Source organism: Euprymna scolopes, chromosome 16 (genome assembly GCF_053919585.1).
Source record: "Euprymna scolopes isolate OS-2025 chromosome 16, ASM5391958v1, whole genome shotgun sequence".
In the NCBI taxonomy this organism is placed as follows: Eukaryota; Metazoa; Mollusca; class Cephalopoda; order Sepiida; family Sepiolidae; genus Euprymna; species Euprymna scolopes.
This window is the reverse complement of record NC_136497.1, coordinates 134,406,673-134,478,761: the sequence shown is the minus strand read 5'-3', so window position 1 is coordinate 134,478,761 and position 72,089 is coordinate 134,406,673. Positions and strand designations below refer to the sequence as shown.

The 72,089-nt window shown below is 33.6% G+C and overlaps 2 protein-coding genes and 1 long non-coding RNA gene across 3 annotated transcripts; 2 read left to right on the top strand and 1 right to left on the bottom strand.

Moving 5' to 3' along the window:
- Positions 1 to 936: 936 nt before the first annotated feature.
- Positions 937 to 13,111, top strand: LOC145296110 (uncharacterized). Its single transcript, XM_080142252.1, has 3 exons — positions 937 to 1,193; positions 5,497 to 5,554; positions 8,704 to 13,111. Exon 3 carries the CDS (start codon positions 9,290 to 9,292, stop codon positions 10,823 to 10,825), a length of 1,536 nt encoding a protein of 511 aa, XP_079998378.1. The 5' UTR covers positions 937 to 1,193; positions 5,497 to 5,554; positions 8,704 to 9,289; the 3' UTR covers positions 10,826 to 13,111.
- A 16,873-nt stretch (positions 13,112 to 29,984) lies between these two features.
- LOC145296233 (uncharacterized) lies at positions 29,985 to 30,560 on the top strand. Its single transcript, XM_080142448.1, has one exon. The coding sequence runs from the start codon at positions 29,985 to 29,987 to the stop codon at positions 30,558 to 30,560; it is 576 nt and encodes a 191-aa protein (XP_079998574.1).
- An 8,886-nt stretch (positions 30,561 to 39,446) lies between these two features.
- Positions 39,447 to 70,137, bottom strand: LOC145296109 (uncharacterized). The gene is made up of 2 exons (XR_013869965.1): positions 70,038 to 70,137; positions 39,447 to 40,451 (listed from the first exon to the last, which is right to left on the bottom strand). It is a non-coding gene; the product is annotated as an uncharacterized LOC145296109 (long non-coding RNA).
- Between the last annotated feature and the right edge of the window lie 1,952 nt (positions 70,138 to 72,089).

The following is a 72,089-nucleotide window of genomic DNA, read 5'->3' as shown; positions in this document are numbered from 1 at the left end:
GCTACAATCACAGGCAGGAGCTAATTCTTGCAGCTCGAGATTTGAAATCTGTTTTCTCCCTGGCTTGTCCAATTACAAGCCAACTCTTAATCACATGACCGAGGACATAAAAGGCTTCTGGGCAGCAGATTTTGCCTGGGTCTTTGGCGCCAGTCCAAACGTGAATACAACAAGCTAACATGGTGACCTTCTAACTCCCACTTGTTTCCACATGCGATACCCAAACTGTAACTACCGGCCGGTTTCAAGGAAAAGAGTGACGCTTCAACTGATGTATATAGCTTTATTAAACACCGTGAAAACTGTAAAAGAAAATGTTACATTTAATAAGGAATACATTTTAATATTCATTTCCAAAAGGTTTTTTAAGGTCTTGATTAAACTGTACAAGCACACACACACACACACACACACACACACACACACACACACAAAAATACTTGATCGATTTACATATTTTTTGGAATTTACATATTTTTTGGAATCTTCGCTCTAAAACTAGTACGAACATCATACAAACTTTTTTCTTTGTATTTTCTTTAATTTAATAGCCGCCATAAGTGCTAATTCGGATAAACAGCGATATGACCCGCACTAATTATTCTTCTTTTAAATTAATTCATTAATTAATTAGTTAATTAATTCATTAATTAATTAGTTAGTTCTTTTTTTTTCAATAATTATTGAACAAAATTCACATTAATTTCTTTTCCTACGAAAATTAATTTGATTTTTTTTTAAATTAAAAAGCTATCGTTCGTTATCAACAGCTTTGCTTTTCGACACGTCTCACTTATTCCAAAGTGTATAACGTCAGTTTCAAGCACACTGGCTTTACTTGATTTAAACGAAAGTCACGGCTTGGCTTAGCACCAACAACTTGAGGTCAACAGATAAAGCGAACCAGTGAACGATTGTGTATGTTCAACATAATATCAATTCAATGAATTTGTTGTCGGTCATCTTTTCTATTTTGACCATTAAAATATTAAAAAATTTAAGATAAATAAAATAATAATAATAATAAAAAAAAACGGCCATGTTTTAAATTTAAATTTCTTCCGAAATTTTCTGCGAACCTGTTTTGACGGCCGCCATCTTGAATATTGACGTCCATTCTATAGTAGTCAATTTTTAATAACCGTTTCTTTCTTAACATCAAATAAGCCATTCGAAAGCAGTTTAATGAAAATGTGAGTATTAACTGAATTCTAATGTCGTTGTAAGTGCCATTATTTTTCACTTTGTTTTGTATTAGATATTGATTTCTAAAATAAACAAAATAAATGACTTTAAACAAAAAAAAGCATGTTTTCGTGTAAACAAAAGTACTAGCGACAGTTTTCTTTAAAACATCACAAAATTTAAAGAAAATTACTGAATTATAATGACATTTTAAATATTTAAAGACATATAGGCAAAATTGTAGTATAGTTAACAATGCAAATTGGGATGAAAATAATTATATAACATATAACGTTTACCAAAGGTAAAATTATACTGTTCTACGTAATTTTTCGGTTATTTTCGACTGTAGTTAACAATATAAAAAGGGGGAAACAAATATTACTATTAGTATTTCTTTAGGTGTGTTAGAATTTTTGACACACCTAACACAAAATTGTGAATAAAATATAAACAACTCGAAATTTCTCCTTTTTAAAGTGGGTTTTTATTTTCTTTATAGAATATACTTCCAAAATAAACTATTAAAGTCGTTTAAAAATAATTTTTCATTTTAATAACGAAAATAATTAATTTTCTCACCTCAAATTTATATATAAAAAATTGAAGATAAAAGATCAATAAATAAAATAAGCTAATTTAAAACAACAAAAAATACAGTTATTTGCAAATTTACCTGTAAAGTCCAAAATGTAAAACCTTTTTTTTTTAAACCATGTTGAATTTTTTTTTTAAATGAAACCTTATAATCTTGTTATATTGCACAGAAAGTTCCGGCAATTATTTCTATTTCATTCAATGTTATTGTTTTTTTTTTATTAGATACTAAAAATAAATTCCCCTCATAAAGAAGAAATAAAATATATTAAATCAAAAAGTCATGTATTTCTGAGAGAGAAGAAAAAAATCAAAATTTCGTCGACTGATTTTCGTTAAATTGACGAAAACTGATGACTTAAATGTGAGCCGATTTTCATGTACAGTAACTCATCGGGACCAACTTAAAAAATGTCATAATAATTACAAAGGGGAGATAAGTCACATGTCATAAAGCAAAGAGCATCCAACCAAAATGAATTCATATTTCTTTTAAGCAAAGCGAACTAGCCATCACACATTGAATTTCTTTGTATGTTTTTGTTTCATTCCTCACATGTTTGAAAAATTTATTATAAATTATTTGAGTAAAATATTAGTTACATTGAAAATTAGGAAATGTCAATCCTAAAATTTTCTTTTAATATTTTTCGTATATACATAAACATTCATTTATTTTTTTAAAAACTGAATAAAATATGCTTATAGTAAAAAGAAAAACGTGTTGGTCGTTATTATTACATTAAATGTTTGTTTCTTCATAGAGTTACTATCGAGATTACTTTTGAAATGTATTTGGTCTAACATGTTTTTACATTTTGATATGTAATTTCTTGTACCACATTTCTATTAAGAATTTTGTCAGCATCGTTTTTAAATTTACAGATCAATAAACTGACTACATCGTTTGTGCAATTTAACATCATTGGATTTTCTTTGGGGATAGATTAAATCCTCTGTCTACACTGACAAACCAGACACAATAGACTACTAAGAAGACAATATTTGATGCGTTACTGCCGAAATACAGCATAATTTAATGTTGAGTTTGTGATTACGCCATATATACACAGGCTACATGCTCATATACACGAAATTGTATTAACATTATAAATGCAAAAAATTAATCTTTGGAATAAACCACGTATTAGTGTAATGAAAATATGTTTCTATAATTTATTTTAATATGATTAAAAAAAACACTCTTTGTATATAACAGCTGGCCTAACGTGAAATAGCCTTGCTGAATTGTTACATTTTTTATCGAGATTTAAAAATGTGTTTTTTATTTTGTCCAAATTGAAAAGACTTTTAACGACGCCATTCATTGTTATTTGGATTAACACAAACCAAAGAGATTTTCGTATTGTTTCTTCTTTTCCCAATCTCTCTCTCTCTCTCTCTCTCTCTCTCTCTCTCTCTCTCTCTCTCTCTCTCTCTCTCTCTCTCTCTCTCTCTCCAGGCCCTTTACACTTTCTCATTGATAAAAATATTTTCTATGATTTATTTAATATAAACATTTTATATAGAACTTACTAACTGCACAGTCAGAACAGCATTTTAAACCCACATTCAAGAAACTACTTGCTCTGATCCTTGCATATACACAATGAAGTTTATTGCTAACACGTGAAAAAAGGGCGCAAAAAAATATAACGAATTTGAAGAAAAAAATTATCAGATGTTCAAAAAAGAATACATTTCCGTGGAAACAGACATAGTGAATAAATGGATTAGACATAATTTACATGATAAAAAAGATTTACAATTATCCACAAAATAATTGGATGCTGCGGAAAATAACACTCCACTTATATTGTATGTTATGTTTGAGACATTGAAGATACCGATTCGGCAAAGTATAAATATACATGAAATTGTATTTAAATTATAAATGCCAAAAATTTTTCTTTTGAATAAACCACATATTTAATTAAGAAGAATATTTTTCTATAGTGTATTTTAATTTGCTTTATTTAAAAAGCACGCTGTAGATTTGAATGTAATAATCAAAGAGGAAAGCGCCCCCGTGTGTGTGTGTGTGTGTGTGTGTGTGTCATGGGATCTGAGAGAAAGAGAAATTAAAGATGGCAGCCATGGATTTATAAGGTGTAGTCTTGTGGAATCTCACGAAATCTTATCTTCCACTGCACATGTATGCAAATGGAATGGGGTCAGTTTTCTGATAAAATGTCTGTTGGCAGAGGCAGTGGGGAGAGACGTGCTGGAAGTTGAGAGAGAAAGTTGTCAGTGACGAATTCTCACTGGACTTTTGCGTATTGTATTTGGTTTATTTTGTTTTGCTGTTTACCAGCCCATTTAATATCACACACTTAACTGGCTTAACATGAAATAGCTTTGCTGAACTGTTACCGCCTTTAATAAATTATCGAGATTTTAACGACCCCATTTACTGTTATTTGGATTGTTATAAGCAGAAGAGATTTTCGTATTGTTTCTTATTTTCCCCATCTCTCTCTCTCTCTCTCTCTCTCTCTCTCTCTCTCTCTCTCTCTCTCTCTCTCTCCGGGTCCTTCACTCTTTCTTATTAATAAAAATATTTTCCGTGATTTATTTTAATTTAAACTTTGTATATAGAACTTACTAAATGCTAACTGCACAATCAGAACAGTATTTTAAACCCGCACTAAATTTATCTCACATAAGGTATTCAAGAAACTACTTGCTATGATCCTTGCATATTCACAGTGAAGTTTATTGCTAACACATGAAACAAGATACCAATTCTGCAAACTATGAATAACATTCCACAGGAGACAGTTGACGAGGATGCAAAAAAATATAACCAATTTGAAGAAGAAAAAATTCAGATTTGCAAAAATAATACATTATACTAGAAAACAGACAGCTAATAAATGGATTTGACATGATTTACGTTGTCAAGGAATTCTAGTTGGTACACAAAATACACATAAACTAAATGAGAAAACAGTGTTCAGATATTGTCAAAAATAGCACCACAGGCAACGTTATATTGAATGTTGTGTTCAAGATATTTAAGATACCAATCCCATAAACAGTTTTCGATAAGTGAAGATGAAAAATGAAACATAAGATTACAGACTTGATTTGAAATAATCTTAAAGAGAAAAGTATTTAATATTGAACAAGGTTAAAAGTGGGTTTATGATGACGTCCCGTTTTTTATTACTATATGTACTCTTCTCTATGTTTTGTCTCTTCTTTACGTTTGATGGAGTCTTTCTGTAACATACTATTCTGTACTTCTCTATAAACACACTCTTGTAAATATACCACTGTCTTATTTCTTGTCCTATTTTCAGGCTTAATGCTTCCTATTGGTTTTACTAATTACTCCATTCCCTTAAAAGTCAGTTATTTCGGGCACAAAATGAAAAGTTCAGTAAGTAAATTTGTGTTGTTTTTCAACTTATATATATTATATAAAATTATAATATATTAAACTAGTGGGGATACCCGGTGTTGCCAGGGTGTTTGGAGGTGCGTGTTGAGCATAAAAAAGTGTTAGTAGGTAGGCAGACTCAAACCCGTGACGAACCCATGACGCGAAGGCGGAAAAGAAAGTGAAAGAAAATGTAACATCTAACCACTATTATTATATGAATTATTATATATTAAATTTTGTTCGCATTTGTCATTCTTACAGTAGAAGAAATATATTTAAATACAAATCCGAGTTTTCTGTTAATGCTATTTGTTCTTTATTTTCAGATAAGAACTATAGTGAAGCATAATTATCAAAAGGGAAATATATTTGACTCTTCTGAAGGTAACGAATCAGTTTTTTTTTCATATTTTTAATTGCATAATATATATATACTTGAAAAAAAAAACATCACAATATTTTACCAGAAAATGAATACACATACTCTTGTTCTGTTATTCTTGCTATTATCTGAGTTAACTTTCGTTAATTATAAATAAATTCATCTAATAAACGAAAATAAGAAGAGTATATTTTTGGTAATAGTCAGCTTCCTAACTTTCAGTTTGTCTGCTACCAGGAGTGCTGACAAGGCAAATCAGTTCCTTTGTTTATTCCTCACGCATATATCTCCCCTATGTATGTACTCTCTTTTTATTACGTTTTTTGGATCGTTTTTTTATTTAATAGTCATTGAAAATTCTTATTTTAATTAAACGTTTTTGAAATTAGTTTTATTTTACTTAAACACTTTTTGCGCTCATCTTTTTAATTATTGAAAACACACTTAAATATTTGGATTAAGAATTATTAAAACATATTTTGCGCTCTTTTTTAAATAATTATTAGAAACACGTTTAAAAATTTGAATTATTAAAATAAGTTTTTTTTATTAGTTATTGAAAATACCTTTAAAAATTTTAATTAGGAATTATTGAAATTGTTTTTATTTTTTAAGAATTATTGAAAACATTTTAGCGCTCTTTTTTCTAATATTTTATTTCAATAAATCACTTCACAATAGAAATACTGAAGAATAATAAAAGCGAAGGAACTGATTTGCCTTGTCATTACTTCTGGTAGTAGACACACCGGAAGTTAGAAAGTATGTTAACTGATTATAACCATATCTTCTTCTGAAGGGAATAAATCAACATTTGCTAACTCCTCATTTCTTTTTTCTTTTCTTTACAAGGGAATCAATACTAATCAAGGCCAGAGGCCACTTGAGGATAAGGGTTAAAGAGTGTACAGTAGTCAAAAGGATAATATAGTAATCGTTAGAAGTGTAAATTTGGTAAATTGGATTACTTAAGGGGAACATCTCATCGAGGACTTGTTTACGTTGGACTTGAAGACAGCCATATTTTAGTCAGCTGAAAAGCAGGGAAACAGAAGAGAGTTCCACAGATGTGCAGTTCTAAGAAAGAAACTTTGTTCATGCAATCTACATCTAGGTTTAGACAGATAAAGAGTGGGGGAAATTATCGATAGTGTTTACAGCCAGACGAGTGTTTCTCTTGAATGTTTGGTGAGGAGGACCATAGATTGAAACTCAGACGAGCACTTGCCATGAAAATAACGATAAAACAGAAGGCTTGCAACGTCTCTTCTGTGAGAAAGAGGTTGTAGGGAAGAGAAAAGGGCATCTCCCACTATGCTACAAAGTCTATTCAGAACTATGTCAAGGCAGGATAAGGTCTTCCTCGCAGCTCCTGCCCAGATGTGACAGCAATACTCCATCCTTGGATGTACTTGGTTCTTATATTGGTAGAGAATTGCATCAGCAGGTATATATCTACTGGATCGATAGAATTATTATATTATATTTATGTTACCACGTTTCAAGCTAAGCTTATTGTTACATATGTAAAGAATATCTTTTGGAAAATGTATATACATCAACAAAAAAGCAATAAGAAGTAAGCGAATGTTAATGTTTTTCTTCCGAGAGAAATAATAAGAAATTGAGTTTTCTGGCAAATAACGCAGTCTTTGTATAACATAATATATCTTCTTCTTGTCTTATGCCCTAGATGAAATCATGGTTAGTGTTCTCCATAGGCTTCAGTCCATTGTTGGTCTGATTCCTCTGAAGACATCACATGATTTTGAACACATGGGATGGGTTGCTATTACTTTCCCCAACTCAGTGGCATTTGACTAGCCTGTTTGCACCTATCCGTTGTCTTTAGATCTTCTGCATAGCTGCAGTCGAATAACATAAATCTTAATACCAGAGAACCATTGATCTACTAGAGATTCATGGTCATCCAACATCCTGCTGTTGATGTTATCAGAGTTACCTTCTAGATGCATGTCTTAACTAAGAATGTGTTAGATCTCCCAGTAAATTAATACAGTTCCAGATACGAACCCGGAAATTTCTTCTGACTCGGCATGGTACATACAGCACCTACCCTTTCCAAATGGTTACTCATCTGGTACTGGCCAGGCTCATCATTGCTTAACTTTAGTGATCTGGTAGGAACCAGTGTGTCAATGTGATTGTGCCGTATATATTCTATAGTTCTATCAAAATCCATTCTTGTAAATATACTACTATCTTGTGTTTATTATTGTCCGACTTTACGGCAATGCTTTCTTTCTGTTAATACTAATTTCTCTGTTCTTATACAATATCAGTAATCTTGTGTTTAAATTGAAAAGTTGAGTAAATAAATTTATTGGTACAAATGTTAATCTTTTTATTTATCAATAAGAAATAAGAGAAAGCTTGTTCTTTTTAAGAGGACATTAATATTTTTTCTGATAGAAATTGAAACATAAAAGCAGATACTGGCAAAACCGTTATGTGGACAACTTTAATAGAAGCAAATGTGAACAAATTGAAACGAAAATAATAAATCTATTTTCGTATTGAATAAGAAGCCCAATGTGTTTCTTCCAAGAGAAAAAGTCTTATAAAGCCTACATCAAAGTAAAAACACACTCTTGCAAATATACCATCGTGTTGTCTCATGTATTGTCAGACTTCTTTCAAGGTTAATGGTTGATCTATTCTGATACAATTTCGATAGTCTTGTGTTCATAGTGAAATGTGGAGTAATTAAACTTATGTAGTTAATAAATATGTATTAAACATTGTTTGCTGTTATGATTAAAATGAAAGAAATATATGTTAATACACATCCGAGTTATCTTTGTTTAATTAGATTTACTTTTTACTTTCCGACAAGAGCTACACTGAACTCATCAAATCTAAAGAAAAGCATATTTCGAATCACATAAAAATATATATATATATATATATATTGCATATGTATATATATATATATATATGCATACAGCAATCCTTAATTTTCCATGTGTAAATCATATTTTATCTGAAAAAAACTGACTAGAGATGAAGGTATAATATAAAGTCATTATATATAAAAAATATCGTTTGTATGTATGTTTAAATTGAAATGCATATGCACATATTATTACACATCCGATGCATTTTTAATTCGATTTAATTTTACTTTCAGATAAAAGGAACACCAAAATTATCAAATCAAAAGGAAATATATTTTAGTCATTTCAAGGGATTAATTCAGATTTTTTGCATGTTTCGTATTGCATAATGTATATATCCTTACAGCAAAACTTATTGGTATATATGTAAATAATATTTTATCGGAAAAATACTTATTGGGGTTGAAAACATACTCATATTTGTTAACTAACATGAAATTGTTATCCTTTTCAAACTATGTGGGTGACATTTAATGAAGGATAAATGAACTTATCTAATTCAAACCGAAAATAAGAATATATATATCTCACATGAAAAGAATAATAAGCATTTTTGCTAATTTTATATTGCATGATATTTATAGTGCCACAATATTAAAGTAAGCGTTATTTTGGAAATGCACATTCTCTCATCCATTGAGTAACATTCAATGAGAAATTAGAGGACATAAACGTTGTTCCCAAATAGATCAGCGTTTTTCAAATTTAATATTGAATAATATATATGCTAGCATATGCTTCATGAAAACCGAATTGTGGTATATGTGCCAAAAATAGTAGATAATGAATATAAAAAGATAATTTTATTCAATAACAAATATGGAAGCAAATACAAACGATAAAACTTATTCATGCAAAATATGTAATTCAACATTTTCAAGAAGTGATATTTTTGAAAGACACATGCGAACACATACTGCAGAGAAACCATATTCTTGTAAAGTATGTGGGTTTGCAGTTACACAAATTTCAAACTTAAACACACACATGCGAACACATACTGGAGAGAAACCATATTCTTGTGAAATATGTGGTTTAGCATTTTCAATTAGTTCGTCTATGAAAAAACATGTGCGAACACATACTGGAGAGAAACCATATAGTTGTGATGTTTGTGGTTCAGCATTTTCAGATAATTCTGCTATAAAACGACACATGCGGACTCATAGTGGAGAAAAACCACATTCTTGTGAAGTATGTGGCGCAGTATTTTCAACTAAGACACATTTACAAAAACACATACGAACACATACTGGGGAGAAACCATATTCTTGTGAAGTTTGTAATGCATCATTTTCTGATAGTTCTGCCATGAAAAGACATACACTGATACACACAGGAGAAAAACCTCATTCTTGTGAGGTGTGTGGTTCAGCATTTTCAAGTAGATCAGATATGAACAAACATGTAAGAATACACACTGGAGAGAAACCATATTCTTGTGAAGTTTGTGGGTCAGCATTTTCCAGAAAATTTTCTTTAAAGACGCACATGCGAACACATACTGGAGAGAAACCTTATTCTTGTGAAATCTGCGGACTGGCTGTTTCTTACATTTCTACCTTAAAATTACATATGGAAAAACATAGTGGGGAGAAAGCTCATTCTTGTGAAGTATGTGGCTCAGCGTTTTCAAACAAGTCTGCCATGAGAAAACACATGCAAACACACAGTAAAGAGAAACCTTATTCTTGTGACATATGTGGCTTGGCTGTTTCATATATTTCTACATTAAACACACACATGAGAACACACACTGGAGAGAAACCATATTCTTGTGAAGTTTGTGGCTCAGCTTTTTCAACTAAGAAAATTTTACAGATACATATGCGGTCACATACTGGGGAGAAACCATATTCTTGTGAAGTTTGTGGTTCATCATTTTCGCATAGATCTGCTATGAATACCCATATGCGAACTCACACTGGAGAGAAACCATATTCTTGTGAAATATGCGGATCTAAATTTTCAACTGGTTTTAACAAGAACAAACACATGCGCACACACTCTGGAGAGAAACCTTATTCGTGTCATGTCTGTGGGTTAGCAGTTTCATATATGTCTACCTTAAAACGACATATGCAAAAACACACTGGAGAAAAACCTTTTTCTTGTGAAGTTTGTGGCTCAGCCTTTTCAACCAAGACAAGTTTACAAAAACACATACGAATACACACTGGAGAGAAACCATATTCCTGTGTAGTGTGTGGTTTTCCATTTTCAGATAGGTCTGCCATGAACAGACATATGCGTACTCATACTGGAGAGAAACCTTATTCTTGTGAAGTTTGTGGGTTGGCTGTTTCTCAGATTTCTTCCTTGAAATCACATATGCGAAAACATACTAGAGACTAAAGCCATTGTTGGTAAGTATGTGTTTCAGTATTTTATAATATGCTTGCTATGGAACACACTTGATTTCTGTAAAGTAATTGACGTACATTAAAATTAAAAAAGGAAAACGGTTATTCTTGTGAAATATGTTGATTTACAGTTTCTTAGATTTCTCCCATGTATATATATGTACATAAGCAAATACAAGAAGAGATAACAAAAGTGTCAAGGACTTATGTGTGATATTAACTTTAATTGACAAACAAAAGAGGTTTCAATTATAACAATAATCATAGCAGCTTCTGGGCTTATGAAAAAGAACTTTAAAAAGTACTTATCAAGTATACTAGGTGAACCAATTGCAATTGCAAACGATCGTATTGAAAAGAACCGCCTAGAATCCTAAAAAAGATCTCTTTGTTGGACTCACTAAAATAGAGGTAAATGTTAGACATCTGGATGGATGTCTCACACCCTAGAAGAAGAAGATGAAGAAAAATGAAAAAAAAAGAGGGAGCATAACGCCATCGTTTTAGAATATAGGTTTTAGCAATTTTTAATAGGCCTACTATGATCCGCATTGGTAAGACTTATGAAAAAAATTTCGAAATCTGCCATGTATATCCTGTAATCTAAGTGCAATATAGATATATAAACAATTTCACATAGTGAACATTAGAATTTAAGATATCTTATTTGGAATATCTGAGACACTGGGTGAATATCTGGCATTTAGTAGGATGTTCCATTCCTAAAATAAAACTTAAAAAGAAAGAAAACATCGTTCTTCTTAAGTACATAGATCATTATTTTTAAATTGTTAAAAACACACGCATCATTTTAATCTTGTGTGAAGTATATGGGTGTCTTTTTAAAAGACTAGCGACAAACAAGCAGTTCCGAATAATATTAGTAATAAAAAACATGCACACTCATACTGGAGAAAGGGTATAAAAGATAAAGTTTCCAGTTAAATGAACCTAGAATATAGGAGATCGGATATAGCAGCATTTATAGAAACCATACATTAAAGTTACATGTCATTAATCGACAACCACATCACTAGTACAGCCAAAACCAGATTATAATTTATCCATGAACTTGTGTGAAATATGTTGATCTATTACTAAACATTATAAAGTTATTTTATCAACTGGATCCAGATATATTTTTACAATCAATTTTCACAGTACTGAATTCTTGTTCTTAATACCACTTGAATTGTGAGAGCAAAGTGATTAACATTTTTTTAAGTATGATATAAGAAAACACATGCGTACAAATAGTGGGGAGTTGAATGCCTACTAGACACTGCCCTCGAGTGTCTAAGGTCTCTCTGTACAAGGGTTTTTCAGAACAATCTGGTATGAGGATACTTTTCTATAGAAGTAAACCCTGACCAAATATTCAAAATCACATAGTATTCTCAGCCCAAATAAGATCTCCTCACTACGGCTACCCCACAGCTTTTCCGATGAATGGTGCACTTTCTCCAAGTGATATTACCTCAAGTAATAGCACGAAGCTTTTATAGAAACCAAGATGTATACATTAAAGTTACATGTCATTAATTGACATCCACATCACTAGTACAGCCAAAACCAGATTATAATTTATCCATGAACTTGTGTGAAATATGTTAATCTATTACTAAACATTATAAAGTTATTTTATCAACTGGATCCAGATATATTTTTACAATCAATTTTCACAGTACTAGATTCTTGTTCTTAATACCACTTAAATTGTGAGAACAAAGTGATTAACATTTTTTTAAGTATGATATAAGAAAACAAATGCGTACAAATACTGGGGATAATCTACTAGAACGAATTTACTACCATACAAAACTGGCATAAATAATCTATTAAATTTTTGGCTGAAAAAATGAACATTAGTATGCTCTAACTATAGTAGCTACTTTACCAGACTCTAAAAGGGTAAGGAGGTCACATACTCATAGTTAAAGGTGATACAAAACTCATTCCTAACACAAACTATATTTTTTATTTTCCTAATCTCTTCATGGTTTCTAGTTGTTAATGGAGATATCTGATGTTAAAACTTCATTCACTCTAATAAACTACTTTACCAGACTGTAAAAGGATGTGGAGACCATACATTTCTGGTTTGTAAAACGGATACGAACCGCGTTCCTAACACAAGCTATGTTTTACACTTGCTTTGTCTTTTTATGTCTACTGGTTATTTATGGAGATAGCTGACGGTAAAACTTTGCATATTATAAAATCCAACAGTGTGTTTAAAAATGTCATTTACGTCTGCATGAATAAAATAATAACTTTGTATAGTTTTTGTTATTTATTTTTATTTTTAATTTCATAAACATCCATGTAAAAGTTGAACACCGGTTTCTGTCTTTTTTATTTACTGAAAATTTAAAATATTATCCACAGAATAACAAAATGAAAATGTGTTCTATTCGCTAACTGTTTTGGGTGGACTGATTATACAGTTGAATCTATATGTTCGGAATTTGTTGTCGCACTGCCTACTTTTGTGTCGTGTTTTGTACAGGATATATTTAGAATGTTGGTAGTTAGTTCATATTTGTGGTTTGATCTTTTATAAAATGTACTCTTGGATGATATATTCACTCCAGGTCCTGATGATGATAGTCACTTATAAACTTAAAGAAAATGTTTTATATGCCCTTGTCATTTACATATGATTATTTGTTGTGTCACTACCAAAATGTCTATGTGTTTTGTATGAGATGTATGTAATATATTGATTGTAAGCTTTGTATATGTAGTTTCAACCTTTATCAAGATATACTTTTCTGCAAGGTGCGAATGGATTATATATTTGTAGTGACAGAAATTTGCATTTTGAAGTACAAAATCGAAGTGCTAGTATGCCTGTGTTATCTTACAAAACGATGTATCAATCATTTTTTATCAAAATGGTGCGACAAATTGGTAAGTAAATTTCACATGCCAATAATAACAGTCTCTTAATAAACTTTGAAAAAAGTGCTTTGTATGCCAAATCAAACTGGCCTCAAAGTTGAAAGAAGCAAGTGGGATTTATCCTGGGAGAAAATAATTTATTTATGATTCAAATTTAACAATAAGGTCACAGCATCCCTACTATGGATTTGGACTGTGATTACAAAATCCCTTACACCAAGGAATATCACAGAATTAAAAGCTCATCTTGGTGCATTATCTTGTCTACCTTGGTGCATTATCATATCTACCTTGGTGCATTATCATATCTACCTTGGTGCATTATCATATCTACCTTGGTGCATTATCATATCTACCTTGGTGCATTATCATATCTACCTTGGTGCATTATCATATCTACCTTGGTGCATTATCATATCTACCTTGGTGCATTATCATATCTACCTTGGTGCATTATCATATCTACCTTGGTGCATTATCTTATCTACCTTGGTGCATTATCATATCTACCTTGGTGCATTATCATATCTACCTTGGTGCATTATCATATCTACCTTGGTGCAGCGAATTATCACAATCATCTTCAAAATTTATCCACATTACTTGAACTACTACTCAAAATGAAAGAATGCAGTTTTTAAACAATGCAAAACCTTATAAAATATAATTTTATTTTGAACATATATAAAATTGAATTTGCCTACTTGTTGAAAAAAGATAAATATCGAAACAGATGAACGATAATAACAAGCAATCAAACACATGAAATCAAATGGCGGCATTCAGATTCTTCTCCTTTAGGAATTGATAGATAATTAGGTTTTCATTATTCATTTCATTATAGTGTAATACCCTTCTGGTATATTTGTCACAATCCTGGTTTACCGGATCAAATATCTCCTCATTGTACACATATGATTAGTGCACATTTTCTTGCCTAAGTCCTCGTGGCTATATTTTTTATCTTTGTCTAGTATGAACCCTTTAAGAGTGACTAGACTCTCACTGGTCACTGGAACTACTGCTCTGTTACTCAGGGCTCACAAACTGCATGTGACCCTAAGTTTGTTTGGCAATACCTATTGCACCCCGACTGGCCATTCGTTGGTTTGACATCATGTTGAACACCTTTACGTAGATGCTCTGGTGTGGCTGGTATATCACTTTTCTCATTGCAGTCTTGATTGATTGTCAGCGCTATAATTAAGTTTTCAAATATCATTTTATTTGGAACATATATAAAATTGAATATGCCTACCTGTTAAAAAAGATAAATGCTGAGACAGGATTGATAACAAACTATTACACACATAACTCAAATTAAATATGGTGGCATTCTGTTACTTCAATTTGTATGAAACAATAGATAATTAGGTGTTCATTGTTAATATCAGTATCTAATAGAATACGACTTGGATAAGTTATATATATATAAATAATTGAATTATTAATACAATAATTTTCCAAATTTGTCCACACTATTGAATCACAGCACAGTTTAAGGATAAAGTAAAAAAAATATGTGTTTGGAGATGTGTTGAGTGGTAGTAGGCAGGCAAGCTCGAACCCATACTGCGAAGGAGGAAAAGAAGGTGAAAGAAAAACTGACAGTATTGCTGTCACGCCCATCGTCAAACTGGAACTGACGAATGTGTAAATTAAGGCTAGACAATCGAAAAGAGGGGATGACTTTCGAAAATATCGGCGAAAAAAGCGATTCCTCCCTGTAGAAAGGTGCCCAGTTGAGAGTGAAGGAATTAATGTTTTAGCCAATTTTTCGATATTTGTTGTCCAATAAGGATGTCGTAAACATCCATCGCCTCTGTCCAAAGTTTTAGGCAGACATAAAAACATACATACATACATACATTTAAACAGATTTTTGTCTTTTATATTATAGATTACAATCTCTGCATGCGTGAATGCTGTTTATTTTTACCTATATTTAAAAAAACAAATTTTTAACATCAAATCATCATTGCAATGTTAGCTAAATAGATAGTATGTTTACTTACGAGGATTGCTTTTCAGGTTTGCTCCTAGCATGGGTCATTTTGTTTAAGCAATCAGCAATCATTTTAAAAATATTAAAACCTTCATTATTGTCCAAAAAACTTGTGTGGTTCCTGAAGCGCTGAAAATAACTTTTCGTTTTTGTTTTGATATTTTTTTTATTGCGTGTAAAGCTAGATTTTAATTTGAATGACACAATAAGTTCTTATGCAATAAAACGATAATTTATATTGAATATTTTTATTGATTTTTTTATATTATCGTTTTCTGAAAAGTGAATTTGGAACGTTCAAAGCGTACACACAATTTTGTCCTTAGCACTTATAAATGTTGTGCAATTAGGGAAGTGCTGAATATCAACTTTTTTACCATGCATAAAACTTGATTTTAATTTGAAAATACTGTTGTAAGTATTAGAGTCTTCTTGTTAATTGAATTGCCGTAGAAAATACTTACATGCATAAATAAATTACAGTGACTGACTAGACTAAGCTCAAGTACATAATGCATATTTATTACAATATCAACAAACATGAATGAAAACAACAATACAGAACAATAGAATAAAGCGGTACTCACTTTCGTGGTGGCTCTACCATGAGCGATAGGTAATATGGTTCTTTCTAAAGTCTTCTCTGATTCAAACGGCCATCGTTCCCATGAGGGATAAAAAACATGCATTCCCTTCTGGAGCCAGGAGTCTCTCTGTATCTCAGGGGAAGTAACTGTAAGTACTCTGTAACCGGTGTTGTTTACCCTTATTATTCTACAATCTATATATATAAAAATGTAAATTTGGTTCGTTCCAAACGAATAAAACCATATTTCTACGTTACCAATTTATTTGAAATTTTCAGACAACCCATCTTTAGAGTCAAGGCATGTTTTTATGCTATTAAAATAAATTTACCTCGCAAATTATTAAAATATTAAATAAAATAAATATATATTTTTAACCGTGGTGCGAATCTGTTCTGTTGATAAAACTGAACTTCCGGTTCGATTCATTTCACAGCCACGAATTGACAAAAGATTTCATTTTCTGTTTAGTAAGTAAGAAAACAAAAAAAAACATAATTCATTTGTTTATCTTCCAAATTTTTTAATTTACACATTTTTTCTTTATTATATAAGGCCAAAAAAAAAGTTTGTCGCTTGCTTTTTGAGTTTTTTTTTTGTATTTCGATATAAGATTGGTTGGAATGAAAAAAAAAACACGATTTAAAAAATAGCGCGGATCACTCTCTGCATTAGCACCGAAAAATGTTACTAAACATTTATTAATAATTATTAAATTGATAATTTCTCACTTTTACAAACATTTGATTTTAAATTTCTTTTTAAATGACGACTTTTATCAACTTTTTTTTTTAAATATCCTCCCCCAATGGTGTTTATTCTGAAATCCGTTGTTAACATGGAGAGGTTGAGGGTCGTTCTTAACATTTGTGGAGGTGGACCTAATGTAAAAAAAAAAAATAAATAAATAAATTTTTTTAAAAAACTAAATCATTTACTGATAACTTCTGATAACTTCTCACTTTTACAAATATTTTTTAATTTACATGCGCGGATGAACAAATTGTTGAATAGTGCGAAAACAAAACGTTTTTGCAATAAACTTCGGGATAATTTTTTGGGTAAATATTTACATTTAGGTCCACCTCCACAATTTTCTTTTTTAAATGACGACTTTTATTGATAAATAAATTTACTTCTCCGCAGCTTTTATTGATAAATAAATCTACTTCTCTGCCACGGGCACTGAACCTCTCCTTTTTTTTTTAATAGTATTTTCGGGTGGGTATGCTGACAACAAATATCAGTTAAATTTTGCAAATAGCCCCCTCTCCAAAAGTGGTGTTTATTCTGGAAGCTGTTCTTAAGATTTGGAGGTTGGGGGGGGGGGGTGATTCCAAGGTGGACCTAATCTAAAAAAAAAAAAGTTTTTTATGCGCACATAAGCAACTACTTTTATTAACATTTTTTTTTACTTTTTTATTTAAAAATTAGTAAATTTCAATGAAACCAATAATAAATCATTTATCATTAATATGTGTTTTTAGTTTTGTGTTGAATGAAACTTTTTTTTTTCATTACAACAATAATGAACCAATTTAAATCTTCCGGTATGCGTTTAAGGGTTACAAAATTATCAATAAATCGTTTAGTTACTAAGCCAACGTCAGTAAATAAAAATGTTACGTGTGCATGCATTAGCCTTGCTAGGGGGGGGGGCTAAGGGAGCGACCATTAAATAATTATGCTGGTCGCCATGGAACTCAACGCCCAAGGAGTACCTAAAGTGGCACTTATGCACTTATGTTATCGTGCTATTTTTTAAAAATAGTATTTTCATGTTAATTTCAAATTTTACAATATGTTTTTCTTTTATTAATTTGTTAAGTGAAAGTACAGATAAGCCGGTCGGTTTCTAATGTGAGGAAAATCTAGCCCCCCCCCCCCAAAAAAAAGGGGTATTCTGGATAATAACAAAGCATTAAAATTGCCTCAGTCTCGAAAGATTTCTTCTCTACTGAACGAGGAAACAAACGGTGAAGTGTAGTTCACCTTCTGTTTCTCTCCCCCTCTCTCTTCCTCTCTTAATATCTCTCTCTATCCATCTCTCCCTTTCCCTCTCTCAATCTCTCTTTCTCTCTATATCACCCTCTCCATCTCTCTTTGAGCCCCTTTCTCTCTCTAACTCCCTCTATCTCTCTCCTTTCCTCTGTCTCATCCCTGTCTGTTTCTAACTCTCCCCCTCTCTCTGTTTATCTATCAATCCCTTTATCTCTATATCTCCTTCTCTTTCTCTATTTTCCTCTCATTTTCTCTTTTCTATCTATATATCTCCCTCTCTATCTGTCCATCTCTAATCCCTCATCCTATTTTAGTCTCCTAAATTAATTATAGGCATTGTCAAAACATGGATAAATCCTATTTTAGTCACCTAATTTACTGACTGTGAGAATAGAAGTTATTTGGAAATTACTGCTACTTTGAACAGCACCAGAAGTAACTGGTAAAACCTTTCTAATTAAATTGATTTGGGCAGCCATTTGGTAACAAAATGACATAGTCTTAGCCCTTGCTGCATGAGGAATACCTGCGACTTTGCTGCCAAGTAGAAGAATTATTTATTCTACTTTAAAACATTCAATTTTTCAAAAATCTCATGTTCGACATCTCCAAAACATCCAATATGGGGAAAAATATTGCAGAAATGCAAACTTATTGTTTAGGATGAATGCACAATGGTACGCAAAAAATCACTTGAGGCTCTTGGTCGATCCTTGCAAGATTTGCGTGGCAATGTCAGACCATTTGGGAATGCAGTAATATTGCTTGCAGGAGATTTCAGACAAATGTTACCTGTTATTCTTCAATCAACACCAGCAGATGAAATAAATGCTTGCCTCAAATACTCTACTTTTTTGTTCCATGTGAAGACATTAAACTTAACTCAAAATATGCATGTCCAGTTGCCGACTGTTCGATCCGCACAAAAACTTTTGCATCATTTGTGGGAAATTGGGTACGAAAAAGTGCCAGCTGATCAGAGTTAAGGGCAAAATTCTTTGACTTTTAACTTCTGTAATTTCTGTAATTTTATTTCATCAAAAGAATAGTTAGTTTAAAAGGTTTTTGCAGATGTTCAAATTATAAGAATTCCATTTGACTGAGTGAATGAGCTATTCTTGCAGGTCAATACAAAGATGCCCATGAACTTAACGCTATTATTCAATGTAAAATTTCAAGTGAGGTAGTCAAATACAAATCCATCGACACTGTTGTGAAAGCAGATAAAGTGGTTAATTATCCAACAGCTATATTTGCCAAGGATGCCACCGCATGTATTGCAACTGAAATTTGGTGTACTAATTATCATGTTGTGAAATATAAACCAATCCAAGCTTTGCAATGGCACATAGCTTGCAGTAAAAAAAAATTAACAAACAATATCATAGAAACAACAATCTTAACAGGACCTTTCACAGATGAATATATCTTTATTCCATGCATTCTTATGATTCCACCGGATACATCATTACACTTTAGCAAATTGCACTTTCCAATTTTATTGTCATTTGCAATAACCATCAACAAAGCACAGGGAACAATCTTTACAATTGTGGGCCTTACAGTTACACACTGACTGTTTTTTCACATGGAGAATTTATATTACGTATTCAAGAGTCACCAAACCGGAAAATCTCTATATCAGCTAACAAAATGGAACAACAAAAACTGTGTACCCATGCAAAATGGAAAATTAAACCTATATGCTACAAAGAAATAATTTTATGAATTTTATGAACATTTGTTGAAAAGTGAATTTAAGACGCTGAAAACTTACACATGTTTTTTTTTAGATATGTTCAAACTCAACTACGCTTCTTCATTTTGTCAGGACAACACCGGGTAATCATGTTAGTTATTAAAAATATGTTTCCTTCTTTAGACACCTCCCTATTCACATCCTCCCTCTCTCTTTCGTCTCTGTCAGGACTGCTATGGTCGTGAGACTGGTGATGGATAGGTAAAGTCAGATGACTTATACTACGAAAATCACAGGCAAAAGGGGCCAAACTCTCACCGCCTTCCTGGCATAGCTTATTGGTTGAGCGGGTTACAAAAAAATTCTACATAAAAACATTAAAAATTTCAGAATTCTGACATTCATACGAAAAAAAAATTCTTGATTTTCAATTCGGTCTTGGGTTACAGTTAGCTAATGCACTTCTTAACTTCCAGCACAGCATTACCGGAAGTGGGAACAGGTTCCTTCACTTTTATTGTTCTTCAGTATTTTATTGTGAAACGATTTATTGAAATAAAATATTAGAAAACATTATTGAAAAGTATACAATAAAAATTAACAAAATTAAACACATCACAATAACACAATTAGTATTTATTTACACTTTTGATAACAGAATTAAAAAATAAAAGATTTTGAATTTTTATAAGAAATATATGTTTATGAAATTTTAAGAATTAAAAGTTTTTTATATAAATTTTATAATAAATATATGTTTATGAAAGCATAAAAAAATTATTCAAATCAAAATAATAAAATTTCAGACATCATAAAAAACGTATCCAATACATAATATTCCCAAAATAATTTTTTAAAATTTTCAATGTGTTTTCAATATTTTTTTTAAAAAGGAAGAGTTCGAAATATGTTTTTAATAATTCTTTAAAAAATCAAAAACAAACTAATTTCAATAATTCTACATTAAATTAAGACAGAGAAAATGATTATAACATAACGATTCGAAAAACGGGTATTTGTACAGTTTAATCAAGACATTAAAAAATGAAAATATCGAAAATTGTTTAAATTGTATGTATGCATTATGGGACGAAGGTCTCAAAAAAAATTTCACTTAATTTCATCATTTTTTATTTTTTACATTGAAAAAACAATTTGTTATGATACCGAGAAAAAGGTTCAATTTTTAGGAAGAAAAGCTAGTAATAAAAATGAGGAGGGAGTGTCGGCGCTTTACATGGAGTTATCTCCCCGTGGCGTGTTAAAAATTTCCATAATGGCTGACTTCAACGTGCTCTCATAAAACCGTGTTTTTTCGCTGTAAAAAAACTACCTGATCAAATTAAATGAATTTTTTTTTCTGAGATCTTCAGTCCAAAACAGATACGTACAATATAACCTTTTTTCGATATTTTCATTTTTTTAATGTCCTGATTAAACTGTACAAGCACCGAAAAATGTAATAAAAATAGAGCATATGCACAGGGGAGATATTGTCAGAAATAACACTGATAAAACGGGATTCCTGATTGGTTGATATTATAACTTCTGTTGAAAGACATGTATTGAACCTTTGGCCGGAATTTTAACTTTGAATCAGTTGCAAACAAGTTTTTGGACCGAATGCGACTCATTTATAGATCCTTCATTTGAACTTAATTATAGTTTTCTTTCATCGACAATGTAATCGACAAAGAAATATGAACTCTTTAGAGATGGCGGTAATTATACGTCTTTAAAAATATTATTATGCCAGTTAATGGAAATTGAACAATTTATTAATTAAGCTATTAGGTTGGTGCAAAAATTATGTTTGTTTTTTTTTTTTTTTTTTGACGTTCAACTTCAAATTATCATAAGTCTTTTCATAATAAACTTTATTAATCGAAATAAGAACCATTAGAATCAACACGTTTTTTTGCCAATGAGAAACAAGTTTATTTAGAAATCCAGAGTTCTGAAATCATTGAAAGCCAATTCGGCATAATCTCGGCTTTTTTTTTGCACAGGAAGTTGTCGAGGTGCTTAAAAAAGTGATAATCGGTGAGTAAGAGGTCCGGTGAATATGACAAATAAGGTAGAGTCTCGTAACTTAATTTGTTCATCTTCGGCAAGGTCAGTTGAACAACATGCAGGCAAGGGTTGTCATGGAGGAGAATTGGTCCTATTATATTGACTAATCTTAGGCATGTACGTTGGAGCTTCTGGTGCATTTCGTCAATTTGTTGGCAATACTTCTCCACCTGTAGTGAAGTAGAAAAAAAAAGAAATAAAAATAAATATATATAAGCCACAGCTGTTCCTTCCAAAAGGTCGAGCTCTACAACGTCCAAAAATAATTCACCGCCACAAAAAGAATTCACCGCCACTTCTTCCAACCGTCGTTTCACTCTCTGCACTCTTCACACTGCTTAAAAAAGTACCGTTTATATGCTGCACATTTCTCCACTTATGCAAATTGCCTATCAACCAGAGCCATCTAGTTTTCCATTTCTCCAAACAGCCAATTTGCAAAGGGGGACAACTCAACCCACACTACCATAATCGTTTCAGACAGATTCAAGAAGTTGTGATGGATGAGACCGGCTGCAGACCACTAAACAGTTACCATAACCTTTTTTTTGTGTGCAATTTCGGCTTCGGGAAGTGTTGTGGAGTTTCTCCGGCATCCAACCACTGTGCCAAACATCGCCAGTTGTCGAAGAGAATCCACGTCTCAGCACACCTCAAAATCCGATCGAGAAATGGGTCGTTTTTTTTGTTGTGCAGAAGGGGCATAGAAGACACCTCAAAACGATGACATTTTTTATTATCGTTTAATTCATGCAGCACCAATTTATCAAACTTTTTTTTACTTCCCTATTTGCTTTAAATGTTGAACGACTGTTGAGTAGTCGACCTCGAGTTAAACGGCAACTTCTCGTATGGTTTTGTGAGGATCGGCTTCAATTAAGGCTTTCAAATGCTCGTTATCAACTACAGTCATTCAGCCACAACCGTCTTCATCTTTGAGGCTCTCTTCACGATTCCGAAATTTCTTGAACCACCGTTGTGCCACACGTTCGTTAGTGGTTCCTGGATCAAATGAATCACTGATATCACGAGCTGTCTTGGCAGCTTTTGGCCTAGTTTGAACTGGAACAAGAAAATCGTGCGGATTTGAATTTTGTCCATGCTGACAAAAAGCCTGCAAAAAATGAATGGAGAGATTGAGAACAGAAACAAATAACACGATTTAATAGAGCTATAAACGCGCTTCAAAATGTTATATAACATGGCTTTATATATATATATATATATATATATATATATATATATATATATATATATATATATATATATATATATATATATATCAATTAATTCAGAAATTGTACATAAAAGTAACATGTGAGAAAATGATATCGTTGGCACCAACCTGATATTTATGCATGCTTCTTTTTCTCAAACTAACATATCGACAAACGACATAAACTACCCAGCCTGTATTGCCAGCTAAATTAACCCACTTTGATTTAGCAATGACGAACCAGAATGGAGAATACATCCAGCAGGTAAGTCCTTGTTTGTTTATCTGAGGTTATTACTAGCAAAGAGGGCAATAGCTATGTTAATTAAATCTCAAAATATAGACGCACACCTTGTCACTATTTCCAGTAGTGCTACGCTAGCAGTGTCAGAAATCGACATTAAAAATGTCGGATAAAAAATCGAATAATTCGACCTCCTATCTTTCCAAGCTTGAAAAATGTAATTCAAGCCCTAATTTTTTTTCAATTAAAGGAGCAAAAACCAAAAATTTTAAAAATAACATGTTTAATCGCAAATTAGGCAATATTCGACTTTTTAATCGGTTTCCTTTAAAAAAGATTTGAAGAAAACCAACGAAATTTTACTTACTTCGATTATAAAAAATATATATAAATTCCAGAAAATCACTTACCTATAAAAAGTAGTGTTCAATGGGTACTTCCATTCTTCATTGTTAAGAATTTATCTATATTTATATTTAAGATTGCATGTATTTTTTAAAAGCTAAATTAATCCACTTTGATTTAGCAATGACGAAACCAGAATGGAGAATACATCCAGCAGGCATGTCCTTGTTTGTTTATCTCAGGTTATTACTGGCAAAGAGGGCAAAAACTGTGTTAATTAATTCTCACAATATAGGCGCGATAGAAAAAAGTGAAGGAACTGAATCACCTTGTCACTATTTCCAGTAGCGCTACAACACTAGAAGTTAGGAAATAGCTGACTATAATCATATTTTCAAATCTCATCTTTTTGTTACTGCATCGGCTCATCTTTCTTGTATTCCACAGACAGATAAATTTTCTACTACTTCACTGCAGACAGATACACACACGAGGTAACTTTGGCACCGGCCTTCCTTGCTTCCATCATAAGGTTTTACACTCCTCTCAAACCTCAAGGCCCAACACTAGCGCTCCATCTTTTAAGTGTTTAAGATTCCTATTTACTAAACCACATTCAATAACTGTCACCAATCGTGAAAAACTGTAATGTTCTATCAGTATTTTATATTATTTCGATTTTTGAGCGATTATCGAGACTCGATTATGACTTTAAAAGATCGCTTTTTTATCATTCTTACTCGACAGATACTACTTTTATTTTTAAACATAAAATCACCAAAAATAATTTAAAAGACAAAATCTTATCCATGTAGGTAGAAGAGTAATTTAGCGTGCCTTTGGTAACATTTATTTACTATGTACTTATTTTGTTTCCTCCGTTTTTATTTTCTTGCCTGTTCTTGAAAATTACTGAGATTTTTTGGGTGCAAGTAAACCATAATAGCAAAATTCGGAAAACGAAAAATTGATTGTGTCAGTTTCAGCTAAAAGCAATACTTAATTAGCATGCCAGGAGTACTTAAATATTAGCAAATTATTTACAAAACGACTTGCCACAAATATTAAAAGTGAATATACAAGGAACTTTTCGGTTGTGCATACAGCTGTCTACACCCACGCAATTTCTGTGCATAAAACTAAAACTCTGAACATATTCCAAAGCACCTCACGTCACAAAGATGGGTTTTTTTTTCGTCAATGAGTGAAATATGATCATTTTTCAAGTACGGTGACCCATATTTTCATGCACAAGGCACGACGGTTCACGCATATGTGGATTACGAAGAAAGCAAATGTCAAAATATTTTTACCGACAGCTTTCGTTAGCGCCAGTTTGAAATCTATAAAAAGGGCACATGTGCCAAAACCAGTCAATCGCAGTCAAAGCCGGCCAGCAGCCTACCGTAACAACAAGATAGACTCCGTCGTGAATCGACCTAAAACAACCAACATCGTTTCGCGCGTCACGCATCTAAATTCTCCACACGGAAGTACCAGATCAGCGAGAATTAACATTTACCCTTCTTGTTTCGTTTTGTTTCATATTAACATCCGAATCACACTGGATTAACATATTGAACTAATACAACGGATTTTAATACCGTTTTAAAAAGATGAAGAAGAAATATTTTATATCTTGAAAAAAACAAAAAAAAACATTTTGCCTCAGTCAGAGAAAGATTTCTTTCCCTGCTTTTCATTAAAAATATATAGAGAGTGCTAGCGACCATACAAGAAGTTACAAACATTAACGTTGTTGCCAAAATATTATTTTCGTTAACATTTCCCATTCTTACGAACTCTGAGCGATTTAGTCATTATCATCTTCTTGACTCTCTTGCTTATTCAGCACGAGCACACATAAAAATGCGTCAACACAATAACATGGTTCGTGATTTATTGTTAAATAAAAGTCATATATTAAATTTTTAAAATCGTCTCTGCCTTAATGCTCTTTCTGACAACCTTTTTTTATTTTTGTTAGGGGGGATTTGTCGACATTTTTGTTAGGGGTTTATTTTTGTTAGGGGGGATTTGTCGGCATTTTTGTTAGGGGTTTATTTTTGTTAGGGGGGATTTGTCGACATTTTTGTTAGGGGTTTATTTTTGTTAGGGGGGATTTGTCGGCATTTTTGTTAGGGGTTTATTTTTGTTAGGGGGGGATTTGTCGACATTTTTGTTAGGGGTTTATTTTTTGTTAGGGGGGATTTGTCGGCATTTTTGTTAGGGGTTTATTTTTGTTAGGGGGGATTTGTCGACATTTTTGTTAGGGGTTTATTTTTGTTAGGGGGGATTTGTCGGCATTTTTGTTAGGGGTTTATTTTTGTTAGGGGGGATTTGTCGACATTTTTGTTAGGGGTTTTTATTCAATTTTCACCCCAAACAAGGCACAGTGCCACTTTGAAGCAGGGGGCTACTATTAGGGAATTAATTAGCGGGGTCATTATGAAGGGAGAAGAGTAGAAAGATGTTTGTTAACATTACACTTGAACTTCTGCATATCATTGCAGTTGGGAAAGCAGAATCCCGGAAGGGAGTTCCAAAGACCCGCAGTTCTGGGGAAGAAACTATTGGAGTAAAAGGCTTTCTTGCACCTAGGGATCTCCACTGTAAAGGGATGAGACTTAGTAGCTTGTCGGGTTTGTCGGGGGTAGTTACGTCGGGGAGGTACAAGTGTTTGCAGTTCGTCAGAGCATTCACCATTAAAGTATTTGTAGAACAGGCAGAGGGATGCAACATCTCGTCGATGGGACAGAGGTTGAAGCCCAGATGACAGTTCAGGACCTATCAGGTTTGCGACTCTTTTTTGAACCCTGTCCAGGAGCGAGAGACAAGCAGCAGATGCACCAGCCCAGATGTGACAACAGTACTCCATACATGGGCGAATGGTTGCCTTATAGAGGTATAGGATACTGGCAGGCGTAAGTAGTTTTCTAGCACGGTAGAGGGAGCCAACCTTCCTTGCAGCAGCCTTGGCAATGCTCTCAATGTATCTATTCCAGTTCATATTCCCTGTAAACGTTAGGCCGAGGAGTTTAAAAGAAGTACTTTCAGGCAATGTGTTCTTGGCCATTGCTATTGGTGGTAGAGAAGGTTTCTTGTAGTTATTGAAGGAAACAAGCTTAGTCTTAGCAGCATTGAATGAGACCAACCATTTTTGTCCCCATTCCACTACGGATTGGAGGTCATCCTCTAGTGTTTCTGCCATTTTCTTGGATATGTGTTCATTTGTTTTCCCCTCATATCTGTTATAGAGAGTGGTGTCATCGGCAAATATACCCATCTCCGAAACAATATTATCAGGGAGGTCGTTTATAAATATCAGGAACAATAGAGGTCCAAGGATAGACCCCTGAGGCACTCCCGCATTTATGTCATATTGTTTGGATGTACGTCCGTCGAGGACAACTTTGATTTTTCTATTACTTAAGAAGGATTTAATTACGTTATGAATTCTTCCAGTGATTCCATATGATCTAATTTTCCTTAGAAGACCATCGTGCCATACCCTGTCAAAAGCCTTAGATATATCAAGGGCCACCGCTCTACCCTCCCCTGTTTTATCCAATGAACGGTATATACGTTCAGAAACTACAGTTAAGATATCTGCTGTTGAACGGGCTTGCCTGAATCCATATTGTTTGTCAGTCAAGAGTTTAGCAGCTGTTAGGTGCTGGACTAGGGCTTTATTAACTAAGGACTCAAATATTTTGGCGAAAAGCGGGAGGAGGCTAATGGGGCGATAATTTAGTGGGTCAGTTCTTTCACCAGAATTCTTGAAGACTGGTACCACAGAGGCGGTTTTCCAGCAGTCGGGAAAACAAGATTCGTTAAGGCATTTATTGTAAAGTTTGGACAGAACTGGAGCAACCTCGGCAGAGCATTTCTTTAATAGCACAGCCGGGATGAGATCTGGTCCACATGCTTTAGAGGTGTCTAGGTTTTTTATAATAGCATGTACCTGAGAAGGGGTGATTTTCAAGTCGTCAAGTGTGGCGTCTGTTCGCAGAGGAAAATCAGGGAGTGAGTGGTGTACCGTTTATTTTTGTTAGGGGGGATTTGTCGACATTTTTGTTAGGGGTTTATTTTTGTTAGGGGGATTTGTCGACATTTTTGTTAGGGGTTTATTTTTGTAAGGGGGGATTTGTCGACATTTTTGTTAGGGGTTTATTTTTGTTGGGGGGATTTGTCGACATTTTTGTTAGGGGTTTATTTTTGTTAGGGGGGATTTGTCGACATTTTTGTTAGCGGTTTATTTTTGTTAGGGGGGATTTGTCGACATTCACCGATGTCTGGTATCTGTGATATCTGTGATACCAGACATCGGTGAATGTCGACAAATCCCCCCTACAACACGAGTGTTCGATCTTTATCGAAAAACCTTTGCAATATTTCTTTAGGAAGGCGTATGACGTGCGTTAGGTGTGTCAGAATTTTTAGAGAATTTCTGATACCCTTAACACAAAACAGCGAATAAAATATACAAAACTCGTAATTTCTCTTTTTAAAGTGATTTCTTTAATTTCTTTATGGAATATACTTCCAAAATAAACTATTAAAGTTTTTTGAAAAATAATAGAAATATTACTTTTTATTAAATAAAAAAAACAGTGTTTACAAAGTGCCTGCACGCGCTCATGCAGCCATTTTTTCTACGTAATGAAATCAATTGAATTTTACGAGTTAAATTTTTTCAATGTTTTCAATTTAAAAATACATCAAAATTTTTTCAGTTTTTACAATATTTGCAGGTTTAATGTTAAATGCTATGCTCTGTCCAATAAATCGAATATAATATTCTAGACAAACCTTTTTTTTTAATTCACCCTCCTCCATTTTGAAATGTCTATTAAAAGGAAAATGATTAATTTTCTCACCTCAGATTTATATATCACAAATTGAAGATAAAAGTCAATAAATGAAATAATCTACTTTTAAACAAAAAAAAGAATAGTTTTGTGCAAATTTACATATAAAGTCAAAAGTTTAAAACCGTTTTTTAATCACGTTGATTTTTTTAAGTGAAACCTCACATTTTTACAATATTGTTCTGAAAAAATTGGGCACCTACAACAATTTTTTCTATTTCATTCAATTTTTTTTTTAGATTAAAAAAAAATCACTGCATAAAGAAGGAATAAAATATATTAAATCAAAAACTCACGCATTTCTTTAAGAGAATTAGAAAAAAAATGAAAATTTGGTCGGGTAGATTGTGTTTAAACGGCAAAAACTGATGAGTGAAATATGATCATTTTTCAAGTACGGTGACCCATATTTTCATGCACAAGGCACGACGGTTCACGCATATGTGTTTTTTTTTTACGTTTTTGAAATAATTGATTATGGCCCTTTTAGGTATTCATATTTCACAACTGGAAGAAAGACAGGAAACACCGCTTTGCTAACATTGGATAAGCGCTTATAAAGTCGTGATTTTTTCGAATGATTGCTTTAAAAATTATTTTATTTAAAAAGTACATGGAATATAAAATATCAATATGGACAAATTCTTAGATATGAAGAATGAAAGCACTCATTGATTAGTATTTTATATAGGAAAGTGATTTTTTTAAATTTATATATTTATCATATTTAGATTAAGTTAAGATTCGTTGAGATTCGTGAAATTTTTTTTTAAAGAAAACCAATTTAAAAAAAATATTGTATATTTTTCGATTAAACCTTTTATATTATTTTAAAATTTGTTCTTTGCTCCTTTTTTTTGAAAAAAATGAATTAGGGTTTAAATTACATTATTCGTGTTGTTGTAAGCTTCGAAAGATAGCAGGTCTAATTAATCACTCTTTTTTAATGGCGACTTCTGACATTCCTAGACGTGCGTGACATAATAACAAGGTAACTCAATTATTGTAATTATTAGAGATGCCTGTCCCCTTCAGGAAACGACCTTACCTGCCAGACAATAGGAAGCTTGCCTTGTTTCGTTTGAAACACCTCAAGAAGAAGTTTGTTTCGTTTGAAACACCTCAAGAAGAAGTTTGTTTCGTTTGAAACACCTCAAGAAGAAGTTAGACAAGGACCCCAAATTCAAGGAGGACTATATCGAATTCATGAAGAATGACCTTAAGGATGGTGATACTGAAAGGATCATGAGTAAGCAACAAAACCCAGGAGCTGTGTGGTACATACCACATCAAGGTGTTTATCATCAGAAAAAAACTGATAAAATCAGGGTTGTTTTCGATGCGTCAGTGACGTTTGAAGAAACTGCTTTGAACAACCACCTGCTGACGGGGCCTGAGCTTACAAACGGTTTAACTGGAGTTCTCCTCAGGTTCCGTAAGCATCACATTGCTGTTATGTGCGACGTTGAAAGAATGTTCTACAGATTTCATGTCGATGAGAATGATAGAGATTACCTGCGATTCTTATGGTGGGAGAATGGAAAAACTGACTCACAACCAACAGAATACCGAATGAAGGTCCACCTCTTTGGAGCATCGTCGTCGCCAGGGTGCGCCAATTATGGTATGAAGTACCTTGCTGACAAAAATGAGAGACAATACCCAGCTGCATCCAGCTTTATTAGAAGGAGCTTTTACGTGGACGATGGTCTTATTAGCTTGGAATCCGTTGGTGAAGGAAGCTCAGGCCTTGTGTGCCAAAGGAAGGTTGTGTCTTCATAAATTCATCTCAAATGATAGACGAGTGCTGGAACCTATTGATGCAAAAGACCACACTGCTGGAGTAAAGAATGTGGACTTTGACCACGATGATCTTTCAGTACAGGGGGCCTTAGGAGGCAAGGTGGAACGTGGAAAGAGATATTCTCTGTTTCAAGGTATCACCCAACAATAAACCAGCAACTAGGCGTGGTGTCTTGTCTACAGTGGCCTCCATATATGATCCACTGGGCTTCCTGGTCCCATTTGTTTTACAAGGTAAAAAGGTGTTACAAGAGATGTGCCAAAGAGGTATGTTGGGATGAACCTCTACCAAATGAATTGAAGCCAAGGTGGGACAGCTGGGTGGACGACTTGGCAAATCTTGAGAAAATCCAGATCCCAAGGTCCTTTACACCAACCAACTTTGGAAGGATACAGAGAGCTGAACTACATCACTTCTCAGATGCCAGCAGTCAAGGATATGGTCAGTGCTCTTACATTAGATTTATAGGCAAGGGTCAGGTATACTGCACCTTGATAATAAGTAAAGCTAGAGTCGCACCCACGAAAATAGTTACGATGCCAAGACTGGAACTAACCGCAGCCACAGTTTCCATTACAATCAGTGGTATGCTGAAGGAAGAACTAGAACTAAAGATCGACGGAGAATACTTCTGGACAGATTCTCGCGTTGTTCTTGGCTATATCAAAAATGACGCTCAAAGATTTCATGTCTTTGTGGCCAACCGTGTCCAGAGAATCCGTGAGGCAATGGCACTATATCGATACCTCAGAGAACCCTGCGAACCATACATCCAGAGGCCTCAGTGTGATGGAACTCATGAAATCAAACTGGTTCACGGAACCCAAGTTCTTATGGAAGAGAGAGATAGTCACCAGACAGGAGACTGTGGAACTGTTAGTAGGAGATGCTGAGGTCAAGTCCATCAGTGTGTTCAAAGCTGACTCCACTGGACGGATCGACATCGTGGAATGATTCAAGGCTTTTTCTAAGTGGACCACAGCAGTGAAGGCAATCGCTCGGATTCAATAATTGGCTGGAAGATCAAAGTCCATTGACCCCCTAAGTGCGGAAGAAAGAAGGAAGGCCGCACTCACCTTGATCAGACTTACACAACAGGACGCCTTTACGAATGAACTGAGCCTGCTCAGCCAGAGATCTAGAAGTCTACCTTGCAATCACAATCTGTACCAACTCAATCCCATCGTACAGGATGTTATAGTAAGAGTGGGAGGAAGACTGAGATCACCTGGACCTATGGATTTCAGACATCCAATGATTCTCCCAAAGAAGAGCATTGTTACCCGCCTTATTCTCGCACACTATCATGAAAAGCTAAAACACCAAGGCCGTGGACAGACACTGAACGAGCTCAGAGCCAATGGGTACTGGATAATTGGTGGTAATAGAGTAGTTGCACAGTACATAAGCAGTGTGTCCTATGCAGAAGAACCCGAAGACCAACCAAGGAACAACAGATGGCAGAGCTCCCAGCAGATCGCGTCACTCCCTCGCCACCATTCACTTACTGTGGCATGGACTGTTTTGGCCCATTTTATAGCAAGCAAAGTCGCAAGGAACATAAACGGTATGGTCTCCTCCTGACGTGTTTGTGTTCCAGAGCAGTTCACGTAGAGATGCTGGATGATATGACAAGAATGCCTTCATCAATGCCCTTCGATGTTTTATTGCCATCCGAGGAACAGTGAGACACATTCGGTCAGACCGGGGATCAAATTTTGTTGGGGCGAAGAATGAATTAGGAAAGGCACTAGAGGAGATGAATAAAGAAAGAATAACTACATACCTAACAGACAGAGAGTGCGAATTCGTTATGAATGTACCAAGCTCAAGCCATGCCGGAGGCATATGGGAACGACAAATCAGGACAGTAAGAAACGTTCTAGACTTGGTTCTCAGACACAGTGGTGGAAGGATGGATGATTCTTCCTTGAGGACTTTCCTTTACGAGGCCATGGCTATCGTGAATAGTCGTCCTCTCATTGTAAGCGATATCAATGATCCCACCAGTATGGAGCCATTGACACCCAACTATATGCTCACTATGAAGTCCTCCATTCCCTTGCCCCCACCTGGTGAATTTATCAAGGAAGATCTGTATACTAGAAAGCGTTGGCGACGGATGAAATACTTGGTTGAACAGTTCTGGAGTTGGTGGAGGAAGGAATATCTTGCCAACATCACTCTCCAGCAGCGGTGGCACACTCCAAGCAAAATATGCAAGCTGGTGATGTGGTGGTTGTCAAAGAAGAAGTCCCTCAGAATGAATGGCGACTAGCTAGAGTCCTCGAAGCATACCGTGATGACGATGGCATAGTACAAAGAGTCAAACTCCAGATGGGAGAGTGAAGAACACAGAAACAAGAAGAACGTTCGATTGGCCCATACAAAAGTTGGTCACCCTTGTGGAAAACAGCTAGAGAATTCCGTGAGAGTGATGGCAGCACTGTGGAAATCGCCACTGTTATCTAAGACATTATTGAGAAATCACAATGGTGATTTGGGGGGAGTGTAACTGCCGGCAGCTACTGCTCAGGGGCGAGCCACATTCAAAAAATAAAATGTGAACGGTAATTCAAAGAATAAAAAGGGGGGGTCCCTTCCTTGAAAAAATATCACTTATTATTTTGTTTTTGCTTCTTAGTTGAAACATAGGTTAGAAATGAGTTGAACAAGTCGTGTTTTAAATTAAACAGCCACGTGACCAACCTGCTTTCTGTGGGATCGGTCTGGGAGGAGAAGGTGCAAGCCTTAATGGCCGACACGACTGAGCGAAGACCGCAAAGTTTAAATTGTACACGGCCAGGCAGGTGAACTAGGGTAAATACTCTCTTTATAATTATCAATGAACGATGTAAGAATTTAATCGATTTCTCTTTTAATTTTCCTTGTGTATTGTTCAAACATCGTTACTTCCCTTCTTCGATCGTTGTCTGATTCTCCTGTTTGTTTCTGCTCTCTTTTGTTACAGTTTTCACGGTGAATTAAGGATGTTAATTGCGAAATAAAATTCCTTATCACATCAATATGAAAGCCTCAAGCCCTGTCCTTTTTTACCCACGGCCGGTTACAGTTATAACTCGCTTCAGAGCCTGCTAACGCCCAACTATCTATATCAGTGCACTTTGACGCCCAGTTTCCTGTTCCAGTACCCACTGACGTTCAACTACCAGTTTCCAATGATTGATCCTGTCTCACTTGGAATGATTCTGAATATAGATCTTCATTACTTACAAATTTGCCATTTTGTTTCTTGGTAACTAAAACACGATATCCATCATCTTTAAACAAATATTAGTTTATGTCATTCTTCTTTGCTATTACCGTTATCTTTTTTGCCTTTATGTCTACCTTGTAGGTGTACTGTCGATTGGCACCATCACACCTCCTAATTAGCTGCAACATCTTATGTACGTGATCGTAACGAAACACATATTGTACACTTAAACATTCATGTCAATTTATCAAGTAGTTTATTTTTATAGAAAAATTGGCATTTGAGACTACAGATTTGGTTGGCAGTTTGGAGAGGGCACAAGGCAAACACCTCTATTTTTCTGTTGTTATAATTTGCAGTAATCAGTAACTTGATACGTATTTTATTTAATTTCTAGCAGTGTTTTACTATCTTTCTACCAAAAAACATACCTATAGAATGACGACTTCTATAGGTTTTTAGAAATGATGAAGATTAATATCAGATTTAATTTTCTACAGAAAGTAATTTTCCAGATATTAAGACCTTTATTATGCAATATAATCTCTTATTTTATCACTGGTGGCCATGTTTGTATGCACAAGTGTGCATACATTTTTAACGTTCATGCAAATACATGTAAACAAAATTACAAGAAACACACAATTATTCCAATCGAATAAATACTTTATAATCAGAAAAAGTAGTCAAAAATCAAATATACAACAAACAAGTGTTACTATAGCCAATATTAACTCCTTTTAATTTCCAACCAAGATGACTGCTGTCTTGTCGAAAGAAAACTCACTGTTGGAGAGTCTGGTCTGAGCAAGGAAAGTTTTTATATTGGGGGCCATTTTTATTTCTCCCTCCTATTTTGCTCTCATTAATCTGTGAGTTTATGCATACGTATTCATTTAAATATCAAGTTGGGCACTTTGGCACTGCTAGAATTATTATCAATAACCTAGTATTACTTAAATTTTTCATGAATCTTACCATGACAATTTTAAACATGTTGTGTGAGGAAAGGTGTCAATTAAAGTCTATTTGCTATTATACTATACCTAAGCATAACCACAGAAAGTTCAAAATGCAAATTCATAAAAAGATTTTTACCGCTCAAGTAAGTGTACCGAATTGGCGTATTTAAGAGCACTATATGACATTTATGTGTTAAATATTTCTAAAAATGTCAAAATATATTTGATCCAAGAAAAATACATTAAGTTACAGTTATATTCTTGATACTTTAAAAAGAGTTTTATCCCAGGATGAGAAATACCATTTAAACCAAGTATAATAGTGTTAAGGAGGAATCGGCAATCAAAAAGCCGGAAATGTTTGGTGTAGAAAAATTGGTAGAAAAGCAAGTTCAAATTATCTCTAAAGAAACTAATTTACTTAGGAATCAAAGTAACAAGTGAAACTTTCTCGAGTGAGTTGTGCCCTTGTAATTTTGAGTTCTTGATAAGTTAGCTTCTCAAGAAGGATTTGGAACTTATGTCCATTCAATTTTAGTCAAGCATGATTTGACACTTGAATATTTTTCTTCTCAGTTGAGTATTGAATTAATATTCTTAAATGTCAATAATTTTGTTATTAAAGCCGTGGAAAATATTTTTCTTCTCAGTTGAGTATTGAATTAATATTCTTAAATTTAAATAATTTTGTTATTAAAGCCGTGAAGAATATTTTTCTTTTCAGTTGAGTATTGAATTAATATTCTTAAATGTCAATAATTTTGTTATTAAAGCCGTGGAGAATATTTTTCTTTTCAGTTGAGTATTGAATTAATATTCTTCTTAAATTTAAATAATTTAGTTATTAAAGCCGTGGAGAATATTTTTCTTTTCAGTTGAGTATTGAATTAATATTCTTCTTAAATTTAAATAATTTTGTTATTAAAGCCGTGGAGAATATTTTTCTTTTCAGTTGAGTATTGAATTAATATTCTTCTTAAATTTAAATAATTTTGTTATTAAAGTCGTGGAGAATATTTTTCTTTTCAGCTGAGTATTGAATTAATATTCTTCTTAAATGTCAATAATTTTGTTATCAAAGTCGTGGAGAATATTTTTCTTTTCAGCTGAGTATTGAATTAATATTCTTCTTAAATTTAAATAATTTTGTTATTAAAGCCGTGGAGAATATTTTTCTTTTCAGCTGAGTATTGAATTAATATTCTTCTTAAATTTAAATAATTTTGTTATTAAAGCCGTGGAGAATATTTTTCTTTTCAGCTGAGTATTGAATTAATATTCTTCTTAAATTTAAATAATTTTGTTATTAAAGTCGTGGAGAATATTTTTCTTTTCAGCTGAGTATTGAATTAATATTCTTCTTAAATGTCAATAATTTTGTTATCAAAGTCGTGGAGAATATTTTTCTTTTCAGCTGAGTATTGAATTAATATTCTTCTTAAATGTCAATAATTTTGTTATTAAAGCCGTGGAGAATATTTTTCTTCTCAGTTGAGTATTGAATTAATATTCTTAAATTTAAATAATTTTGTTATTAAAGTCGTGGAGAATATTTTTCTTTTCAGCTGAGTATTGAATTAATATTCTTCTTAAATTTAAATAATTTTGTTATTAAAGCCGTGGAGAATATTTTTCTTTTCAGCTGAGTATTGAATTAATATTCTTCTTAAATTTAAATAATTTTGTTATTAAAGTCGTGGAGAATATTTTTCTTTTCAGCTGAGTATTGAATTAATATTCTTCTTAAATGTCAATAATTTTGTTATCAAAGTCGTGGAGAATATTTTTCTTTTCAGCTGAGTATTGAATTAATATTCTTCTTAAATGTCAATAATTTTGTTATTAAAGCCGTGGAGAATATTTTTCTTCTCAGTTGAGTATTGAATTAATATTCTTAAATTTAAATAATTTTGTTATTAAAGTCGTGGAGAATATTTTTCTTTTCAGCTGAGTATTGAATTAATATTCTTCTTAAATTTAAATAATTTTGTTATTAAAGCCGTGGAGAATATTTTTCTTTTCAGCTGAGTATTGAATTAATATTCTTCTTAAATTTAAATAATTTTGTTATTAAAGTCGTGGAGAATATTTTTCTTTTCAGCTGAGTATTGAATTAATATTCTTCTTAAATGTCAATAATTTTGTTATCAAAGTCGTGGAGAATATTTTTCTTTTCAGCTGAGTATTGAATTAATATTCTTCTTAAATGTCAATAATTTTGTTATTAAAGCCGTGGAGAATATTTTTCTTCTCAGTTGAGTATTGAATTAATATTCTTAAATTTAAATAATTTTGTTATTAAAGTCGTGGAGAATATTTTTCTTTTCAGCTGAGTATTGAATTAATATTCTTCTTAAATTTAAATAATTTTGTTATTAAAGCCGTGGAGAATATTTTTCTTTTCAGCTGAGTATTGAATTAATATTCTTCTTAAATTTAAATAATTTTGTTATTAAAGTCGTGGAGAATATTTTTCTTTTCAGCTGAGTATTGAATTAATATTCTTCTTAAATGTCAATAATTTTGTTATCAAAGTCGTGGAGAATATTTTTCTTTTCAGCTGAGTATTGAATTAATATTCTTCTTAAATGTCAATAATTTTGTTATTAAAGCCGTGGAGAATATTTTTCTTCTCAGTTGAGTATTGAATTAATATTCTTTAATTTAAATAATTTTGTTATTAAAGTCGTGGAGAATATTTTTCTTTTCAGCTGAGTATTGAATTAATATTCTTCTTAAATTTAAATAATTTTGTTATTAAAGCCGTGGAGAATATTTTTCTTTTCAGCTGAGTATTGAATTAATATTCTTCTTAAATTTAAATAATTTTGTTATTAAAGTCGTGGAGAATATTTTTCTTTTCAGCTGAGTATTGAATTAATATTCTTCTTAAATGTCAATAATTTTGTTATCAAAGTCGTGGAGAATATTTTTCTTTTCAGCTGAGTATTGAATTAATATTCTTCTTAAATGTCAATAATTTTGTTATTAAAGCCGTGGAGAATATTTTTCTTCTCAGTTGAGTATTGAATTAATATTCTTAAATTTAAATAATTTTGTTATTAAAGTCGTGGAGAATATTTTTCTTTTCAGCTGAGTATTGAATTAATATTCTTCTTAAATTTAAATAATTTTGTTATTAAAGCCGTGGAGAATATTTTTCTTTTCAGCTGAGTATTGAATTAATATTCTTCTTAAATTTAAATAATTTTGTTATTAAAGTCGTGGAGAATATTTTTCTTTTCAGCTGAGTATTGAATTAATATTCTTCTTAAATGTCAATAATTTTGTTATCAAAGTCGTGGAGAATATTTTTCTTTTCAGCTGAGTATTGAATTAATATTCTTCTTAAATGTCAATAATTTTGTTATTAAAGCCGTGGAGAATATTTTTCTTCTCAGTTGAGTATTGAATTAATATTCTTAAATTTAAATAATTTTGTTATTAAAGTCGTGGAGAATATTTTTCTTTTCAGCTGAGTATTGAATTAATATTCTTCTTAAATTTAAATAATTTTGTTATTAAAGCCGTGGAGAATATTTTTCTTTTCAGCTGAGTATTGAATTAATATTCTTCTTAAATTTAAATAATTTTGTTATTAAAGTCGTGGAGAATATTTTTCTTTTCAGCTGAGTATTGAATTAATATTCTTCTTAAATGTCAATAATTTTGTTATCAAAGTCGTGGAGAATATTTTTCTTTTCAGCTGAGTATTGAATTAATATTCTTCTTAAATGTCAATAATTTTGTTATTAAAGCCGTGGAGAATATTTTTCTTCTCAGTTGAGTATTGAACCATTTATAAGTTATAGGACTGTCATCATCAGGAACTTAAATTGATATATCTAATTCACTCGACGTGTGTTCTTGAGCATTTTCTCAGATTTTTCTATGTAGCAAATGTGTAATTGTTCTTATGTCAAGGTATGCAATGCCTGCTCGTCTCGATTTCTGATATCGTTCTCCACATCGAGTTTAACGTTTCTCAGCCATGATGGTGTACTTAGCATATTTCTCTATTCCAAATTTTATGCAAATGTCTTTGGAGAAATCATGTAAAACCTTTAGAAATTGGTTTAATTCGTTTCCATTTGGAATAGCCTTATTAATTCGTAGCTGATTCTTGGTGCCGAAGCATTTCCTACATTCATTTCATGTTTTTTTCAAGTAGTTGTCAGAAGAGGTGATTATAGATCTATGGAGTTAGTGAATAGTTTGTAGATAGAACCAAGACAGTATAGTATTTGTTTTTAAATTAAATCTGTTTTGTTCTTTTGAATGAGGGTTACTCTTAATTTGAGTCAAGTAGGTGTAAACTTCTTATCTCTTATGAGCATTGTGAACAGTTAGCTGCTTAAATGAGAAATCAAAAATACTGTTTATGCTAGAATTTTTGTAGTTTTCATATCATGCCAATTTTGTCGATATCCGCGCTGGTGTTATTACTAGCTTGATATTTCGGCATTCACTCTGGAAATATACTTAATTCATCTGGTTTTTAGTTATATGGGAATTTGTTTTGGATCACAGATTTAATACTTTCCAATATATGTCCGCATGTAATCTTATTATTTAAAAATGTTGACCAATAAAACACGTTTTTCTTAATGTTCTTATCTGTTTTATATTATATTAAACTAGCAGGGAGACGACGTTACCCAGAATTAAATGAGAATCAACGAATGTTTAACCCTTCCATATTTTATTGTCATCGAAATCGCCCATTTTTCAATCAAATCGATTGTTAGTTTACAAAAAAGAAAACAAAACGAGACAAATCATTTAGAAAGCTATTCTTAACATGAGACGTGAAAAAAAATGAGGTTTCTATTCATTGTGTGTTTGCATGTGAATGCGTTTTGTCTTTGCATTTGAAAATCCTGTGCCACATACTTCACAAGAAAAAGGCTTCTCACCTGTGTGAGTTCGCACGTGTCTGTTAAGCTGTGTATTACTTGCAAAAGTTGAGCTGCACATGTTACAGAGATATGGTTTCTCTCCTGTGTGTGTTCGCATGTGGGATTTAATATCGCACCTGTTTGAAAATGCCGAATGACAAACTTCACAAGAATAGGGTTTTTCCCCAGTGTGTGTGCGCACATGTCTTGTTAGATTTTCATTACTTGAAAATGCCGAGCCACACACTTCACAGCAAAAAGGTTTCTCTCCCGTGTGTGTACGTTTGTGCCTTATCAGGTTCGGATTACTTGAAAATCTAGACCCGCACACTTTACAAGAATAGGGTTTCTCACCAGTGTGTATTCGCAAATGCATTTTCATAAGGGAACTCCTTGAAAATGTTGAACCACATATGTCACAAGAAAACGGTCTCTCTCCAGTGTGAATTCGCATATGATTCTTCATATTTGAACTGTTTGAAAATCTTGAACCACATATTTCACAAGCAAAAGGTTTCTCTCCAGTGTGTGTACGCATATGGTTCTTTATACGATAAGCATATGGAACTGATAGATTACAAATTTCACAAGAATAACGATTTATCCCAGTATGTGAGCGCATATGCTTTTTCATGTGGTAATTACTTGAAAAGGTTGACCCACATACTTTACAAACATAAGGCATTTCTATAGTGTGTGTTTGCATGTCCTTTTCCATGGCAGTATTAGTTTGTATGCCTTTTTCCATTTTAATTTAAAAATGCTGACGTGTCAAATTATACTTTACTGTATCTGAAAATATAGAATAAATTTTATTAAATGAATCATTTATTAAATGTAAACATGATAAATATAAACAACATTTGATATATAATTACATAAAATATCCATTAATACAAAATACTAATTTAGTTACTCAACTGTTTGTTTTGTATGGATAAATCACACCAAATTACTAGGTATTAATATCCTTTAAGATCAGAAAAAAAACTATACTTTACTGCTTCTGAAAATAAAGAATAAATTTTATTAAATAAATTATTTATAATAAATATAAATCAGATGTATATTAAAAATAAATTTCTTTAATTTTAGACATAAGAACTTATTTAAAACATCTAATATATAATATCTATATATTCATTGATAGTGTCGTGGATTTGGTATGCATAAAATCACACTGGATTAATGGGTAGTAGTAGACAGAAATCCTCAAATCCTATGACACATGGACGTACAAACAGATAAACTCATCCAAGCAAGGAGACCAAATGTTATAATAGTTAACAAGAAGGAAAAGTTCTGCCATTTCATAGACTTCGCCATTCCAGCAAACTACAGGATGAGTATCATGGAGACATAGAAGCGGGGCAAATAGACGGAACTGAGCAGACAGCTGAAAGGAATATGGAGGATGAAGAAAATCAAGATAAAACCAATAATAATAATAATAATAAGAGCACTAGAGTCACATCTTAAAAAACTTTGAAAAAATGAATAAGAGATATTGAAATTAGCGAAATGGTAGAGAAGATACAACTGATTAAAATAATGAAAACAGCTGAAATATTAAGGAATATACTTGAATGCAGATGAGATACTTATAATCTATTATATAAAAGCGAAAATATGTGCGTTTTTGTGTATGTGCAGCAAAGGCTTTTGGATCATAATTTATTCCTTTAATTCAGTTGAGATTTACAATTCTTTAGAATTGTAAATGTCAATTGAATTAAAGGAATAAATTATAAGATGATCAATATCATGAACTTTGGAATATAGTCTTGTCATTTATTCACTATATTGCTCTGTAATTACATTGAGCTTCTTAAATAAGGATTGGTATATATTATAAGAAAATATATTTCCACAGAAATATATATATAAAACAATATTTATGTAATAACGATCATGGAAACAAGCTTTTAAGAGTGTGCATATTGTAAAGTCACTGCCACTCAGACTCAAAATCCGACCAATAGAAAAGAAAAGGTGACATATGCAAATTAAGAGGTGGTTAAATAAAAAGCTGGTATTTCTTTCATTAGCAAGAACATTCTTTTTGTTGACTCAAAGTCTTTTGAACGTACAGTTTATTTGCATGTCACGGATTTTCTATGAACATCGAAACACGAAAAGAAAAAGTATTGTTGTTTTTGCATGTGCCAAGAACATTGCAAGCTGAAGAAACACTTTTTTGCACATACATTTAACGGTATTTGTCAATTCAAACTTAAATTCCAACATTTCAATTTAATAAACTTTTTAACAATACAAAAACTTTACAATGTTTTAAAAATAATACACTAAAAGACCTTTCGCCAACAAACCTTTCAGAATATAATCTTTGGTATATCAAAAAATGCAAAAAAATATTAAATTGTCACGCAAGATCAAACACTTGGTGATATACAAGTAAAAAAAACAGCAAATGGAAATTTGTGTAAAATATATATACAATTGAGATGGAGGGGAACTGTTAAAATATATCTGCGAGCATGCCCAATGATTTAACAAATTCTTTCTGTCGACTAAGAGAAGGCTTGCATAAAAAAATCGAGACTGACTCCAAAATCTAAATATAATATAAACATTACAAACGATTAGTGAAGTTGTATAAAAATGTATAAGTCAAGAACGGATACATTAGTATTACTGATAATGATGTATAGTATCATCACTGAAGTTGAGCGATATAGATATAAAAATGTATGTCTCAAACTTGTTCTTCATGAGGTTTCTTTTTAATTAAAAAAAATTGTCAGGGCTCTACATTGGAAGTGAAACAGTTACATTTGCGAGTGATTTTTCAAAGTGGCAACTAAAAATAATGAAACGCTTATCTTTTGCCGATTGCATTTCTTTCACTGACAATCTTCCAAAGCTCACTACTGAGTGAAAAATATCTTTTCAAATTTTTTTTAATAAAACGAACAAAGTTAAATTATTTAAACAATAAAAGTTTAATAGAATAATATACTCTTTTTTCTTTAATGGAAGCTGTTTGAAAATATGTGAAGAAATTAGAATGTTTATACCTTCAAGTATCAACATAAAATGTGTTGTATATTTAGGATTACACTTATTAAAAATACAGAAAAATCTATTAGTTACAAGTGACGGTGTAGATCCTTCTTGATATCAGAACGACAACCAATTATGATAAAGGGCATAATAAGTACGTAGGCATATCTTAGATGTTGGTCTGTATAAGAATGCTGCTATCAGCTGGTAGTGTAAGGATTCTTTTAGAGTGGCCATCGTATAAGTTTATAGAGGGGAATGGCATCACTCATTGTTCCCAGTACAGAAGGTGTTCAAGATGCAGATATGTGCAGGCAAAGTGGTGTGCTGTGAGGAAAATAGAAACAGACATACACACGACCTACCTGTCATGCGTGTTGGACAGGAAAAAGAAAAGGCAAGATGGCGTTTGTGATATTTAACAGAAACAGTTTCATGTGACCTCGCAAGATTCATGTAATATAAAAAAGGTCACTTGGAGGTGTGGGAAGAGAGCTTTGGCTGTGCAGATGCTAAACAGGTGACGTTACAAAACAGACGGTTACTCAGTGCATTGGGACGAGTGAAGGAAGTCACAGTCCTACAAGCTATTTCGGCATATCTGCAGGTAGGCCCTGCACAGGTCCAGAATTGCCACATCCGCCCCTTGCTGCTGCCACTCCCCTAATTTGAGTGCACAATCATCCACCCCTGCTGTGTACAGGTTGACATGTTCATTAAGTCCACGGTAGTCTATGACAGGTTGGACCTTCTGTTTATCTTGTAAGACAATCCTTGGAGGGGCCCGAGCTCACCCTCAGGGTATGGAAGTAGCCCACCATTGTGGATCTAAGTCTGCAGTTCTTTGTCATACTGCCCCCTGAGCCTCATTGGAGGGGGTACTCTGATAGTCAGTTCCGTAAGGATATTGGTGATTGATCGCCAGTCCACTTCCAAGATGCAGCGCATGCGTTGGTTTCCCTGTCATACCCCGCATGAAAGTCAGGTTCCTCCAGGGTAATTGTGGCGCAAACACATTTCTTATGTCGGGAGAACTCTATCTTGCCAGTGCAGTCCACAGTGATTCCACCCAGCTATGTAATAAAATCAATCCCTACAAGTAGGTCGTATCCAAGCAGCTCCCCATTTACAACCAGGGCTTGCACAACTACCACAAGCCCATCGCCGATGCTTGTGCTGATAATGCTCACCCCATAAGAGGCCAGCAACCCACCACCCATGGTTAGCACCAGAATTCTCTCCTCATACCAAGTGTTGCGACATGCCTTGCGCACAAGGGTCTGAGTGTTCCCGCTTCCCAGCGGCTTCACCCAGAGAGAATCCCCAGGTGCGTATAACCCCTGTCCTTCCTCGTTAGCTCCTTGCATGTCAGTCTGAAGTTCTCGAAATGCTCTTTGACTGACCAGGCTGGGGTTCGGTCTCAATGTGGCACCAGGCATTATGACGGCAATTATGTATGCAATCTGGCAACAGGATGAGGTTGTGTGCCAGGCAACATCGTCTTATATTGACAATATCTTTGTAAATAAGAGACTCATGTCTGCCCAGTCAGTCAAAGAGCACTTGAAGAACTTCAGACTGACATGCAAGGAACCGGAGCATCTGCAAGACAGGGCAAAAGTACTTGAGCGGTAGCAAGGAGGGGCTCTACTGCAGGAGAGGTGGTGATGTTCCAAAAGTTCCATTCAACATCACTCGTCAGAGTGTTTTTTTGTTTGCGGAAAGCTGGTGGGCCACTTTCCTGTATGTGGTTGGCTCAGGGTGGTGGTGGCAGTAGCAGCCATAAAACGTCGTGCCACATCTGTATTATTGGGATGGGATGATAAAGTGCATGATGCCACGCTCCTGAGCATGCTAACGAAAACTGTGGCCAGGGTGACTCGTGACGACCTTGTGCGAGGGAACTGGTGTGTTAACAGGGCCGAGTGACCAATGTGGTGAGTCAGCAGTCAATCATGGTTGACGGCATGCCCATCATCTTATGAACCTGAGGCCGGTGACACAGTTGCAACCACCACTGAATGACAGCAGCAACTCTGGGTCTGAGGTCAGTGGTCCATCGCTCTGGCTTGCACCATTCTCATCCCCATCATGCAGAAATCTGATATTAGTAGCATCTTGGGGGTGGCAGTGTTCTTCGACCCTTAGACTGCAGATGAGAGTGCAAGTGAACAAAAGACCTGCAGAGTCCCCTTTCGAAGAAGCACCCAACGGAAGAGAGCATCATCTCCCTGCCATCTCTGTGATCATGAGATCAGGGGGGAGGAATAGAAACGGATATACACACAGCCTAGCTTTGAAGGACCCACGTGTCTGCCTGTCATGCATGTTGGACAGGAAAAAGAAACGGTAAGATGGTGTCTGTGATATTTAACAGAAACGGTCTCGTGATCTCGTGAGATTCATGTGGGTGAATGTAATATAAAGCAGGTCGCTTGGAGGTATGGGTAGAGAGCTGTTCAGATGCTAAACAGGTAAGGTTACAAGACAGACGGTTACTCAGTGCATTGTGACGAGTGAAGGAGGTTACAGTTCTACATGTGCACTGTTTTCTGGAACAGGAAGAGCATCATCCTACTGAATGTCTTAAAACCTGGGTTGACTATCAACGCTGACCATTATGTTGAAACGTTAACAAAGGTGAAGGCCCAGATTATACAAGTAATGCCTGAGAAAATGGAAATATTCTGATTACGACATGACAATGCTAGGTCACGCACAAGTTTGAAGACTACACAATGTGTGACAAAGTTTGTCTGGATGGTGTCTCACCCACCATATAGTTCCAAACTGGCACTGTCAGACTTCTACTTGCTTGGATCTCTTTATGATGCATTATGTTGGCAGCATTTCTCCAACAAAAACAACACCGGCAAGTACAGACTTTAAAGACTGATCCATCAAGACTCTCTTTCATTGCTGACATTGAGAATGGTGGTGACTATGTAGAAAAATTCTGGAACAAAAAAGGTCGCTCGTTTTAATGGTACCACTCCCATCTTTCAACGTTTCGAATTAATAATATTAGGCATTATTTTTGAAACGACATGTGCATGGCCATCATTCACCACTGGCAAAAGTGCATTGAGAATGATGCTTACTGTGTAGAAATATAAATTCTACAGCACAAAGAGTAGCTCGTTTAAATTGTACAACGTTTTGAATTATCTTTAGATTATTGGAATTTTTCATTAGAGTCAGTGATGCTAGATGTACACATTCGAATGTTTGGAATGCTGAATATTTTCAGAGTTGTTAAGGCTATACTTGTTCACCTATGACTTTCACCAGCATACACAGTAACATATTTAGACAGTGATGTCATACTTCATATTAAGACTAAATAAAATTCACTGTGATAGACATTCTTTGGTGTTCCAAACTGACAAATAGCTGTTAAAACAAGAAGGCAAAATGAATTGGACTACATGTCAAAAATAATCTGCATATCTGAAGGTGGTATAGGTATAACTGTAAACTTGAAATTTCAGAAAACACCAGATGTAGTTATCTTCAAGTCATCTGAGAATTGAATGAAAGGAATATATGACAAATATTACTAACATAATATGTTACTAATATATTACAAAGTGAAATATCCAGCTAAGTATTCATAGTGGATGTAACTTATTAAAACAATAACACAGTGTATGTAAATTTGAAATATCAGGCAATCCCAAATGTAGTGGATCTGAAGTCATTTGCTGAATGTCGGTATCAGCTGGCAGTGAAAAAATCTAGGAGTATCTGGAATTGGTGGTAAATATGTAGAAAAATATGGCGCACAGAAGGTCACCCATTTTAATAGTACTACTCCTGTCTTCATAGCTCTTCAATTTTTGGGGGTAAAAAAATATTTGGAATTATTTTTGAAATTACCCTCCTATGAATTTAGGAGGATGGGGGCAAATGAAGCATAAATTTGAAACTGAGACATTAAATCCCTTACAGTATTCAAAGAAGAGATGGGATTCGAATTTTTCATTAAAGTCAGTGATACCAGTTGTAGAAATTTCTTAAGATAATTTCTAACCAAATATGAATATTTGCACTACTGATTTCAATGAAATGACGCTCAGGGGAGTAACTAAGACAGAGCACAAAATGTTCAATGCAAGTCAGGAACTATGTTAGTTATTGAGTGATCAGCTATGGTTTAACATAACATAGCAGAATGATTTGAGAGTTCACCTATAACTTTTTGTAGCATACACAGTAACATAACCAAAGAATGATGGCATACATAATATCTAACCTAAATAAACTTCACCATGGCCGATATTCTTCAGTGTGTCAAACAGGGAAATGTATTAAAAAAACACCTTGGGAATGAGTTGTTAAAAAAGAAGGCAAAATGAATGTGTCGAAATGTCAAAAATAATCTGTATATCTGGAGGTGGTACAGGTACATATGTAAATTTGAAATTTCATGTAACACCAGATGTAGCTGATCTAAAATCATTTGAGAATTGAATGAAACTTGACTCATTACCTATTCTTTTCTCTGGATGTTGAATATTACTAATAACTTGTGAAGTGAAATTCAAGCTGTGGGTTTAGTTAGGTGAAAGTTTATCCAGATAAGCATCAGATGTGGATATCAGCAGACAAAAATCACAAATTCATCACTGCTTCATTTAATATCATAGAGGGTCCAATTTATTGAATCATTCCTTTTGAAAAAGTTGATTCATTCATGATTCATTGAAGATGATATCTGGAAATGAGGGAACAGCTTTTTTTTTTTTATTGTTTTCAGGATCGAATTATTTATTTACTAGCGGGGGTACCCAGCGTTGCCCGAGTGTTTGTTTCCGGGACGGGGGGGGGGAGTTTTAAAAAATGTTATGGTAGGTAAGTAGGAAGGATCAAACCCGGAGTCATGAGTAAAAGTAGGAAAATAAAGTGTGAAAAAAAAACAAAAAAAAAAACATCTGCAACGTTAACAGTTCGGCCACCAAGAAAAGTCCATTCCAGTTGTTTAGGAAAAAAAAAAAAAAAAACGACTACGGTAGGTCGGCGTGAACGTGAAAATATAATGTGAATTGTCCAGCACGCTAACCACTATGCCACAGAGCACTGCAGCTTAGTTTAGTGATTTTAAATAACTTCACATGAAAGAACTACGAAGCCAAACCGGTGTTCTCTTCTCAACTGTTCCTTGTGAACGATCCCCAAACGGTGTTAAGTGGTGGCAGGGGGAGGAGGAATTTATTAGAGAGAAAATATTTTACCACTTCCATTGATCTTAACCGATTTTGGCCGTGACTTCTCAGCAGAAAAAGTATAGAAATCTAAGATTATCGAGGAATTTGAGAAATAATAAGCCTATAACACACCTCAGATATTGTTCTGCCGTTTGTGCATATTATATTTGCATGAAATATCTTGATTTTTAATCCTATTAATGTCAAAATCAGACGGGAAAAAATGAGTTCATTTTATTTATATAGAGATTTGCAGACTTCATTATTTTTGTTTCACAACGTTTCGGCCAACTATTCCTCTGGCCTTAAAATGTGTATGATAAGGATTTTTGTAACTTTAAATGTATATTATAACTAAAACTTTCAAACCTACATCAACTTTTCATGCGTGAAATCTCAAACAATCTTACTATTTATAATTAAAAAAAAAAATTAATCAATGTCACTTTTGAATAATGAATAATTATAAAATATTTTTAGAAATCAAACGCTAATAATTTTTTCTACAGAAGGCCAATGACACAGTAATATGTTCACACATCATTGATAAAAATCGTAGCATTACTCGTTTCTTTTGTCATAACAAAAATATAATTTCTAAACGAAGTAATTGAAGCAATTATGATTTCTTTGTTTTACAATCTGTTAATATCAAATAAAAATGTGACACTTAGTTTATGTCCATACAAAAATTTTGTATAGAAAATTAATTTCCAATAAAGTAAATGAAAAGATTTAGTTAAGATTAAAAAAAAGCTTTTTTTTATGAATTAAATACTGATATTACATTTTTCGACTAAAAATTACGATATTGAAAAATAATATTAAAGCAAATTCTGTAGAGTTAACAGGTTCTATATCAAAGCAGAAGTTGTTTTAGGTGTCGTCTGTGTAATATACTGGCCAGAATTACTTCCCTTACACCACCTATTCTAATGCGACTAATTATGTCCCTTTAAAACCAAAGATCATGGCTGTTTTCTGGTGTATTGAGTGTAAATAAACAGAGTGTGGGAACAGCCATTTTGCTGTGATCTACCCACTCCTTGTTTTGTTACCATGTTAATTCAGTCCTGTGTGTTACAACAAGTATACATTAGTTGGTGACGAAGTATGAATAATGTGGAGTAATAATACGAAACCAATAAAAAACAAAAAAAAACGATGAAAAAAAATGGTGAAAACCCACAACCCAACGGACCAGAGTAAAAATTGCTGCATCAGAGTTACTCCCCTTACACCACTAATTCTAATGTGACTAATTATAGTCCTTTACAACCAGAAGGCCTAGCCAGTTTTTTCCGGTGTTTTATTATTGTAAATAAATGGGCTAGGCGCAGCCATTTAAGAGGCGATCTAAATGCTCTATGATATAACCAGAAGAATTTGGCTTCATGTGTTTTATTCATGCTGTGGGTTCTAGTAAGAACACATTAATTGGCGACGAAGCACAGATAATGTGGAGGAACAGTGTGAAACCAATTTAAACAAAAGATAAAAGGAATCACAGGAAAGTGCCGTGTCAGCAAAGAATAAAGAAAATGGCATTGCTAGGCACAATTGAAGAATTACGCAGTGCAGAAGAGGAATGGCTGCATTATATTGAAAGGGAAAAGTTATTTTTTGCTGTCAATGATGTACTGAGTGTATTATTGTAGTAATCATTAGTATTGAGGGTTTTGATAGAGTGTCTTACTTAAGGGGACGGTTTGTCAGGAGTTTGTTTATGTTGGACTTGAAGACGTCCAAGTTGTAGACAGGTGGGAAACAGGCAAGCGGCAGAGAGTTCCACTGGTGTGCAGTTCTAAGAAAGAAGCTTTGCTAATGGAATCTACATTTGACTCTGATTTTTGGGTTTATCTCCAGCCGCTTTATATTGGATACTATGCTGACGTTTCATACTGCCCGGTACCGTCAATGATGCACTGAGTGAATGTAAGAAACATGCAATTCTTGATCAGTTATTGGTGCCAAACATTATACTATCTTTAGAGGTTTAACTGAAAACAAGCGTAAGCAGAAAACGTTTGAAGAACTGTGTACTCTAAGGAAGAGACACATCAATCCGGCCCCCAACAAGATACATGAACATTTTTTGTTCAACATGAGGGACAAACAAGAAGCTGAGTCCATCAGTGAATATGTGGCTGCACTGTGAAAAATGTCAGAGAATTTCAACATCAAAGAAAAAGTAAATAAACACATATGCATTTGTTTAGGATGAGAAGATTCAGGAGTGCTTGCTTGGCAAAAAGTTGCTGACATTAGACAAGGCTATTAAAATAGCAGTGTCCATGGAATCTGCAAGGAAATATTCCAAGTTAATGCTAGGAGCATTGATGAGTGAAAATGAAATGTCTTTCCACAGATTACTATTGAAAACAAAATGTTATCGTCATGAAAGCACTGCCCACCTGGCAGAAAAGTGCCAGTTTAAAAACAAGGAATGTTTTAAATGTAGGTAGATCACACATACTTGTTGGAAATGTAGACAAAAAGAGAGCAGGCTGTCTGGTTCAACAATACATGGGGAAGGAAAGAATGGTGATAACAATGTGGAGAAGAATTGCTGCACAGAAGAAATGGAAATAAATATGAAAAACTAGATTTGAACACAGTTGCTATACTAGTGGAACTACTAAGTAAAGGTGGTAATGGAAATGGACACAGGGGCCTCATGCTCAGTAATAAGACACACATAGGGACTGTATGGATGAAGGCCCTTGCTCACAGTGGTGTGGTGGCCAAATCTAGATGCTGATATTGAGAAAACTAAAAAAGCTTGTGGAACTTGCATGCTTAATCAAAGTAACCCTAGCAAGGCTCCCATTTATGGATAGGAATATTCAAGTTCCCCAATGGGAAAGAATCCACATATATTATACGGGTCCATTTTTGGGACACATGCTTTTGATAGTAGTTTTGATAGTGGGCAGAAATATGCATGATGAAAACATCTGCGATGGTTAAAATTAAGAAAATGAGAGGGATCTTCATAACACTACTGGTATTGATCGTGAGCGATAATGGTCCCTGCTTTACGAGTCAAGATATCAAAGCATTCATAAATACCAATGGAATTCAGCACATTTTCACAGCTCCTTACCCGTCCTCAGGTGTACACACATTCAAAAAAGTGCTTAAAAGGATAGAAACAGACCACAAAGCAATACTCAAAACCAAGGTGAACAGATTTTTATTCACCATTTATAACTCCCAACTCATTAACTGGAGTTTCTCTAGCTGAGCTGATGTTCAAACGCCATTTCATTTGGTAAAGCCGGATATTTACAAAGCTCTGAACAATGAAAAATAAAATGGAAAGAGGGAGCAAAGCAATGGTACCATTTCATGAATTTAGAGTAGCCAATCATGTACTTTTGCGGAATTATGGATCGGCTCAATGATAGATTGAAGGTACCATTACCAGATAGATGGAACCAGTGAATTTTTAAGTGGAGACCGATGAAAGGATAGTAAGGAGACATGCGGACTAGCTAGTGAAACTCCCATCAGTGGCAGCAGAGGAATTGACGCATGAGATACCGACAGATAATGCTGCAAAGAATCTTGAGAATTCCAGCACACCTGAAGTTTCTGAGGAAAGTTTAGTACCCAAGAGCAGATATATGGATGAAGCTGCAGGGACTCCAGCAGTGGTGGAAAAAGCAGTATCATCACCCACTCACAGGTTAGTATGTAATCTGATACCACCCATAAAATTGAATGATTGTTTATGATTCCAAGTAAGATTGAATGAATGTAATAATATATTGGGTAGTGTTACTTTCCTTAAACCACTAATTCTAATGGGACTAATTATGGCTCTTTATAACCAGATAGCATAGCTGTTTTCTGAGTGTAAATAAACGGAGTGTGAGAACGGCCATTTTTGTGCAATCTTAACACTCAACTTGTTTTGTAACAATGTTAATTCAGTCTTGTGTGTTTTTATTCATGCTAAGTGTTATAGCAGGTACATATTAGTCTGCTTAAAATATGATTTTTTTTTCTTGATACTCTATCTATATGAAGTAAATAAAAGGTTTCGCTCAAAATTCTATCCAAATTCCTGAGTTAGATAGAAACATTCCTGAGTTCGACAAGATACACCTGAAGAATGTTGGAGGTTACATCAACGGAAACGTTGTGAAAATCACACTCAAGATGAGCACAGTAGTCTGATAAATAATATGTTTAAGGATTTACTTAAGATTTAAAAAAAAAGGATAGTTTTAGGAATTAAAAATGGATATTTCCTAGAAAAAAGAGGAATTTAATAATTTTCATTAAAAATAATTTAAATATTACTTTTCTGGGCTAAAATTGCGATATTTAAAAATAATATTAAAGGAAACTGTCAATTAACAGGTTTTGTATCAACGCGGAAGTTAATTGTTTTATGTGTTGTCTGCTTAAAATATGATTTTTTTTCTGGATATTCTCTGTATATGTTTTTTTTCATAATATTTCAAGCCAAAGATAAGACTTTTAATGTTACATTTCACTTAAATAATGATTAAACAAAAACTTTAAAAAGATATAATATATATATTTGTACTAAGTTTTTTTTCTTATATTTTTAATGTTTTAAAAGCCCTGTGTTTTGTTTATAAGGTTTGGTTAGTTTGTGATGTTCAAATCAAATTTCTTCCATTTTATTCAGTGTAAAATAATTTTGTTATACGATTTAAATCCTGATCCTTTCTCTTCAATAGAGAGTAAAAAATTACGATGAATTAATTTCATTTTTGTTATGGCTGTCGAAAATTAGTGCCATACCTAATAATAATACTAAAAATTAGGTACATGCAAAATGAATACCGATTCCCAAAATGTATAAATATTTGGACCCCTTGCTTTACTAAAAAATTCATCAGAAATCAGGAAATTAACCAATTTAAATGAAATTTTATGTATTTATTAAATAATGATCATGAAATGTAAAGAACGCATTATATTTATTTAAATCTTAGTTGAAATGTATTGTTTTGTTTAAACAAAAAATACATTTACTAAAAAAATACATTTACTAAATTTATGGTTTTCCATAGTAGCATGAATTTATTTTTGTATTTTTTATGAAAATAAAGCAACGTAAATTAAAACAATTAAAAAATATCTTTAGATGAAGCTTATGAAAAAGCCCCTAAATTTGCATTAATGAATTCGATATAACTAGAAAAAAGTTAATTTATCGAACTACTTATATTATCATTGAATTAAGCATTGTTTATTTAACAATTTTACGAAAAAAAAAAAATTATAATTGCTAAAAATATTTCTACTTTATTTTAGACTACAGATTTTGCATGAATTTTATATGTATGATTCTAATAATAATATCTAATGAGAGGAGTTCTTGTTATTAATAGTTAATGTCTTTTTTCAGTTTCAGAAATGATTCTAATATTTTCCTTGCTTGAATGAATGTGAAACTTTCGGCATAACATAATTTTTATACAATCTTGAAAAAAAAAACTTTTTACTTTAAAAACAGAAACATAACAAATTAAATTAAAAAATGGTAAAAATTATACAAATGTTCACGATAAGAATGTATAGATGCATGGCTGGGGAAAAATGTTAGAAATTCTGCAGAAATAAGCAGGCACCTCATTGGTTGGTTTGACTGCCCACAGTTTTGTTTGGATTAATCAGAGGGGTCCTTGTTATTTATAGTTAATCAGTGCCTTTTTTCAGTTTCAGAAAAAAATGGTCGTCGAGGAAGACGTGAAACTCATTCTCCTTATTTTTGAGGCATGGAGCCTCGAGTCCTTTTGTCTCTCTTAAACATAATAGCCCTGATGTGAAGCGAAATTTGAAAACACTTATGCTCGATGTTGGGCAAAATATATCATCATTGGCACTTATGCTGCTTCTTCAGGCACGATTTTCTTCTTATTATTAATGTCTCTCCGAGATGATTATAAAAGTCTACAGTTTGACTCCCCATTGTCTGCAGTCCAGAGGCAATTCACCATGAACTCCAGAGACGACTACTTTAATTCATCCTGGAAGGCATCACTTCAAAACCTTTGACCAGCTGCAATTATTCTCCGAACAACATGGAGAACAATATCCTGCAACCACCAAAGAAATCCATGAACTGTTACCTGTTACGGGTGTTACTCACTCTATCGAGCAGATAGCTAAAGATGGCGCATCATCTTAATTTAATAAAGTTTCTGTTGAAATTTAAAGAGCAAACCAATGTGGGAATTATCAGAAAAAAAGAAGACCAGCACCCCCTACCATCTTTTAACTAGCTGACATCATTTCAGACAGCCTTTTGACTTTCTGACATTTTGAGCTTCCGTAAAATCGATGTGACCATGACATCATTTTGTTTTGGTTGAACAAAGCAAGAACCTATCGCTTTGGGGGGGGGGGGCTTATTAAGCTATTTTTGTACAAAGAAGGTGTTTTTTTTTTGTTTTTTTAATTCAATATCTTAGGACTTTACTAATTATCTTTAAAATAGAACCAGAAAACTAATATTTATCTTTCAAAGGATTTTTACAATGTATTTATTTAACTTCAAAAATTTGTTAGCTTGGCAAGTTGCCGTGGAAAGATTTTTCATTACAACTATTTTTTTTTTCCACGTGTTTCATTTTGGAAATTAACTTTAGGGTTTAATCTTTTGAATACAATCAAAAAGTACTCGGAAACCTACAAAAAAAAAATTATGATAAACCAGCTTTCAAAACTATGCCCATATCTTTAGTCTGACATTTTTGCCCGTACCTACAAATAATTTTCTAAAATGTGATAAATTCGTTCAGTTAAAGTATCTGTTGGAAAATGTTTCGTTGGGGACACTAAATCAGCTATCACCGTTTAGAAAACAAGTGAAGTAATGCAACAATGAAATGCCTAGAGAAATATGCCGCAATGTCAATTTTTCTGGTCTTTTCTTTTTTTTGTTTGGAATAAGCGTGATTCTAAATAAGCACCGAAACTAAATTAAAAAAAAGCCAAACGGAAGTTTTATCTTTACTAATGCTTCCTTTATAAAAATAAAATATTTTTGTCTAAGTATTGAAAAGTCCATTAATTTTCTTTATTTTTTGTGATGCTTTAAAAATCAAGTGTTGAGTTCTTTGTTTACACGTACAATTGGAACGCTTACTCATTTTGGACATCTATATCTAAAAGAAAAGGAACCATAATGCTTCATTCGCGCCTCTGTAGTAAAAAAAAAGAACTTCCTTAAAATAATAAAATGCAAGTAATACTCACTTTTTGCTTTAAGATCTGTTTTCCAATGATTTATCTGCTTTCAAGGAAGAAACGATTTTTTGAAGTTACTTTGTTTATGAGTTGAAGTCTAAATCAAAGATGGTGACCGGAAATACAGGTTCACAGAAAATTAAAGAAGAAAAGAAGTAAAGAAATTAGCCATTTCGAAAGAGCGATTTCGGTAAACTTTTACTCGGTTTCCACCTTACCATTTTCTTAAAATTAAAGTGACAATTTTAAAAGGTTTTTAAGTATGCTGAAAACGAATATCGAATTTAAATTTTTCGCAAATGAATAGTTTTCCGGATATTAATCAATGTAATTCCCTATGTTTTAAGTGGTTGCCATTGTTGAATGTGCAAGCGCGTATATTTTTGATACACGTGCTCTAAAAATATTTGTGCTCTAAAAATATGCGCACACTTGCATATACAACAATGGCCATCGTTTATAACAAAAAATGACACTGCTTAATATCCAGGAAACTACTTATTAATGGACATTTAAAATGTGATATTCGTTTTTAGCATACCTGAAAACATACACGTCATTTTAAAGGAAAACGTTAAGGTGGAAACCAAGTAAAAATTTACCGCGATTTCTTTGATGAAATTCTAAAATTACCATGTATTTATCTCAGTATATGTTTTTATAAATAAATCGAAGGAAAATAATAATTATTTTTAAAAATGTTATCTTAACAATTACTATTTTTACTTCACTTCCGGTTGCTTCTCTCCAAGTTAAAAGTGTTTCTTTTTTTTTTTAATTTTTTCCTTAAATAATGACGTTATTATTTACGTAGGACAGCCCTTTTAACATGAAAGGGGGAATGGCTTCCTTTATCTATCCTGTATTTGGTAATGTTACTTAATCTAGTATTACGTTGATTGCAAGAAAATAATTCTCTATGGCCATTAAAAAGTTTTTTGTTTTTTCTTTTGTTAAATATTATCACATGAAGAGTTTTTTTTAGTTAAAATTCGTTATTTTAAGTATCTAAACTCGAGAAATACACGATTTAAATATGTAAACATTGCTTAAAAACTAACCAAACGAAAGACAAAATGGCGTTACTGAAACGGAAACCGAAACGGGCAAAAATTGAAAATTTAAAGTAATAAGGAAAACTGAAGTCACACTTTGAGAAACAGCTATGAAAAATATTTATTTTACAAACACTATTGTGTAATCGGAAAACAATAACATACACAAACAATTAAGAATCTTTCGTTTTATTTTGCAGTTCAGATCATGCCGTTCCGTCTTTTACATCGAGAAGGTCAAGGCTTTCTGCTTTATGTTGGTTAGTTTTCAATGAATGTTTACATATTTTAGATCGTGTATTTCTCGAGTTTAGATGCTATCCTCAGGGGAATTAAATGAGAATTTGCTAAGAATTTTAAAGCCATGACTTTTTATTCGACAGTTTAAAAGCTTTACGTATTTCGTTTTTTTTTTTTTTTTTTTTTTTTGTAAACAAAGCAATTTTAATCGTTTGTTAATAGTTACTTAGTAACTCTTCAAAAACCTTTAAATTGTTGAATAAAATTCTTAGCAAATTCTCATATAATTAAAAGATTGAAAGTTTTGGGGGCTTTTTATTCCTTGGCCTTTGGGCTGAGATCCCATAATTCTTGTTTATTACTTATTTGTCGTGTTATTTGACCAAGAAAAAAATTGGAGTTTTTTTTTAATTTTAATTTTATTATTATTTCGTTGTTTATTTATTCCATTTTTAGTACGCATGGAAAAAATAAAAGGATTAATAATTTTATTTTATTTTACTAAAAAAGATAATGAAATAGTAATTCTTTCTTACTAAAATAATAACGAGGTAAATCCATCTTTCTAATAAAAATAAAGTTCGCTTCATTTTGTTTTCGAGTTTCTGATTCAATGTTTAAGTTTGATGGACAGGGGGCGATTTTTTAGTGGTGATTTGGCTGGGGTATTTCAATATCGATATTTACTCCCATTGGTGAGTTTACCTTGTATTTTCACCTAACAATTCTGAAGGGGAAGTAACTTGAATAGTCCAAAGGGTGTGCATATGGCTGTCTTAGGAATGTCTTCCTCAGCGATGGGAATCTGATTGTACACACGGACTAAATCAATTCGGGAGAAAACAGTTGATCCGGATAAGGAAGCTGAGAAGTCATGCAGGTGTGAAATAGGGTATCTGTCTGGAACAGTCACTGCATTCAGAGCACGGTAGTCTCCACAGGGTCTCCAGTCTCTCTCCGATTTCTTAGGTACCATGTGGAGTGGAGATGACTATGGGCTGCTTGAAGGCCATATTATTCCAAGGTCCATTATGTGTTGAAATTCTGAGTGGGCTAGGGCCAACTTTTCTGGGCACAATTGTCGAGGCTTGGCATGTACGGGAGCACCACAGGTTGTAATGTGATGTCACATTCTCCAGGTGGGAAAAGGGTTGGATGAACTCAGGAAATTGGTTCAACAAATCTGCAAAAATTGCATTTGATGGGCTTGCTGTGTGGATGCTTAGTGTATCACAGGAAAGCATACCGCAGTGAATGGAAAGAGATGTAACTGTGTCAGTTAAACAACGTTTTCTTAGATCAACGGAAAGTTGAAAATGGGAAAGAAAATCAGCACCAAGAATGGATGTTTTCACATCGGCGATGATGAATATCCATGGAATACGACGTCTAAGATCAAGGTCCAAAGTGAGGGATGAGGTATCGTAGGTTCTGATAGAACTGCCATTCGCAGCTTGCAGTGAAAATGGGTCTGCTGTTGTATCATTATATTGTGTAGGAATTACACTAACAGCAGCGCCAGTATCGACGAGGAACTTTCGACGAGTGTCGAAAATATATAGTAGGCAACACGCAATAATTTGGTAGGCACGTAAGGACGTGTGATAGTGGCTTGTACGTGTTGACCTCTGTGGAAGTGTGCACAAATAGAGGTTATAGTTCATATTTTACATGAGCGATATATAGCTAAATTATAACAGTCTTGGATTGTTCATACTGTATTAGCTCTACGTGTAAGCATCTTACAGGTAACAATGTTTATACAAAAAATATGCATTTCTGTTTGCTGCTCTTCGAGTGCATAGTTATGAAGCGTGTGGGTTTATATGTGTGCACTGCTTGGTGTCAAGCAAAAAAGAGGGAGAAAAGAAGGGAAACGGAAGGCTATGTCAGAGGTCACAGGAAATGCATGTGTATCAAAGTTATGTGATGTTTGCATGTGTGTGCTACTGCACACAGCTTGTTCTGTGTCTGTGTGTTTGATCTAGACAAAGCAAATTATTGGTAGGTATAAACGGCTCACTATAAATGAAAACAATTAAAACCGAGGGAGCAAACGGAAATGAAGTGAAAACTGAAGTGTTAACTGTTGGTATTTACTTAAGAAATCATAGCTGAATGATAAAGCGATCGAGTGAATAACGAAAAAATATTGAATTTCAAGTAACACAACTGATACCTTAGCAGTACTATTTGAGACCTTGTCATGTCTCAAATAGTAATATATCAAAAAACTATCAAAAACGATAAGGAAAAAAGACTTGGTTTCAAAATCTTCCGATTTGAATGGGAGAGTTAACAGAGGAGGTAATTAATTTTTCAATTTCTCACAAATTTAATCAGTTATTTTTTTTCATAAATAAAAAAAATCAAACAGTTAAAAAGTTATTTAAAAAAATCAAATTATGTATATATGTTATGCTTATTTTTTGTTTTCTGAATAAATTCTTTGTTTTTTACCGAGTTACTTCCCCTTTTTGTTACCTGACCCAATATGTCTGACTAAGCATGTAATCTTATCAAACTGTTTTTACTCTTTTTACTGAACTGTTTTTCATGAATAATTTTTTCTACCTTATCGTTTTCCACATTTTTTTATATATTACTATTTTCGACATGACGATTACGTAGGTACCATTTGTTTTACTTGAAATTCAATATTTTTTTGTTATTATAATATAAAAGCATCAGCGAGTATAACAACTTTATTTATGAGAACATACTAGGTCGATAAGAGTTACATCTGGTTCCAGGCAATCCGAGGCAAATAGTATCTACGGTACTATAATAGCCCTTGTTTAGTTTTATGTGTATATTTGTTGTCTCCTTTGTCTTTGATTCATAACGTGTGATGGTATTATGATCTATGGGATAAGAGCAGTCATTATGCCACATGGGTGTTCTTATAGTTCTGCCCGATTTAGTTTGAAGTGGGCCACGTTTGTTTTTTATCTAGTTTAGTTCTGGTAATGTTGGGTTTGGTGATTTTGTCTCAACATCAATCTGCCTTGGTCCTATCGTGTCCTGCATGATGCCAATTTTAAGGATACCAAAGTGAACATTTTCCTCACTAGAATTGGCATGGTGTACAAATGGATGTGATTGCCACAGACTAGTTCCATTGAGTGACTCTTCTATGTAGCTTCTAGATCCTTTGTAATTCTTGATAATGGTTTCAGGGTGCCATGTATTGTCAAGTTTATTTAGTAACTATACACACTGACCTGAAAATAATAGTGATAATTTTATGGTTCCGCTATAAAGGTCATGATGAGTTTTCACGCTTGAAGTAGAAGGGGTAGGGATAGGGTTTTGAATGGTGACATGGGGAAAGGGTGGATTGTTCATTCATTATAGCATGCAAGTTTTCGAATAGCGCATTCTGAACATGTTGGCTGTCATTCCTTTCATAAATGCCTTCTTCAGCTAACTCGTTTTTCTGTGCAATCCTTTCTCTTTGGGGTACGGATTTGTCAGGCTGTATATGGAACTGAAGGTGAGCATCAGCTGCATGTAGTCTGATGGTGACCTGGGAAGGTGTGTTTTGACTCAGGCGTTTTGCGCAGGAATCACTTGTTTTTGGCAGTATAGTTGTCCATCTCTTGCCTCTACTTCATATGACCTGCCAATCATTTGTTTTCAAACTGTTGCTTTCCTTCACTCCTGTGAAGGGATTGCATGGCTGGACTCACACATTGCCACTGATTGTTGAATCTTTCCCTGTCTCATGGTGTCTGAGCCTCCTTTCCTGTTTCCATGCTTCATAAATTGAGTGTGGGCAAATATGCTTAAGTTTTAATTCAACAGTTGGCACTATTAACCTTGCTCTTCTATCAGAGTCTTTGTGCTGGGCTGGTGTTTAGCCCTTAGGTTGACGTGTTGTGTAGGTTCAACAGCCATAAAACGGAATCTTCTTCTGATGCTTTTAGAAGACGTGTTTGGTTATTTTTACTGCTGCTTCGGCAGTACCATTTGCTTGGCTATTGTCTGGTGATATTGTTTCATGTTTGAACAGCCATTTTCTGAATGTGTGCAATGAGAATTGAGGACCATTGTCGAACGTCAGTACGTTTGGAATTCCATGGTGTTGCAAAATGTGCTTTCATGCATTCATTCTGATGTGGGTGCACCCAGTTTGTCAATTTCAAAGAAATCGCTATGTCTGTCCACTGTGATCAGCTAGTTGTTTCATCCCCATGATAAATCTGCTGTTACTTATTACCTAGGTCTTTCCAACACTGGTGCTATGATTTGTGCTTCTACGGGCTGGTGATCTGCATAGGTTGCACTGGTGTCACAGGTTTCGATGTAATGTCTAATCTCATTAGAATTTTTGGCTAAAATATGAGATCCCTCACTCTTTGCAGACATGTATTCATTCCTAAGTGTCTGATATGTGCCTTTTGTTTTATCTTGGCCTGCATAGCATGCGGTTGGACTATTTTCTGTCCTTGCAGTATTGTCCATTTTGGACAAAGTTCATCTCTGTATTTAAGAACAGTTTGGTCGAATTGGGCAGGCTTTTCTTATCATCTGGCCACCCTTTAACAATTACTTCTGCCAGTGCTTTCATGTTTGAGTCTTCAATTGTCTTTTGGGCAAATCTTTGTGAGCCTACTGTCTTGTATTGGTTGGATTGTCAGATTATTTACTGGCGTTATTTCTTCCAAGTTTGGCTTGTTTGTTCGTGCTGGTAACAGTGTATCTATCAATGGGATATCTTTCCCCAGCTCATATTTAGGTATGTAGTTTTTATTGTTGGACCCGTAGCAGGAGGCTCTGTAACCATTTTGGTGCCGTTGATAGGGGCTTTTTGCTGATTGAGAGAGGGGGCTTGTGGTCAGTCAAAACTACCACTTCTCTTTCATGAGTATAGTGGTGAAATTTTTCTAGGCCATATACAACTGCCAGCATCTTCCTCTCAATTTTTGCATATCTTTGGTCAGCATCTGATAGTGATTTACTTGCAAATTCAACTGGTTTGCCAATCTGTGTTAGTACTGCTCCTAACCCATATTCACATGCGGTCATATGGGTGAGTTTGTGATTGCCTCTTTTACAGAGTTAAAAGCTGCTTGTTGGGAATCTGACCATGCCCATGGAACATCTTTCTTGGTCAGGATCTGGAGGCGTTTTGTCATTGTTGCCAGATTTGGAATAAATTTTCCTATATAGTTTGTCATGCCTAGGAATCTATGGAGAGCTCCAATGTTTCCTAATGCTGGCATATCAGTCATAGCTCTCACTTTTTCTGGGTCGACTCCAATGCCATCTTTGGTGATGCGATGCCCCATGAGAGTGATTGTGTTTAGCCTAGTCTCTAGTTTTTCTGGGTTCACTTACCCTCATTATCTGGGCTGTATCTCATCCTATTCTTTGACTGTGAGTTGAGGCTATTTTACCACTCTGCATATGTCTACACTCTTCTGTAGAGTGATGTTCTGTATTTTAAGCAATTCTTGATTGATTAACTGGTCACAGATACCTTCTATAATATGGTTTCGCAGAAGTGAGTCACTGTCTCGAGTGCAGAAGTTGCACATCTTCGGCAATACTCTTAGATCATTGCAAAACTTGTAAAAGACCTCTCTCTCGCCGTTTCCTCTGATGGAATGCAAATCTCTCAGATGTTTCATTGAGAATTCCGAAAAAAAAAACTCCTGCAGTGCTTGTAGTATGTCCTCCACAGTGGGCTCAGTGCATGCCTTTGTATATTTTATAGCATCATCGACCAGGCAGTTTTCAAGCTAACAACTTGAATTTCTTGTGGTTTATGGTCCAGACCTGTCATTAATGAGTGGTTGGACCATCATTTATGAAAGATTTTACAGGAGTCTCCCTTATTCCCATAAAACATGAATCATTCTGGGGTTGTGATGTGTAAGACAGACATATCATAAGTCAAGGAAACTGTATTAGTTGCAGTAGCAATATTTTCTTTGGCAGACATTGCCGAGATACAAGCGTGTTCTGTTTCAGAAATTAATGCTGAGACAAAAAAATGTAAGCCAGTATCGCTTGTCACAGCAACCCAAAAATAATGACAATAGCAACAGACTGTAGGGATCAACAATGGGCATGAAGCGAGAGACATTAATATATCCACATGGGAGCGACCGGGTGTAAGAAGAAACAAAACATAACAGAAATTAAAACTGAAAGAAATACACGTTATTCTTGGATGATACTAATTTTGTAAACATGCTGCCACCATGTTACATTCATGGGTTAGTATCGGAATGAGGATGACACAGAGCTAAGTGAAACAGCAACTTTATTGAGCAGCCATCTTACGTCAAGTAAGTTTGCCTCCTTTCATAGGAGAGTTATCTAGGAAGAAGAGAGGGTTAGAGAGGAAAGTAATAGGTTTGGTAACACAACACTTTCCTGGTTTTGATCGGCTGGGTAAGGCAGTTGATACAAGTCTTCTAAAAAGTATTTCAGCCGGTGACAGCAGAGCAAACTGGATTTCAGTTCTTTCTTTTTTGAATTTTTTTTAATTGTTTATTTAATATGTCTTACATGCCTTTTGATAAGATGAGCTTGTGACGTGTCTGATGCTTAGAAATCGATAAAGATTTGTAAAACCTGTCCAGAGAACTGGAAACCACTTTCGTCTAGACAACCAAAAAATGAGGTATAGTATTGTTTTATCTGCCACTACTTTGCTGGTTATTAGTGTTAGCATTGCATCAAAGATTGGGTATTTGCATACCTGTTTACCAAGAGCAGGAATTGCTGGTAATCAATCTCAAATAAGTCTGATGCGCTGAACTCCCAAAAATGAGATGGCACATCATATCAGTTGGTATTCCTGGCAAATGTTCAGGACTTGCACATGCTTTCAATATCTTTGTTGATATTTGCCCGGTACATGCCTTCAATGCTTTCTCTTGCAAGTCATAGTGTTTTCTCTATGCCTTGATGCACTTGGTTGAGCTTGTATGAGATGCCTTCCCTGATGGAATCCAGGATGAGTACCTGTTAGCCCTTGAACCAAATTCCAGATTCAATGACAAGTTCATTGTGGAAGGACCAATATGACTGGATCCCGGCAAGTAATTCATGAATATTAACTGGCCCTTGCTCATATATGATCTCCTTATTGAGATTCATAGTTGGGTCCTTTGCTGTTTCGTTTTGGAGCATTTTCTGTTTTTTGAATGAGAATTTGATGATTGAGATGGCCTGATCCTCATCAACATCAGTGTTAATGTTATCTACTATTTCACCTATCTTAATTACTTTGTCATTTTCGGAGTTGGGCAATCAAGTTAGGGTGTCGACAAGGATCATTTTACTACCCAGTCTGCATATTTCTCAATATATGTAGCCCTGGATCTTCAACAGAATTCACTATAGCCAATGTAGTGCTAGATACAAATGTTTAGCATATATTGTAACCAGTGATTTATGGTCTATAATGATGGAAAAACATTTCCGTAAAGGTAGGTATAGTATCGTTTAATACCATACATAATTGCTGACATCTCTTGTTCGATGTTGCTGAATCTCGTTTGTGTATCAGTTAATGTTTTGAATCCAAAAGCAACTGGTTGGGCATCTTGGATTAGTGTTACTCCGAAGCCATTCTGCGAGGCATCCACCTCCAGTGATGTGGATTTAGTATAATCGTACAGGGTGGAATGTCGAATCCTGCTGTCACACCCAGAGTCTGCCGATGGCTACCTGATCATCACATTCTTCAACACATGCAGGTACACTTTGGTGTTGACTTCAAGCTGACAGGCAGGTTCATGTCAAAGGAGAAGGAGAGCCAGTAAAAGGAGGGTACAAAATCGTAGTACTCCTTCTGAAGCCAAACCTGGGTCTCTTTGGACTTGTGGGCCGGCGTCTGCCAACAGCCACCTGATTTCACCAGGAGATCGCCACACTCTTCAGCACATCTACGTACACTTTGGTGTTGACTTTAAAACCGACTTCAAGGATGTGAGGTGGCATGATGTGGCCTTCACTTGAAACCACAACAAAAACCATAACTGTGAGTAATCCGATGTGCTGAGCTGTGCAATCAAGAGTTGAACCCTCCGGATTTGTATTTTGAGCGTGCTAGCAATGGTCCTGTTGTAATAACTTGGATAGGTAGAAAGCATGAGTTATACAGCAGTGCACCTTTGATCTCGCTCGTTGAATATTGTGCAGTTACAGACATTATAGAAGGCTCCTATCGCTCTTGGGATTTGTACACTAGTAGATGGTCTGCAACAAAAAAAGAAAACCGGTTTTCATCAAATGGAAATGGAATCATACGCCTTTTCTAGGGTGACAATTTTATCGTTTCATCTTGTAGTATGAAAGGGTAATTAGTAATAATTTTTTGAGCTGGTCATAACACTTTTAATGGTCAGAGTCCCAAATCCATGGTGATTGGAATTAAAGGAGACATTGATGCTTCCAGCATACTCATCCAAATGGAGTCCTGCAAGTTGTCAACAGTTCTGATTCTTCATCCAGGTTGATTGACCAGTATCCCATTGTCATTATAAAAATTGCTGTGACATTTTATTTTTCTTTATAAAAAATATTAAAATATTTACCTTATAATAACATGCATAATAAAATAATAATTAATAATATAATATGTATTATAATTAATAAATAATTATTAATTGTATAATAATAAAATAATTACTAATATGTGTTATAATAATGAATAACAAATTAACAATTAATAAATAATATAAAAATAATAAATTAAATAGAAATATATATAAAGGTTCTTATAAATTCATTTTAAGAACTATCTAGAAAGACTTTCGAGAGAATACAAAAGTGTTTTTTTTTTCAACCTAATAACAATCTAGAATAATCAGGAAATTCTGTATAAAAAGATGTGCCACTTCCAATCTAAACAGTTGTTAATCTATGATGCGTTTGAACTCTGGTAAGGCTTCTAGGACATCATTTCAGCCAAAAGAAACTTCAAAAAGCAAAACTAAAGAATTGAATTTTAGGTAAATACAAAGATTTCTCTATAATTTCTCATTTACCAACTAAAGAATTGAATTTCGGGTAAATACAAAAGATTCATTTATAAACATTTGATTTTTAAGGTAATAAGACTTTTTAAAGGTGCCCAAATGTATGGTTATTAACTTCAGCTTTTCATATGTCAAAAGTTATATGACTACAGGTCCTGGTACATCTACACACAACATAAAATATTGTATTTGTCTATTCTGAGTGTCTATACTGACATGGAAAGTTGGTGGTTCCAAAACACCAAATTCAGTTTCCTCTGTATGAGATGAGTTTCTGGTATGTTCTGCATTTCACATGAGGTGGTCAGATATTCAGGGTTATGTAGGCCTCATCATGTGTTCCCTGATTATACACCCATGCATTTAGCACTGATGGTTAGAGTGGAACTGCTGTAGGTACTCAATTTTGTCAGTACCAATATCGATATGGTCAAGGTTTTCCTTTTGTCTTCTGCACTGAGTTTGCGGAATGGTACCTGTGGTTGCAAGACTTGTACCTGTGTCTGCTTTTCTTTCTGTGTTCCCTTGATTTAGTCTTTCTGCAGCACCTCACCCAATGTCCTTTGCTACCACATGCCAAGCACACATCATTGTATGCTGGGCACTGTCTGGGTTTGTGGCTTGTATTGCACTTTCCACACATCCTGATTTGGTTAATGATATATTCTCTGTCAGCTGTTAACATTCCAAGCGGGTTCAGCCGCTCATTTCCAGAAGTAAGGGCTTCATATTTCTGGTCTTTGGTCAGTACGTTGGTTGTACTGTAGCCTTTTGGTTTGCTATAGAATTTGCTCCTGGCTGTGTCATATGATGTTGAGAATATGATAAACTCTATAAGTCATTTGCTCACCTCCTTATCTGTGAAGTCGCATTTATGTGCTAGCCTTCTGGCTCCTGTGATGAAGTCTAATGACTCATTTTACTTCTGGCAGTACTGCATAAGATGAAGTTTGTGGATCCTAAAATTGACATTCACTCTAAGCTGGATTTCAAAGAAGTTCCATAGGTACTCAAGTGACTTCTTTTGTGAGGCCACTAGCATTTAGACGTATTAGGCCATGATCCCCTATACCATGACATATTTTCCTAGATTGCTATGTTCCACCCACTATCTCTTCATCTTCTATATTTTAACTCATTTTTTGTTTGAAAAACGCCATGGCTTCACTCAGATCTGGGTCAGAGAAGTTCAGTATTGGCAAAAGTTGTGCCGTATTATTTAATTTATTTGAATGATACAACAATGGAAACAATGTTTACTTACAGTTTGCAATATGACACATTGTATATTTTTTTTACCACCTGGCATGATGCGTGCTGTTTTATTGTGTTTAGCTTTAGTTCATAGTAGGGTAGAAACAAAGGGAACCACTGCCACCATGAAGTGATTGTTGTTGGTATTTGGTTAAGAAATTAGAGCTGAACGACAAAGTGAGCATGATGACAACTTTATTTATGAGAGTGCGCTAGGCCAACAATGGCTGCATCCAATCTGAGATTAATAGTATCTGCGGTCTTATAACAGAAACAGTAACTGAAAGGGTTGCTATTTTTATGACCTAACACAGCATAGTTTACCCTCTAAAAAGAAACCAAAATTAAATTTTTTAGTTCATACGTTTCAATAGCCGTTAAAAATAATATAAAAGAAGTAATTAAAAAATAATAATGCAAATTTTTTTCTATATAAATTTAATGTAAAACAACCACCCACTTTTTGGCAATGTAACAGTTAACGAGGCCTGTAATCGTAAGCATTTTTTTCCAGTTTGGTGATAGTAAGGAGGAGAGATGAAGGATATGTGGGGGGGGGGGAGTCATAAATTCCAAACATTTTAAAAACATGCAGATACACTTCAATCATGGAGTGTGACTTTTACAACTTCACAATTTCCACTTTTTCTTATAAGATTTGCCTTAAAAAAGTCTTTAAATATTAATTATTATTTCCTGATATTTTCAAGTCTGTTAACACAAAAATCTAAGGTGGACCTGTACAATGCACACCCTTGTATTTTCTTTTCTTTTCATCTTCTTTCAATTTTTTTCAATGGATTATTATCGATTCGACACTACTCGGGCATATTATCCAAAAAAAAAAAAAAATTCAATATCTAAATATTTGTAAAGAGTGCACAAAAATTGAATGACCATGCACAAAAACAAATGTGGCGACCGGTAAAAACAATACGAAATACATTGGATAATAAAGGTTATAATATTATAACCATTAGATTAATAAATGAAAAATCTTTCATATAAGAGGGGTGTGCATGTTCTCATCGAGTGGTTCCAATATGGGGGATTGATTTATTAGAACTGTATTAGAAAAGACAAATGGAGGCGTGCTCACTGGTGGATATGTTAAGTTTCGGAAAATGAGTTCAAACTAAAAAAACTATACAAAATACTGTTGGGAACTCAATATATCAATATATGTCCGTTTGTGCCATGGTAACATATATTGAGTGGGTTTCTAACAGTATTTTGTATAAATTTTAGTTTGAATTCATTTTCCTAAATTTAACATATCCAACACGCCCGCCATTTGTCTTTTTCACATAGAGCAATAAAGATTATGTTTTTCGAACAGAATAAACTTTTTAAATTAAATAAAATCACTAAAAACTTATTCTGTTAGGTAGAAAAGTAACTTATCTTGCCTTTGATAACATTTATTTGTTATATATTTGTTTTGGCAGTCTTACAGTTAAGTCCCAGCAAAGTTTGACGACTCCAGAAGGATCACATCAGTATTTTACATCGGCAAATCATGAATATTACAAATTATTAGTTAAAAAAAAAATTTATTAAAGTTTAAATTAAAAAATTATATAATTAATATAAAAAATATTTTAATATTGGAAGTAAGCACTTGATTAAATAAAGTAAACGAACAAAATACACATTTTTATATATTTATAACTATTTATTTAACAGAAAAATGAAGCAATTTTTAGAAAGTGCATTTATTGTCTTAACAGAAAAATGAAGAAAATAAAATCTGAAGTAATGAACCAGAATCACGTAACAAAATATAAATTTATATATTGTCGATATTTCCTACCGACGAGTGGCGGGGGGAGAAAGAAAAGACATTTAGCTTGCAACGAAAAATTACCTCATTGCTTACAAGCAAATGTATTCTTGTAAATATAACGCGCTGTTAACAGTTGTCGTACCGGTCTGATAAATCTCTAACAACGACAAGAACAAACTACAACAACAACAACAAGCCTACAAAGGTGACTCTTTTTATAGTCTCAATCTCTCGTTCAGCGAGATTGAAACGAGACTGGAATGTCTATTTAAGCTATAAGGAATAGACATTCTATTTTCTTCATTAAAAAACACCAGGCTGGGCCGTTCACAGCCATGAGTGTCTTTCCCTTCCAACCGAGCCACCCTCGGTAAGTCAATCAATTTAATTATCACAATATACAAAATAAAACAACTTTGAAAATTAAACATTTCTTAAAAAGTGTATTGTTGTCCTATGCTTTTAATAACTCGTGGAAACGCATGTCCTTTCTCACGCCGTCTCCCCAACTGAAATGGAACAAATTTTCATATTTTTTTATATTAATTATATAATTTATTTTATATTAATTACATATTTTTTATTTTTATTTTAAAATTAATAATTCATAATATTCGTGATTTAACAGTGTAAAATACTGATGTGACCCTTCTAAAGTTGTCGAACTTTGCTGGGATTAACTGCAAGACTGCCTTTGTTTTTTGACAACCTTTTCGTATCTATGTGTATAATAAAACAAAGCCCTATTTTTCTACAAACATTGAAAATTTGGGTTTGTATTACTGTACACATAGATTCGAAAAAGTTGTCAAAAAACAAATATATAACAAACAAATGTTATCAAAGGCAAGATAAGTTACTTTTCTACCTAACTGGATATATTTTTTGTGTTTTTATTCAATGTAACATGTTTGTTCAGCTCGAAAAACATACAGTGTTTACCGATGTATGTATTCGAAAATTCAAGATGGCGTCTGACTCTCTCTTTAACACGGTAAGCTTCGGAAAAGGTGTTATAAATAAAAAAACTTGGCAAAATACGGTTAAAAAACCGCCGAATATATGTCAACCTATGTCACGGTAACATTTATTGAGCGAGTTTTAACAGTATTTTATCCAATTTTTTATTTATAACACCTTTTCTGAAATTTACCGTGTTAAAGAGAGAGTCAGACGCCATCTTGAATTTTCCAATACATCGGTAAACACTGTATGGTTTTCGAGCTGAATAAACATGTTACCTTGAATAAAAACACGAAAAATATATCCAGTTTGGTAGAAAAGTAACTTATCTTGCCTTTGATAACATTTATTTGTTATATATTTGTTTTTTAACAACTTTTTCGAATCTATATGTACAGTAATACAAACCCGAAAATTTCATTAGAATCAGTATTTTTCTTTATTTTTGTGATGTTTACAGAAAACCGATGTCTGTTAGTTCTTTATACAGAAAAATACATTATTTGGGAAACCTTTATCTAAATAGAAAAGAAAGTGAAATATGATGATTCGGTTGAGCCTCCGTTGTAAAAAAGAACCCTCAAAAGAAAAGGGGTTGAAATAATACTCACATTTTCTTTAACTTGCTTTCGAATGACTTGTTTTGATTATAAGAAAGAAACGATTATCAAAAAAAAATATTGTGTTAACGAATGGAATATTCAAGATGGCAACCGTCAAAAGAGGTTCGCAGAAAATTTCAGAGAACACATGATTAATCTTTTGGGTGGATATCATAACTATAACTATCATTTTATTTATCTAAAAATTTTCAGATTTTAATCGTCAAAATATAAAAGATGACAAACAACTTCTTTGAATTGATATTATGTTAAACATAGGTACGGGCAAAATGAACGACGATGCTCAAAATGTATAAACATTTTGACCCCTCCCTTTACTTAAAAAAAATCACCAAAAATCAGGAAACTAACCAATTTAATGAAATTTTCAGTATTTATCAAATAATGATCGCGGAATATAATGAACTAATTATTTTTTTGGTTATCCTGACGCTCCGCATTCTTTTGTTTACATCGGAAGTGACGTCACACAAATCTTATAATACGGATGGCTACAATTGTAAAAATAATTTGTTTTATTTTTCTTTCATTTTGAGCTCCTTTTTTCTCCCGTTTGTTTTTGTTTTCTACAATTAATAAACCAGTTTACAAGTAAAAAATAATTTGTTAGTAGCGAATTTAATTTTTTTCTCTCCCATTTGTTATATTGGTATTTGAGAGGAGAATCTAACATTTCTTTTCATTTTGAGAATTGTTTTAGTTTTTAATTACTAACACAGCGGAGAATTTAACTTTTTTTTCTTCTCCCATTTCTTATTTTGAGCGAAGAATTTATTTTATTTTCATTTTGAGCTCTTTTTCCGATCCGGCGTTACCTTTTATAGATACTCCTGCACTCTGCAGTTTTATAGAACTCCTGCACTTTACGACCCGAGCTTTTTTTAACACTATTATTTAGAAACCTATTATTTAACATGGGGAACGGAGTGTGTATTGTAACTATTCTGTACTTTCACCTAACAATTAAATTTAAAAAAAAATATCGTGAAACTTGAATTTAACTTGAAAATACTATTAAAAAATAACGCGGGTCGTAAAATGCAGAAGCACCCTTTTATAATATAAAAGTTTGGTAAACCTTTAAGAGTGGTAATTTTAAAAGAATTTTCGAGGGTGGAGTAATTCTTCATATTTACCTTTTTTTTAATTGAATTGTTAGGTGAAAGTACAGAAGTTACAATACACCCTCCCTTCCCCATGTTAAACAATAGGTTTCTAAATAATAGCGTTAAAAAATAGCTCGGGTCGTAAAGTGCAGGAGGACTGCAAGAGTACCTATAAAAGGTAACGCCGGATCGGAAAAAGAGCTCAAAATGAAAATAAAATAAATTCTTCACTCAAAATAAGAAATGGGAGAGAAAAAAAAAGTTAAATTCTCCGCTGTGTCTGTGTTAGTAATTAAAAACTAAAACAATTCTCAAAATGAAAAGAAATGTTAGATTCTCCGCTCAAATACCAATATAACAAATGGGAGAAAAAAAAAAAATAAATTCACTACTGTGTTGGTAATTAAAAAGTAAAACAAATTATTTTTTACTTGTAAACTGGTTCATTAATTGTAGAAAACAAAAACAAACGGGAGAAAAAAAAGGAGCTCAAAATGAAAGAAAAATAAAACAAATTATTTTTACAATTGTAGCCATCCGTATTATAAGATTTGTGTGCCGTCACTTCCAATGTAAACAAAGGAGTGCGGAGCGTCAGGATAACCGTAAATAAAAAACCGCAAGACTTTATGTTTGCTTTTTTTATATATATAAATAAAGCATCGTAATTTGTAACAATAAAAATAAAATAAAATAATTTTTATAGGAACATGACGAAAAAGGCCCCTAAATACATATTAATGAATTCTATATAACTCGAAGAAAAATTAAATTCTCGAAATACCGATATTACCATTGGTGCCCGGAAAACTCGTCCCGGGAAAACTCGTCTCCGGCAAAAAACGTACCCGGAAAACTCGTACCCGAAAAAATCCCCCCCTTTTTGCTAGGTAGGAAAACTGGTCCCTTATTGAATAAATATCGATGGAAAACA

Bases quoted from the DNA above. Each gene is read 5' to 3' on its own strand.
- LOC145296110 (XM_080142252.1), top strand. From the start codon at position 9,290: ATGGAAGCAAATACAAACGATAAAACTTATTCATGCAAAATATGTAAT.
- LOC145296233 (XM_080142448.1), top strand. From the start codon at position 29,985: ATGAAGAATGACCTTAAGGATGGTGATACTGAAAGGATCATGAGTAAG.